The sequence below is a fragment of the Lolium perenne genome, chromosome 4 (assembly GCF_019359855.2).
Source record: "Lolium perenne isolate Kyuss_39 chromosome 4, Kyuss_2.0, whole genome shotgun sequence".
NCBI lineage: Eukaryota > Viridiplantae > Streptophyta > Magnoliopsida > Poales > Poaceae > Lolium > Lolium perenne.
This window is the reverse complement of record NC_067247.2, coordinates 311,898,685-311,970,773: the sequence shown is the minus strand read 5'-3', so window position 1 is coordinate 311,970,773 and position 72,089 is coordinate 311,898,685. Positions and strand designations below refer to the sequence as shown.

Here is a 72,089-nt window from a genome sequence, read left to right as displayed (position 1 = left end):
GCTCAAACACTTTTACCAGAAAATATCTAGACCTTAGAGAGATCAATCATGCAAACCAAATTTCAACAAGCTCTACGGTAGTTCTCCACTAATAGGCTTAAACTACATGATGCAAGAGCTTAAACATGATCTACTTGAGAGCTCAAAACAATTTGCAAGCATCAAATTATTCAAGACAATATACCAACTACCACATGAAGCATTTTCTGTTTCCAACCAAATTACAATAAGTGTTGCGGCTTTCAGTTTTCGCCATGAACATGAAAAATAAAACGAAGAACACAAGTGTTCAAATGAAAAAGCGGAGCGTGTCTCTCTCCCACACAAGCATGTTAGGATCCGATTTATTAAGAAAACTTAAAATAACAAACGAGAATAAAAACACATGGACGCTCCAAGTAAAGCACATAAGATGTGACGGAATTAAAATCTAGTTTCACTAGAGGTGACCTGATAAGTTTGATGAAGAAGGGGATGCCTTGGGCATCCCCAAGCTTAGACGCTTGAGTCTTCTTGAAATATGCAGGGATGAACCACGGGGGCATCCCCAAGCTTAGACTTTTCACTCTTCTTGATCATATTATATCATCCTCCTCTCTTGATCCTTGAAAACTTCCTTCACACCAAACTCAAAGCAATCTCATTAGAGGGTTAGTGCATAATTAAAAATTCACATGTTCAACAAGGACACAGTCATTCACAATACTTATGGACATTACCCAAGGCTACTAAAATTTAATGGAGCAAAAAATCCACTCAAACACAGTAAAAGAGGCAATGCGAAAAAAAATACAGAATCTGCAAAAAACAGAACAATCCGTAAAGACGAATTTTTTCGAGGAACTTAACATGCTCAGCTGGAAAAGCTCCAGTTGAATGAAAGTTGCGTACATATCTGAGGATTACTCATGATCTTTTTCAGGATTTTACGATTTTTCTGCAGAGAGAAAAGCTCAAAACCATGACAGCTAAAAATCTGTTTCTGCGCAGAAATCCAAATCTAGTATCAACTTTCTATCAAAGACTTTACTTGGCACAACAACAATGCAAGAAAATAAAGATACAAAGGTATTGCTACAGTAGTAACAAGCACCTTGACTCAAATATAAAACAAAAATTGCAGAAATAAAATAATGGGTTGTCTCCCATAAGCGCTTTTCTTTAACGCCTTTCAGCTAGGCGCAGAAAGTGAAAATCAAGTAACATCAAGAGAAGAAGCATCAACAGAGGAGTTGGGAGTTTTCTCAACGATGCATTGTATCTTATCTATGTAAGTTTCAGAAGCTCCTCTTTCATTACTTTTAGGCTCACTATCCTCCTCAAATAAATTTTCAGGAACAATCCAATCAAAATTCTTTTCTAGTGCCTCATGCATTCCTATGAGCTTATAAGGTATTGGTACTTTAGTCTCCCCCTCACAATTGGCTTCATTAGTGTACTTTAGCCTATCTTTTTCCATCCTTTCAAGGGTATTTGCAACATTGATATAAAAGTCAAGCATCTTATGTTGAATAAAGACTTTCCTAGCTTCACTAGCTACATCACCAAATTCTTTAAGAAGGTTTCTAAAACAAAATCTTTATTCTCTCCTTCTTTCATATCACGGAGTGTAAGAAACATATGTTGCATTATAGGATTAAGATTAACAAATCTAGCTTGTGACGGTAAAGCACACGTCCGTTGGGAACCCCAAGAGAAAGGTACGATGAGTACAGCAGCGAGTTTTCCCTCAGTAAGAAACCAAGGTTATCGAACCAGTAGGAGATGAAGATCACATGAAGGTTGTTGGTGAAGGAGTGTAGTGCGGTGCAACACCAGGGATCCCGGTGCCAACGTGGAACCTGCACAACATAATCAAACTACTTTGCCCCAACTTAACAGTGAGGTTGTCAATCTCACTGGCTTGTTGAAAACAAAGGATTAAACGTATGGTGTGGAAAATGATGTTTGCTTGCAGAAAACAAAAGAGAATAATGATTGCAGTAGGTTGTATTTCAGATCTAAAAGAATGGACTGGGGTGCACAGTTCACTAGTGGTGTCTCTCCAATAAGATAAATAACATGTTGGGTAAACAAATTACAGTTGGGCAATTGAGAAATAGAGAGGGCATAACAATGCACATACATATCATGATGACTACTATGAGATTTACTTAGGGCATTATGACAAAGGACATAGACCGCCATCCAGCATGCATCTATGTCTAAGAAGTCCACCTTCAGGTTAGCATCCGCACCCCTTCCAGTATTAAGTTACAAGCAACAGACAATTGCATTAAGTACTGTGCGTAATGTAAACAATACAAATATCCTTAGACAAAGTAGTGATGTTTTATCCCTAGTGGCAACAACACATCCACAACCTTAGGGGTTGCTGTCAGTCCCCCAGATTCAATGGAGACATGAACCCACTATCTAGCATAAATACTCCCTCTTGGGGTCACAAGTATCAACTTGGCCAGAGCTTCTACTAGCAATGGAGAGCATGCAAGATCATAAACAACACATATAAGATAGATCAATAATCAACTTGACATAGTATTCCATATTCATCGGATCCCAACAAACACAACATGTAGCATTACAAATAGATGATCTTGATCATGATAGGCAGCTCACAAGATCTAAACATGATGGCACAATAGGAGAAGACAACCATCTAGCTACTGCTATGGACCCGTAGTTCAAGGATGAACTACTCACGCATCAGTCCGGAGGCGGACATGGTGATGTAGAGCCCTCCGGTGATGATTCCCCTCTCCGGCAGGGTGCCAGAGGAGATCTTCTGAACCCCCTGAGTTAGGGTTGACGGCGGCGGCGTCTCTGGAACTGTTCTGGTATTTTGGCTCTCGGTACTAGGGTTTTCGGGGACGAAGGAATAAATAGGCGAAGGGGCAGCTTCGAGGGAGCCAGGCCCCACGTCACAGCGCGGCAGTGGGGCCCCCCACGCCGACCTATGGGGAGGGCCCCCTGCTGGCCTTCCTCGACTCCTCTTCGGTCTTCTGGAACACTCCGTGGAAAATAGGGCCGTGGGCTTTTGTTTCGTCCAATTCCGAAAATATTTGTAAAACAACTTTTCTGAAATAAAAAACAGCAGAAAACAGGAACTGGCACTGTGGCATCTTGTTAATAGGTTAGTCCCAGAAAATGCATAAAAACATTATAAAGTGTGAATAAAACATGTAGGTATTGTCATAAAACTAGCATGGAACATAATAAATTATAGATACGTTGGAGACGTATCAAGCATCGCCAAGCTTAGTTCCTACTCGCCCTCGAGTAGGTAAACGATAAAAGGAATAATTTCTGAAGTGACATGCTACCAACATAATCTTGATCAATACTATTGTAAAACATATGAGATGAATGAAGTGACTCAAAGCAATGGTCTATAGTTTACTAACAAAAAGATAATGACTAAACAACTGAATCATATAGCAAAAACTTTTCATGAATAGTACTTTCAAGACAAGCATCAAAAAGTCTTGCATAAGAGTTAACTCATAAAGAATTAGATTCTTAATAAAAGGTTTTGAAGCAACACAAAGGAAGATTTAAGTTTCAGCAATTGCTTTCAACTTCAACATGCATATCTTATGGATAATTGTCAACACAGAGTAATATAATAAGTGCAATAAGCAAGCATGTAAGAATCAATGCACACAGTTGACACAAGTGTTTGCTTCTAAGATAGAAAGAAGTAGGTAAACTGACTCAACATAAAGTAAAAAAGGCTCTTCGCAGAGGGAAGCAGGGATTAAATCATGTGCTAGAGCTTTTTAAGTTTTGAAATCATATAGAGAGCATAAAAATAAAGTTTTGAGAGGTGTTTGTTGTTGTCAACGAATGGTAGTGGGCACTCTAACCCCCTTGTCAAACAGACTTTCAAAGAGCGGCTCCCATGAAGGACGTTATCTCTACCAGCAAGGTAGATCATCCCTCTTCTCTTTTGTTTACACATGTATTTTAGTTTTATTTATAGATGACACTCCTCCCAACCTTTTGCTTTCACAAGCCATGGCTAACCGAATCCTCGGGTACCTTCAGATATTTCACATACCATGGAGGAGTGTCTATTGCAAAATTAAGTTGCTTACTGATAAATCATGGCAAAACATGTGAAGAGAATTATTAATTAAAGTTAATTAATTGGGGCTGGGCACCCCGTTGCCAGCTCTTTTTGCAAAATTATTGGATAAGCGGATGTATATGCCACTAGTCCATTGGTGAAAGTCTGCCCAACAAGATTGAAAGATAAAACACCACATACTTCCTCATGAGCTATGAAACATTGACACAAATAAGGAGTAATAAAGTTTTGAATTGTTTAAAGGTAGCACATGAAGTATTTACTTGGACTGGAAGAAAAATACCACATAGTAGGTAGTTATGGTGGACACAAATGGCATAGGTTTTGGCTCAAGGTTTTGGATGCACAAGAAGCATTCCCTATCAGTTCAAGGCTTTGGCTAGCAAGGTTGTTTGAAGCAAACACAAGTATAAACCGGTACAACAAAACTTACATAAGAACATATTGCAAGCATTATAAGACTCTACACTGTCTTCCTTGTTGCTCAAACACTTTTACCAGAAAATATCTAGACCTTAGAGAGACCAATCATGCAAACAAAATTTCAACAAGCTCTACGGTAGTTCTCCACTAATAGGCTTAAAATACATGATGCAAGAGCTTAAACATGATCTACTTGAGAGCTCAAAACAATTGCCAAGCATCAAATTATTCAAGATAATAAACCAACTACCACATGACGCATTTTTTGTTTCCAACCAAATAACAATAAGTGTTGCGGCTTTCAGCTTTCGCCATGAACATGAAAAATAAAACGAAGAACACAAGTGTTCAAATGAAAAAGCGGAGCGTGTCTCTTTCCACACAAGCATGTTAGGATCCGATTTATTAAGAAAACTTAAAATAACAAACGAGAATAAAAGCACACGGACGCTCCAAGTAAAGCACATAAGATGTGACGGAATTAAAATATAGTTTCACTAGAGGTGACCTTATAAGTTTGATGAAGAAGGGGATGCCTTGGGCATCCCCAAGCTTAGACGCTTGAGTCTTCTTGAAATATGCAGGGATGAACCACGGGGGCATCCCAAAGCTTAGACTTTTTACTCTTCTTGATCATATTATATCATCCTCCTCTCTTGATCCTTGAAAACTTCCTTCACACCAAACTCAAAGCAATCTTATTAGAGGGTTAGTGCATAATCAAAAATTCACATGTTCAGCAAAGACACAATAATTCCCAATACTTCTGGACATTACCCAAGGCTACTGAAATTTAATGGAGCAAAGAAATCCACTCGAACACAGTAAAAGAGGCAATGCGAAATAAAATGCAGAATCTGTCAAAAACAGAACAATCCGTAAAGACGAATTTTTTCGAGGCACTTAACTTACTCATATGTAAAAGCTCCAGTTGAATGAAAGTTGCGTACATATCTGAGGATTACTCATGATTTTTTTCAGGATTTTACGATTTTTCTGCAGAGAGAAAAGCTCCAAACCGTGACAGCTAAAAATCTGTTTCTGCGCAGAAACCCAAATCTAGTATCAACTTTCTATCAAAGACTTTACTTGGCACAACAACAATGCAAGAAAATAAAGATACAAAGGTATTTCTATAGTAGTAACAAGCACCTTGACTCAAATATAAAACAAAAATTGCAGAAATAAAATAATGGGTTGTCTCCCATAAGCGCTTTTCTTTAACGCCTTTTAGCCAGACGCAAAAAGTGAAAATCAAGTAACATCAAGAGAAGAAGCATCAACAGAGCAGTTGGGAGTTTTCTCAATGATGCATTGTATATTATCTATGTAAGTTTCAGAAGCTCCTCTTTCATTACTTTTAGGCTCACTATCCTCCTCAAATAAATTTTCACGAACAATCCAATCAAAATTCTTTTCTAGTGCCTCATGCATTCCTATGAGCTTATAAAGTATGGGTACTTTAGTCTCCCCCTCACAATTGGCTTCATTAGTGTACTTTAACCTATCTTTTTTCCATCCTTTGAAGGGTATTTGCAACATTGATATAAAAGCCAAGCATCTTATGTTGAATAAAGACTTTCTTAGCTTCACTAGCTACATCACCAAATTCTTTAAGAAGGGTTTCTAAAACAAAATATTTATTCTCTCCTTGTTTTATATCACGGAGTGTAAGAAACATATGTTGCATTATAGGATTAAGATTAACAAATCTAGCTTGTGACGGTAAAGCACACGTCCGTTGGGAACCCCAAGAGGAAGGTATGATGAGTACATCAGCGAGTTTTCCCTCAGTAAGAAACCAAGGTTATCGAACCAGTAGGAGATGAAGATCACGTGAAGGTTGTTCGCGAAGGAGTGTAGTGCGGCGCAACACCAGGGATTCCGGTGCCAACGTGGAACTTGCACAACACAATCAAACTACTTTTCCCCAACTTAACAGTGATGTTGTCAATCTCACCGGCTTGCTGAAAACAAAGGATTAAACGCATGGTGTGGAAAATGATGTTTGCTTGCAGAAAACAAAAGAGAACAATGATTGCAGTAGGTTGTATTTCAGATGTAAAAGAATGGACTGGGGTGCACAGCTCACTAGTGGTGTCTCTCCAATAAGATAAATAACATGTTGGGTAAACAAATTACAGTTGGGAAATTGACAAATAGAGAGGGCATAACAATGCACATACATATCATGATGACTACTATGAGATTTACTTAGAGCATTACGACAAAGAACATAGACCGCCATCCAGCATGCATCTATGCCTAAAAAGTCCACCTTCGGGTTAGCATCCGCACCCCTTCCAGTATTAAGTTACAAGCAATAGACAATTGCATTAAGTACTGTGCGTAATGTAAAAAATACAAATATCCTTAGACAAAGCATTGATGTTTTATCCCTAGTGGCAACAACACATCCACAACCTTAGGGGTTGATGTCACTCCCCCAGATTCAATGGAGACATGAACCCACTATCTAGCATAAATACTCCCTCTTGGAGTCACAAGTATCAACTTGGCCAGAGCCTCTACTAGCAACGGAGAGCATGCAAGATCATAAACAACACATATAAGATAGATCAATAATCAACTTGACATAGTATTCCATATTCATCGGATCCCAACAAACACAACATGTAGCATTACAAATAGATGATCTTGATCATGATAGGCAGCTCACAAGATCTAAACATGATGGCACAATAGGAGAAGACAACCATCTAGCTACTGCTATGGACCCGTAGTCCAAGGATGAACTACTCACGCATCAGTCCGGAGGCGGGCATGGTGATGTAGAGCCCTCCGGTGATGATTCCCCTCCGGCAGGGTGCCGGAGAAGATCTTCTGAACCCCCGAGTTAGGGTTGACGACGGCGGCGTCTATGGAACTGTTCTAGTATTTTGGCTCTCGGTACTAGGGTTTTCGGGGACGAAGGAATAAATATGCGAAGGGGCAGCGTCGGGGGAGCCAGGGGGCTCCCTCCCCACGTCACGGCGCGGCAGTGGGGCCCCCCGCGCCGCCATATGGGGAGGGCCCCCTGCTGGCCTTCCTCGACTCCTCTTTGGTCTTCTGGAACACTCCGTGGAAAATAGGGCCGTGGGCTTTTGTTTCGTCCAATTCTGAGAATATTTGTAAAACAACTTTTCTGAAATCAAAAACAGCAGAAAACAGGAACTGACACTGTGGCATCTTGTTAATAAGTTAGTCCCAGAAAATACATAAAAACATTATAAAGTGTGAATAAAACATGTAGGTATTGTCATAAAAATAGCATGAAACATAAGAAATTATAGATACGTTGGAGACGTATCACAGTGTTATCTATCGGGTAGTTGGGTACGCCCGTCACCAACGAGAGATTTGGAACAAATACCGGACAAAGCTTCTAGGCTTCCAGCCATCTTTTTCGAGGGAAGTCCATCATGACTAGCTTTATCTTTACTATTATATGTGAGTCCGTACGTCGTAAAAAATATTTGATGTCAAATATTAGAGACATCTTAACCGTCCAATCTTACTAAACACCCCCGCTTGATATCTAGCCATCCGTGCGGTCAAACGCCAATTACTTTCCAAAATCAATATCAAATCTTTACAGATAGTGTAGGCTATGACCGCTCCAGTTGCATACATACATTTGAACCTCCACCTTTCATCTTGTGTCACTTTGAGAAGGGATTCTTGCACTCCTGGCAGAAGCAAAAGCACATACAAATGAATAAATGATGTATTATTCATTCATCGACAAACTATATGTGTTCACCGATGTCTTATTAAATAATGTACTATTTATCTCTTGTTCACTAAACAAATGAATAAATGATGTATTTTTTCACTCTTTTCATACTTAAAATGATGTGGTAGTCTTTCTATTTATCTTTCTGGTTGGCATCTTCTTTATTGCCTTAAATTTTTGTCAAGTAATTTACCCAGTCTCACTATCAGGTGACTGATGGAAAAGGAGGGCAGGAGCAACAACAACAGAAGTTGGATCATATGCTTGGTGGCATGAAAATGCAAAAGAAGTGAGCTTTCTGCTCTATAACTTCAAGGTATTAATACTTATGATGTGTTTCTCACTATCTCAATCACACATTTATGGTTTGGAGTGTGCTATAGTAAATAATTATAGAACAAAATAAGATTCTCTGAGTTGCTTTTAATCGCTCGTGAGAAAAAAAATCATGTTTTCTCATTGTTCTGTTTATTCTTTAGATCCATTCATGTTAGCATGCAGATTTTGTGACCGAGCTGCATTACTTTTACTTTCATGAATCTGTAAGAAGTTAATGCCCTGGGTAGCTGATAGGAATACAAAGTCCAATTTGATTTGTTTTGAGTCTACATGATGCTCTATTTATGAGGTAGTGCTTTTTGGTATTGCAGTGCTAGTGCATCTTATTTCTGAAGCTAATATACCCTATACGTTCTGCTCCATTGCGGCTATATCATCTAGGGCGCCAGTGAAATGTCGGTGTTCATTACTGAAACCTTGAAGTGTGGCGTCAACTATTCCTTGACTTCAGTATGGTATGGGTTTTTGGTTCTCCTCCTCTGCTATCCTGCTCTGTTAATCCAGCCATCAAGCAGTGGTTTACGTGTATCTGCATATGTTCAGGAAGAATCATACCATTGTTCTTGTATTGTTTAGAAGTCTTGTTTTGTAACGGAGACAAACCAGCAAGAGCTTGAGCCCTGGACTTGACTTGCCCACAGTAAAAACATATTCAAATGCATGTATATTCTTGCTTTTCAGAATAAAAAACAGTGTTGCTTTTGGTATTTTCGCAGGAAATGAAAACCAAGAAAATCATCCAATTAATTAGTTAATGTGTACCACTTTATAATTGACTGCTCAAGGATGGATATTTCTAGAGGCGTATAATGCATAGCACTTGTGGTTCTTGTTGTGTTTGTAATCAGGAACTATAACATTTTCCTTTGCTGTCTATTCCTTTCTGCCTTTTTGTTCTTTCATTTGTAAGGTCATAAGGTAATTCCAGAATGTAATTGATTTTCGTCTTACATGTAAGCATTATTATATCAGATGAACAGGAAAATAATGTTTGTTGTTTGATAAATGTTTCAGAATAACAAACCTGGAGCATGATGTGTACCATGAAATATATCTTCTTTACTATTAAATGGGAGTCTGTATGTCGTCAACAACATTTGACATCAAACATTTCATACATCTAGACCATCAGATCTCTGCAGAGATCCAAAGACACCGTTCGATCTTGTTCTCACCGTCCCCACAACACCGCTTCGATGCCCCCGCCAACGCATGCTGTCAGATTGACCCTAGCTTTTTCTCCCCCCATGCGCAACCGTCTCCCACTCCAAATCCCTCTCCCCGATCCCATCTTCCTCAATTCCGATGCTCCTCCATCGAGAGTGTTATCTTTATCTTTGGGCTCCTCAGCTGGTTGTCATCCTAAGCCTCCTCGGCCTCGAAGATCACAAGTTCACTTCCTATTTGCCATCCCGCTACCAATGGTCGCCATTGTCCTCCCTGAAAAACTCTGGTTCAAGTTCGTCCTGGTCGATGGGGACGTTAGCGCCGATGGATTGGAGATGGATCTGGTCGTCTCGCTTCTTGGCTCATTGCCCTTCTTGGCGGCATCGTGCGGCGGGGTTGAGGCAGGTCCGGGTCCGTCAGCAGCGGTAGGGGAGCAGGGCAACATAGGCATATAAGCAAGGTGAATCTAGAGATGCCATATGGAGGACATTCCAGAAGATCCCATGGTTGCAGGTACATGGGAAGACTAGAGAAACATGACAGAAGAACCCATGGTTGAGTCAGTGACGTTTGATGGCTACCTCAAGCCTGTGCGTGCGTGTCCTCTCTGCACCAAGGTCAACAGTGCACACCATCAAGCGGATGTTGCTAGCACGGCGACACGGGAGCCACCACGGTATGAGTCCTAGCGACCATGGGGATAGATCAGTTGATATGCCGGATTTCACTTGATTCTATCAATTGTAATAGTTCCTCATGGTGTAAAGTTTGTTACCAGTGTTGTTGTGTGCTTATCAACATTGTGTTTCTGTTCAGGATGATCACTGAAGGATGATCACTGAACGTGACTAGATGGATGGATGTCCGATGTGTGTCACAATAAATAAGTATGTTTAGTTGGGAATGAAGGCCATGGTTTTGTAATGGATTCTTTAAAAAATGCGGACATATCTAAGGTTTGTCCTTTCATGGATAGACAAACATTCAGCCTGATTATCTCTATGTACTATAGTCCAACTCCAACAAAGAAAATTGAAATATCAGAAGTTTATGGAGTTAACATTTTCTTTGGGGTGTTTTTTTCCTTTAAATTGGCACCACCTATTCTACTAAAAAAACTTAAACTGTAAAATGTCACCCGCCTAGGCGATCCTCGATGACTCGCAACTTGAAAACATACTGAGTGCACTTCTTGTCAACATGGCACTGAGATGCTTGATCTCGCATCTTACACCATGCCCACCATCGACCAATCCGTTGTGCTCGATCAATGTCGAGAGGGTGACTCTTTGGCACGGTGGGTATGGAAGGAGAAAAACTGGGGCGACACGTTTCATACAGCTCTACTGAACATTTGAATGCATTTATGTTTACATATGTCACATGCTAAGTGATAGTTTTTTTCTCCTGTGGCCGTGGCAACACACGGGCATTCACCTAGTTGATATCAAATAGTAGTTACATCGTGCATGAAAATTTGAAAAAACTAGGGGTCATCAACCCAATTACTAGAAGATCATAGAATAAAACCATTCCTAGCTAACTCATGAGCAGCTAAATTTAAATCTCTCCCACAATGCATGAAATCCACCTTCCCAAGATTTCTTGCTGGTGTCATAATTTCACCATAAGTATCACTGGCACTCTGGCACCATTCCAAACTCTTTCTTCACCTAAGCATGTATGAATGACCTCTAAAGAATCCGGTTGGGCTTCCAAAGCATTGCATCCTATGGAATTTACCAAGGCTAGCCCATGGAGCATAGCTATAGCCTCGGCCATGGCTGGCGAAGGTACATGAGGTATAAACAATGACGATGCCGCAATAAAGCCACCATGGCAGTTTTGTATCACCCATCCGGACGCCCCAGCCTGCTCGTCAATGGAAAATGCTGCATCAACATTAAGCTTCAAATTGTTTGTGTGGGATTTCATCCAGGTCTTCTGTTCAACGGATCCCGAAGGGGCTGATGCTCGTGCCGCATTAGCAGTGATAGCCCTTATAGAATTTACACAGTTAGGAACCGGAGGCACATGCTCTCCATGGGTCTGCCGCCGGCGAAGCCACCAAATATAGAAAGTTCCAATAGCAACTACCTCTTGCATTTTACTCACGTCATAACCTGGGATTGAGACTGAGGGAGATTTGAAGATAGCTTAAGTACTTGAGATCCTGAACGCCCATCCACCATGGCATCATTAATCACCGTCTCCACACCTAGTTGAGTCCATATCTGAGCAGCACGTCGGCATTTAAATATCATGTGCATTACTTATTTACATCTTCAGGAAACTGATCACATAATGAACATATATTAGATGTACTAATGTGTCTTTTCATCAAAATGGCTTTAAGATAGGAATAATACCATCCATTATCCTCCAACATATATATTTTTACTTAGGTTGAAACAACTTTCCATAAGATCTTCCATATAGGGTTATTTAGTGAGGCAACAATATGAGAACGCCTACTTCTAGTACATATTTCCATTATCCTCGAACTTTCTATAATGAGTTTGGTCATCTTTTTGGTGCGAATGGTAAACTATATGAGGACACATACTTCTAGTACATCTAGAACCCAAAATTGAAGCCACACTTCTCAGGAAGAAGTTTGTCACAAGACAAAGAGAGAGAGAGAGAGAGAGCCGCATCATCGCCGCAGTCTACTCCGCCACATTGTCTGGTCATCCTCTCACCACCACGGGTCGCCTCACCCCAATCCACCTTTGACCCTAGATGATTAACTAGATGGACCTAGCGCGCTTTGCTGCGCCATTCTTCGCTACTGTATTTGGATCTTTCGTGCGATCTCTAAGCCCCTAGCTTCATGTGCGCATTTCTCCAGGGGCCGTTGAATAGGATTTTTATTTGGTGCGCAATGCAGGTGGCCTAAATGTCCGACCTGACATAGCACGCTTTGCTGCGCCTCTTAAATATATAATCAATAAAAGACGTCTATACAAAATCCACTGTTAGGCTCTAAACAATAACATTGCAGGATGTGGACATACTCCATTTTCTTTTAGGCTCTAAGAAATGTTTTTTAAACAGCACAAAAGAAGGAAATACGTCTTGTTTTTACAGGATGAGAATCTCAGCATTGCACATACAGATAACACATATACCTCCTTGCTTTCCTCTGAATCAACATTGAAGTTTTTAACCACTCAGTCTAGATTCAGCATTTCTGGAGTGTTAGTAATAAGATCTCTTAATTCTTACCAAAAGAAAACATGCGATAAATATATAATCAACGCATAGCCTAATGAGATTTTTTTTAAAAAAATAACAGCTCAACACTTAAGTGTTGAGAAAGTTAAAGTATGTTAGTGATAAAAAGTAAAATCAACTTGGATTATATACTTTCTTAACTAACTGGTTCTTTATCCTGCTCCCTCCACTCATATCCAAATTAAGCATGTGCTATTTCCTTCTAGTTCATCTTGGCTCAGTTGGTCCAATATTGCATACATGACAAATCTTTCATCAGTTCTTTCATTCTTGTAGTATGCATTGTGCATCTGGAATAATTAACGATGTCATTGGAACTTTGAGACATTTAATGACCAAAAAATGCTTAGAAAAAAGGCAATACGTCTTGAAAGAAAGATACCTTAGACAACTAACAAGCCTATCCTTTTTTCAGAAAGAAACAAACTGCCCTCCAGAAATGACTTATTCTCAGCATAAACATTCTTTGACCAGGTGGTAGTATGTTGAAATTGCCATACCTCACACATCATATAGCTGATATCATCTACAATCACGGGCTTAATGAGGGGATTGCTTCTAATCCTATCTTATTTTGATATTAAATTCGGCCGAATGAGAAGAGTTTGACGGCTGTTGACAACGTTCAGTATGAAGAATATGTATTCACATGGTGCTGCCAGACCGATAATACTAAAATATAAAATCATTGAAATGTATTATTCCCTGAAGCACCACTTATGTTACAACATCACCAACATAATATGGAACGGCATTCACTACCAAGCCTCAATAAGAAATGTAAGTAGTTGAGCTAGGGTCGACGTTTCTGAGACTTGAGCTAATGTTTAAAGGAGCAAAAGAACTTCAAGACAGTACTGGAAGTTGTACATGTAGAGTATGCACTCTCTTACAGGATGAAAAGACAGTGTTTTGCATTACTCCAAGATATGCAGCCAAAGAGTAATATCAAGGCACAGTAATTTTAATAAATCTCTTCAAACACAAAATATCAGAAAACTTCTCCATGTTGTAGTTGATCCGCATATGGAAGAAAGACAGCATGACAATGACACAACAAAAATGAAAGAAATGCGAGCAAAACAGTAACAAACAAATTAATGTGAATAAAAGAAGTCCGTGTCAATCCTAGATACAGAGTATTTGTCCAACCAACACTTAGCTTCTTTTCCATGATATTATCTTTCACAACCAAAAGCTTTTTTAGCCGATGCAAGAAAAGAGCATTATTACCATGCAATAGAAAGATAACTGATTGTTTAAAAATTAAATGAGAATCACTCCTTTTCTGTATTACATAGAAGATGGAAGAACAGCACTAATGAAAATATTGCTAGGTAAATACGCACAGGATCATATCTTACGACAATATCACCAGCATGGCATGAAACTCTAACTCATCAGCACCGCCAAAGTAACCAATATACTGTAGGAGAACTCAATACCAGATTCTTGACTGCATTGCCGAATCTAGATCCTATGAATAGCAAACATCTCATGCAGACCAACAAGCGGTGGCACAATTTTCTAGTAGTTACTCTTAGATACGATGATTCCTCTATTTTTTGTGATAAATCCAGTAGTAAAATCTTCAGATCTTTGATCAAATTGTTATCCATTACTTCTTTCTATTGCTAGATATAAAATTATATAAACAAAAGCAGCAACCCGGCCCCTGCAAGCCAAGAAACGCATGCCCCTGCAAGCGCCGCACACTCGCCGAGCAGAACGCCGCCAGGCGATAGCAACCAACCCTACATACAAATCGAAAAAAACCGACAACAAAATCCGCCGTGCTGTGCAGCCCAGCCAGGACCGCTCGCGCTAACTCAGACAGTAGCAGGAACTCAGCCCCCGCACCAATCGAGCCAAATCTCCCATCAAATATGTTCCAGCCACACCCAATATCCCAACAGCAAGAAGCAGAGCGCATCCGCGCGCCGCCCCGCCTCCCGGTCATCCGCCACACAACCTTCGCCAAAGATCCCACAGATCCACATCGCACACACGCACAAAGCCACCGGAGCCACCCGCCACAACATCATGAAAGAAAAATGAAAGCAAGTGAACAGAGGAAACGAACCAGAGTGGGGAACAACCAGCCCCGAGATCGCAAATGGACACCGTGGCCGCGCCGCCGCACCGACAAAGCTCAGCAGGCGAGACCGCGAGAGAGCAGAAGGGTGCAGGGCAAAGCGAACCGAGATGTCAAGAAGATCACGATAGAGACCGACTCGATGGTCAAAACAACAACGAGCCGACTCCGCATGCCGCGACGCCAAGCCATTCAGACGGGCGGGCCAGCAAATAACGATGACGGTAACCAAAGAAGTATACCTCCGGCCTCACGCTGCTAGGTAGGCCCACCACTGAGCCACGTCACGAGCAACCACAGGCTCCCAAAAGCCTGGGAGTTTAGAGCTCTTAGAAGATTTCCCACCTTCATGAGGTGAATTTTGATGGGATAGACTGGGATGTAATTGTCACTAAGGCTAACTATATACTAAAATGTGTTGTGTTGGTCCAAGTAAAAACAATTGATCTGAGGCGAACTAAAATAAGTTACAATTTGTAATGAACTTTTATACATTTTTTATATTCTACACTATTAATGAGGTTAATTTTTAGTATACATAATTTTCATAGTTACCACCTAGCAATGTCGTTAAATGTTAGTTGTACCATTTTTTTATTATATAGTTGTAATTTGTATCTTCTAATAAACTTGATATGTGCAAAAATTGAAATGTACTTGTACAAATTCCTTATTGGATTACTTTTGAACAGTTGCATAGTATATGCATATCTCTTATAAATATCTCTACTGTGCATTTCTCTTTTAAATATTTTGAAGCGTACAAAGTTAATGGGTTATCTTAATATAGTTTATAGTATATGACTAGATATATAACTAGTGAAAATTCTAGAGTACAATCGAAACACTGGCATGCACTTTTATTAGTTTTTCTCCGATCTAACTTTCTTTACAAGTCAGGTTTAATAATACTTATTCTGTTCTAAAATAATCTGTTCAACTTTTTCTAGATATATTTTAGAACAGAATAAGTATTTTCTTATGTAGACAACGTTGAGAGATCTATTTTGGGATGGAGGGAGTAGGTTGCAACATGTGTATCCTCGGCCCTTGGGGTATTTAAATAACATTGCTTATGGTATACAACAATGAGCATAAAATGATTGCGTATTCTACCACACTTGCATACATACTATTTTTTTTTGATATGCTTGTCTGCAATACATTTGATATCATCTAGCTTATATAAACCCTTCCGCGGTTTCTAAAACTAAGCTATATATGAAATGACACATAGAAATCTAGTTAGTGTAATTTTCAATATGACCTAAATAAATTCGCCGATACCAATTAAATTAGTTTATATTTACGTGGTACATGGTCTGCAGTGAGGACCTCTTCCGACAAATTGGGAGTTTTATACTTTTTTTTCCAGATATCCAACAATGCTTTATTGAATGTAATAGATCAAAGGATATTGTTTACTGATCTATATCTCTTATAAAGCAAAGGGAACCCCACTAGAGGATCATTTAAGTTGTCTATCTCAACATGCAAGCTATCCACATCATCCATTTTATTAGCCATCCAATTGTCCATGTCATCCCACACTAACATTCATTAATACTCTACATGCAAGCCACATCATCTATTTTTAAACCATTCAATTATCCACATCATCAACTAGCCGCCAACTACATAACCATTAAGTCAGTTTTTTTTTAAGTTAGCCTCTTGACTATTTACGCCAATTGAATCATGCATGTTCCTACAAATAACATCCTATTCTAATCAACTTATATCCTTTTGTTTTTTACAAAATAGATTTATCGGAGAAATTCTCACTGCAACGCGCTCCTTCTAGTATACTTTATAGTTGGGGTTCTTCTCCTCTAGGGCTCGTGGCGGTCACCCTGTTTGCCTGGTCTATGGACTGACCTTGTGCTGGTTTCAGAATACCAGATCCCGACCTTGGCCGTTTATCATACTAGCAGAAGGCATGTGCATAGCTGATGACCAGCTGCATACAAGATCACAATATTACATCTATATTTTACAAATTAAAACTAACTATAAAATGTTATATCCCTTATTCTCTTTTATGTAAGCCGTGATGTTTCGACACTTCTTTCTTACATTTTGTAACATCCCAAATTTTAATAAAAAGAAAGTTAGAAGAATTCCAGAATTCAAAATTCAGAGCCAACAATTTTTTTTATTTGCATATAGTGCCATGCATAGGACTTATGCCTTTGAGTGATATGCCATGATGATTGTTATTATGTTTATGTGATCAACCCTTAAACCCTAATGAGATCAAGTGAAGATCACAAACCAAATAAATCAAAAAGAGAAAGAAATCAAATAAGAAATAAAACCCTAAAACCCTAACACATGGTTTATGCCATTTCTCTAAATTTTTACCCTAGACCATTTTGGTCTTCACCATTAGTTGAATAATGTTACTAAACACTTATTACAACTTTTGGAATCAAAGAAACACAAATCAAATGAAATTCAAACTCAAAATGGGATCACATATGATAATGGTCAAATCTGCCATTTTTAGTCTGATCCCTACTTTGAGCCCTTGCAATTCAAAATTTTCAAACTAAACTTTCCCAATTCTTTGCACCTCATCAAAGAGCACATCAAGGTGAACAACTTTGATAAAGACCACCATGCCAAATTCATTTTAGATCAAATGCTATGCTCATGCAAAGTTGGAACTTTTTAATATGAGGAACAATCTCCAACTTTGCAATTTTGCAATTCTTTGATTTTCTAAATTCCACCACCACACCTCATTGTCTCTGGTCATTTACAACTCAACCAAACCCACACTTTTCAAATCTTGCAACCTTTTGAACTCATTCGAATTTGGGCAAAATTTGCAATGTGCAAATATGGAATAAATAGAAACACTATAGCAAATAGTGATCTACCCTAAGCTACTGCCCCAAATCACTCCATTTGGTCCCCTGGTTCCCTCTCTCCCTAAATGCAACATAGTAACCCTAAGAGGAGATGCATAGCATGCATGTGCATGACCATGCCGGCCATGCCGCACCTCCTCTTCTCCCCTTCGTCGACCACCCTGGCCACCGTGCCCAAACGACGCCACCTCACTCCCTACACCACCTAGCAATGGTCATGGTCGAGGAGAAGCACTGGAAGCGCCAGACCAGCTCGCGCCCATGGCAGCCAGCATGCCGCTCGCGTCGCGCCCATGCACGCCACAGACACGCACTGACCACGCGCCACCTCACCAGCTCACTCTCGCTCTGGCCCCTCTCTCAACACGTTGAACACCGCCGTGACACCATAGACCCGCCAGACACGCCCACGACACGACCCTGGACCGCCGCCGCCGGAGACGACGAACACGATCCCGTAGCCGCCGCGGAAGACACGGAAGAAATGCGAGCTATCCAGACGCCGCCCGACCGCGTTGTCGCCGCCATTAGCTTCGCCTGGATACGCGGAACGATCCTGCGCCCTCGCCTAGCTCGCTAGCTCGCCGGAATCGCCGCGCCGTGGTCGACCCTAACCCTGCCCCGCAACACCGTTGCTCCTCTATAAATAGCAAGCTCCCCTGAGCAATCCAAGCACCGCACCATCCTCTCCTCCCATCCCTGCTTCTCCACCACCACTCCACTCACTCAATCGACGCCGGAGCATCGCCAATCGGACGATCGGAGCCGCGGAAGCCCTGGGGAAATCGCCGTTGATCCAGGCCACCTCGAGCTCCGCCACTGCTACACGCTTCTTCCTCGTCGTCGACAACCTCGCCTCGAACACCGCCGCCGCTCGCCGGACCACCGGTTAGCTCTCCGACCCCCTAGGCTCGCCGCCAGAGCATCGGGATCTCGTCGGAGAAGACGATGAACCTCGCTCGTTAGATCTAGTTCTAATCCAACGCCTCACGTTAGTTTATACCGATTCGGGTTTACAGAGTCGCTGACATGCGGGACCCACCTTGTCAGCCAGCCCACTCGCACGAGATGCGCTGCTGGGCTGGATTTCCCTGTTTGAACCGTTTCGGCCCACCTTGTTTTCCCGCCGGCCTGTTTAATTCAAATATCGTTTAATCAATTCCATTTCAAATTCAATACTGGCTCCAACTTTGAAACTAAATAGAATCTGTTTGGCTTGGCCAAATTTAGCAAATTTTATGTTGTTGGAAAGCTACTGAAAAGTTCTACAACATGCCACTTGTCTCACCTTGATATCTGTTGTAGAAATAAAGTGACAAAAAGATGAAGGCATGGACTTTTTCACATTCAAATAAATTTTAAAAATCAACCAAAAGTGATATTTAGTTAATTCCAACTCCTATAGCTCACATTTATCTTACACTAACTGTTTCTGCAACAAAATGGTGTGGTCACTCTGAATGATCATGCCCTAGTTTAATTAATGGACAATATGGCTAGTTTACTTAAGTGATATTGTCCAAAACTATTATGCAAATTATATGAAGTGTTATACTTCATTTAAATCTTGTCCCAAATGCATTCCTATGAAATTGGACCCCTGGTCAAATACTTTCACATGAAATGCTTGGAGATTTTAAATCATAATAGGCGCTATTAAATAGTATGAGGTGGTCTATCTCATTTAAATCATTTTCTCAAATAATGATGATGAATGGTTGACTTAGGTCAACATGAATTCATGTATGATTGTTTGAGAAATTAAATCTTAAAGAAGATTCAATGAGAGGAAATTATTTCTCAAGAACCATATGGAAACTATCATTTACATATGTAATTAGAGGAAATTATTTCTCCTCAAGCAACACAACCAATGCACCCTAATTGTATTAATTGTGTGCTTAGAATAGTGTGTGTGAATCTATGTGATGTGTAGAATAGCCAATGAATTTGTTGAGTGATTATACCTCGTATTCAAATTTAGACGCTAGCACCGGAGAATACCCGGAAGAAGAAGCTTGCTACCAAGAGGAGGAAGAGGAGAAATTTGACCACTACCAAGGCAGGCTAATATTCTTGCAAAGTGCAAAGCCCTTTTTGGGGCAAGGCACCCCTAGTCTTACCTTTCTTACCCTAAGCCTATCCCAAGTTTCCACCTTACAAGTTTTTACTTGTTTATTCAAAGAGTTACTTTTATAGTTAACTTTGTTCTAAGTTAAGGAAGGTTACTAGAGTAGCAAAGTTAGTCTCAAGCTAGCCAAGCAAGATTAGCACCCCTCACGATTAGTGCTAGTGCTAAATACTAAAACTTGACTACTCTAGATGGGAACATGTGACTTGAAATGAACTTGAAACCTTGGAATGATGAAGTCATTCCATTGAATGATTTTTGAAGGTGAATATGACCAAGAGAAGATGATGATTTTTGATAAAACTGATATTGGTTTGAATGCGATACCTTTCCAATATTGAGTACCCCCACAATACTGATTATGGGTAGGGCTTAACTGGAAGTTTATGCATCTTAGTATGGGTTCCCTCTGAACACACATCATAGGGGTTATGCTTGAGGCTGCCTCCGTTGTTGAGAAGTGATGTGAACTGAGGTGAATTGTACGGCCAAGCCCTGTGCAGTTCCCAGGTTGACAGTTGGTCTTCACTGGGAGGCCAAGCTCATGGGGAGAGGTGCTCATACTAGGGTTTGTAAGTGAAAGGTTATGGTTGATGATCCGCGTACTGAGTTACGATGATTTGGGAGTATCCCGACGGATGAAATCAAATGTTGTGGCACAAGTGTGCAACCTCTCCAGAGTGTAAATCTATTCGAATAGCCGCGTCCACGGTTACGGACGGTTGGAAAGGCCATACAGTTTCCGATGTCAAAATCTTGAAAGTGGTGGTGAAATGAATGGTGAAGTGGTGAATTGAATTGAAATCACCACTTGAATGGTGGGAATGACACTATTGTTCCCACTTGAGTTAGTTAGCACATGAATAAGGCTTTTCTCAAATACTTGTGAACTAAAATTGGCTTATGCAAATAAACTAGAGCTTAGCACCCCTTACTAGAATTGTTAGCACTTACATTAGTATTAGTTTGCGAGTACTCAACGTACTCACGGCTTTGTCCCTGGCTATTCCAATGGTCAGAGTATGAGGATGAATAGAACTACCAAGGAGGCGATCAGCAGGACGCCTACGACAACTAGGAGTCTTCCGACGTCAAGCGTTGGCCTGTGGACTAGAGAGTCCCTTTATCTTTACGCTTCCGCTATGAACTTATGTTTGTTCGATGATCATTAGATCATCTATTCGTGTAATATGGATCATGTGATTCCAATTGTAAGACAATATGGCTTGTAATGAATGATGACTGTGATACTTAACTATTATGCCTCGCAACAACAATATTCCCGGGATTGCGATGAATGGCATAATAGGCATCTGGACCTAAAAATCCGGGTGTTGACAAGTTGATATCAGAGCCATTGTTTGACCTTAGAATACCCTAGTTAGAATGGACGTTCAGAAAAACTTAACTTGGAAATCAAATGAAGAGAATATTTGTGAAAATCTACTTACACTCTTGTCTTTGAGACTTTTTCAAAATTTGATGAATCATGTTCTATCTTATTTGAATCTACTTAAAATTTTGCCACACTTGTTCACTCTCTAACTTACTCATCCATTTCGCTTTCAGATGGAGCCGAATGAACCCATCAACACCAAGTTCTACCAGCTTGGGAATGGGGGAAGCTTGATCTTCGAGCACGACCTCAACGCCGTCTCGGACTTCCTTGAGCGCCCACACCCTGAGTTCCACGGAATTCAGGTGGACAAGATGCCTGGAGGAGAGTTGCAGTGGATCATCACTGCCGACTTGAGGGGCAAGATGGAGCCTCACACTTCGGAGAGGATCCTCTTCTCCTTCCGTGAGAGCAACTGGCTCGATGGACTCGCACGTGGCCTTCAGGAGGCACTTGCGCGTCTCTGTGGACAGAACGTGGTGCGCCTCCTCGCTTCGCGCATCTCGTGAGGCGTGATGCCATGGGAGTGCCCATGGAGCTGCAGCCGCACCCGCAGTTGAGGCACCATGATGAGCACCTCGACTTCATGCTCTACCAAACTCAGAAGGACCTCGACGCCACTCGCGCTTACGCGAACCAGACCCATGCTCACATCATCAAGCAGGGTGAGGCAATCAAGCTACTCAACAACGACCGCAAGGCCCTTCGCCAGCAGCGTGCCAAGAAGGACGCTACGATTGTGTGCCTTCGCGCCAAGATAGCATCGCTTGAGGCCACTGTCAAGGCCCAGGAGGATCAGCTAAGAGAGATGGAGGAGGACGACGGAGGTATTGATCTTCAGGGAGGAGGAGCCTTCCTGAGCGACGACGACGACTTTGAGGAGGACGAGTTCACCGAGGAGGAGGAGGAGGACTACGAGTTCCTGGAGGAAGGACCTGACGACTTCGTCCCGATCGATGTCGAGGATGAGGAGTAGTTGCACTAGAGCACTTATGTAGGTGTGAGTTGTATCCCCGCCCGTTGTATCGTAGCATGAGAAAATGGGTCTTAAACCCATTGGAAGTGTTAAGTGTTAGTTTGTAATGTGTGTTGAATGAATGAATGAATGTTGTGTTTGTCATAAAAAGACTTCAAGTTTTAAAATTTTATGAACTTACTCAAAATAAACCATAGAAATTTCCCTCTTACCTCATGATCTTCTCTATGTTCAGATGGCCCCTCCCAATCGCAACAACGATGCCATGATGCAAATGCTGCAAACCCTGATGGCAGACAGGGAGGCGGAAAGAGATGAACGCCAAGCCAACCTCGCAGCACTGCAGAACCTTGCCAACCAAGGCCATGGAAATCATGACCACCCCGGATCCAATCTCAAGAACTTCCAGAACACCAACCCTCCGGTGTTTAGCAAGACGGAAGAACCCCTCGACGCCGACGACTGGCTCCAGACTATGGAGAACAACTTGGAGGTAGCCGGAGTGGAAGCCAGCGAGATGGTCTTGTTCGCAACCCACTATCTCGCAGGACCAGCCCGAGCATGGTGGACAAGCACCCGTGCCATGAACGGAGGTCAATTCATGACTTGGGCAGATTTTAAGCTCAAGTTCAGCAAGTACCATGTGCCCCCGGGTCTTATCAAGAAGATGAGGGATGATTTTCGGGAACTCAAGCAAGGTCGCATGACGGTAGTAGAATACCGCGACAGGTTCCTTACACTGTCAAGGTATGCCCCCGACGAGACCGACACCACTGAGAAGAGGCAGGAGAGATTCCTGAACGGACTGCATGATGAGATGCAGACTGTCCTCGTCAACATCCCCTTCGCCGACCTTGAAGCCCTTGTAGACTCCTCCATCCAGATGGAAGGCAAGTTGAACCAAGCCAATGAGAACCGCAAGCGCCGCATGATGCACCAGAGTTGGCCTAGCAATGCCCCGAAGTATCGCCCCAGCTCAAGCGGAGGTTTCACTCCGAGAAACAACAACAAGTCCCAGATGCAGAACTCGCACCCCGGTTATCAGAACCGGAGTGGAGGAAACTCCCGGCCAGGAGGCCACAACAACAGCAACTACAACAACAACAACAACAACTTCAACCGCGCTCCACCCAGAGCCCCCAACCACAACAACACCAACACCAACACCGCCCCCAGAACCGGAAGCAACGCCATCCCCGTTGCGACCAAGGACAAGGCCACCATCACTTGTTATGAGTGTGGTGTAGTGGGACACTACTCCAACGAGTGCCCCAAGAGGCTCGCCAAGCTCGCAGGCAACACCGTTGCACCTGCCCTCAGCAACAACGCCGTGTCTCCACCGGCAAGAAGTTCGTCCCCAACAACCCCAACAACCGCAACGGCCGTCTCTTCCACATGAACGCCGAAGAAGCCCAGGAAGCACCAGATGTTGTACTGGGTATGTTTTCTGTCAACCACATCCCTGCCAGAGTATTGTTTGACTCCGGAGCATCTCATTCTTTTGTCACCGAAGACTTTGCATCCACAAGTAAAATTCAACCTATCAGTTTGAAACATGTCATGATAGTTCAAATTCCCGGATCAACCACCAAAGCCAGAAAATTTTGCAAAAATGTACCTATCAGAATCCATGAAGTAGATTTCTATGCCAATCTGATAATTCTAGGAACCAAAGGTTTGGAAGTCGTACTAGGAATGGACTGGATGTCAAAACACCATGGATTGATTGACTGTGCCAAGAAAGCCATCACCATGACCAGCAGCACCGGTATCCTAGTAGAACATGTCTCTGAAAGACTACCCAAAAAATTTACCTGCAACCAAAGTGTAGCCAAGCCAACTCTGGATCAAATCAGGGTCGTTTGTCGATACCCTGATGTGTTTCCGGATGATCTACCCGGTATGCCCCCGGATAGGGATATCGAGTTTATCATCGAGTTAATCCCCAGAACTGGACCTATAGCCCAGAGAGCCTATAGCATGAACCCCACAGAGCTGGTGGAGCTGAAGAAACAGATCGATGATATGTTAGCCAAAGGTTTGATTAGACCTAGTGCATCCCCCTGGAGATCACCAGTTTTGTTTGTGGACAAGAAGGATGGTGCCACTCGTTTATGTACGGACTACCGTAAGCTTAACGACGTCACCGTCAAGAACAAATACCCCCTACCCAAGATCGAAGACTTGTTTGATCAGCTAACCGGAGCCAAAGTTTTCTCAAAGATAGATCTTAGGACTGGTTATCATCAGCTGAAGATTCGAGCCACCGACATTCCAAATACTGCCTTTACCACCAGATATGGGTTGTATGAGTACAACGTCATGTCGTTTGGATTAACCAATGCCCCCGCTTATTTCATGAACCTCATGAATAAGATCTTCATGAACTTTTTGGACAAGTTTGTCATTGTCTTCATCGACGACATTCTTATCTACTCCAAGTCCGAGGAGGAACATGAACAACACTTGGAGACTGTCCTAGAAACCCTTAGACACCATCAGTTGTATGCCAAGTTCAACAAATGTGAGTTTTGGTTGGAGGAAGTAGGATTCCTGGGACATATCTTGTCTATAGGAGGAATTTTCGTAGATCCCGCCAAGATCAAAACTATTATGGAATGGCAAGCCCCAACCACCCAAACCGAGGTCCGCGCTTTTCTTGGATTAGCCGGATATTACCGCAGATTTGTAGAAGGCTTTTCGAGCATCGCTCGACCAATGACCCAATTGTTGAAGAAGGACAAGAAGTTCGAATAGACTGACAAATGTGAAGAGAGTTTCCAACAACTCAAGAGTAGACTCACCTCAGCCCCAATCCTGATAATGCCCGACATCACCAAGCCCTTTGACGTATATTGCGACGCCTCCAAGATTGGTCTTGGATGTGTACTTATGCAAGAAGGCAAAGTTATATCTTACCTTTCAAGACAGCTGAAGCAACATGAGCAGAACTATCCAACCCACGACCTAGAGCTTGCAGCCGTTGTCCTAGCATTGAAAGTTTGGCGTCATTACCTCATGGGTAATCAATGCGAGATCTACTCCGACCACAAGAGCCTAAAATATATATTCACCCAGAAGGAGCTGAACATGAGACGATGCCAATGGATAGAATTGATCAAGGATTACGACATGGAGATTCACTACCACCCCGGCAAGGCCAATGTGGTAGCGGATGCTTTGAGTAGACTGCTGTGTCAGTTGAACTCCATGATCGCAATCGAGCAGCCCAACCTGTATCAAGAGTTTGAACAGTTTCGACTTGAACTTGTTAGTGAAGGATTCCTAGCCAGCATAGAGCTTCAACCCACCTTGGTTAGCCAAATCAAGGAAGCCCAGAAGGAAAACGCTAGCATCGACGGAATCAAGAAACAGATAGCCGCAGGAAAAGCCCCAGGATTCACCATAGATGAAGCCGGAGTTCTTTGGTACAAAGGACGCCTTTGTGTGCCATCGGACTCAGACTTGAAGCAAGTCATCCTGAAAGAAGCCCATGACACCCTTTACTCAATCCACCCCGGAGGTACCAAGATGTACCAAGATCTGAAGGAACAATTTTGGTGGCATGGAATGAAGAGAGAGATCGGAAGCTACATCGCCAAGTGTGATATCTGTCAGAGAGTCAAGGCGGAACATCAACGACCCGCAGGACTGTTGCAACCCCTACAGATTCCTGAATGGAAATGGGACTCCGTAGGAATGGATTTTATCACCGGTTTGCCCAAATCCAGCAAAGGCAATGATTCAATATGGGTAGTTGTCGATAGACTGACCAAAGTAGCCCATTTCATCGCCGTCAAGACCACGTACCAAGGCCCAAAGCTAGCTGAACTGTACATCTCCAGAATAGTCGCCCTGCACGGAACCCCGAAGTCGATAGTGTCACATAGAGGATCACAATTCACCTCAAGATTCTGGTAGAAGGTGCACGAAGGACTAGGAACCCGTCTGAATTTCAGCACCGCATATCACCCTTAGACCGACGGACAGACTGAAAGAGTCAACCAGATATTGGAGGACATGCTGAGAGAATGTGTACTGGAATATGGATCTAAGTGGGAAGACTACCTGCCTTATGCAGAATTCTCTTACAACAACAGTTACCAAGCCAGCCTACAGATGGCCCCCTTTGAAGCCTTGTACGGAAGGAAATGTCGTACCCCTCTCAATTGGTCAGAAGTTGAAGAAAGCCAAGTTTTTGGCCTAGATGTTCTTCGTGAAGCCGAAGAGAAAGTACACAAGATCCGTGAGTACCTCAAGACGGCGCAATCAAGACAGAAGAGCTACGCCGACAAGCGACGCCGAGAGATGACCTTCGAGATCGGAGACTTCGTCTATCTAAAGGTATCCCCCTTGAAAGGAATGCAGAGATTTCAGCTGAAAGGAAAGCTCGCACCCCGATATGTCGGACCCTTCAAAGTTCTGAGTCGCCGAGGCGAAGTATCTTATCAACTAGAGCTCCTCGAAGAAATGTCGGCTGTGCACGACGTGTTTCATATCTCACTCCTCCGGAAGTGCCTTGAAGTCCCTGAGAAGACCGAAGTGTTCAAGAACATCGATCACCGATCGGTGGATATCAACAAGGCCTTGACGTACCGCTAAGTGCCGATTCGCATCTTGGAGGAAGCTTACAGAACCACCCGCACCCGAAGCATCAAGTTCCTGAAGATTCAGTGGAGCAATCATACCGAAGATGAAGCCACTTGGGAACGCGAAGACTTCATGAAGAAGGAGTACCCAGATCTCTTTAGTACCTAACTTTCTTTTAGATCTCGAGACGAGATCTTTTGTAAGGGGGAAGGGTTTGTAACATCCCAAATTTCAATAAAAAGAAAGTTAGAAGAATTCCAGAATTCAAAATTCAGAGCCAACAAAAACTTTTATTTGCATATAGTGCCATGCATAGGACTTGTGCATTTGAGTGATATTCCATGATGATTGTTATTATGTTTATGTGATCAACCCTAAAACCCTAATGAGATCAAGTGAAGATCACAAACCAAATAAATCAAAAAGAGAAAGAAATCAAATAAGAAATAAAACCCTAAAACCCTAACATATGGTTTATGCCATTTATCTAAATTTTTACCCTAGACCATTTTGGTCTTCACCATTAGTTGAATAATGTTACTAAACACTTATTACAACTTTTGGAATCAAAGAAACACAAATCAAATGAAATTCAAACTCAAAATAGGATCACATATGATAATGGTCAAATCTGCCATTTTTAGTCTGATCCCTACGTTGAGCCCTTGCAATTCAAAATTTTCAAACTAAACTTTCCCAATTCTTTGGACCTCATCAAAGAGCACATCAAGGTGAACAACTTTGATAAAGACCACCATGCCAAATTCATTTTAGATCAAATGCTATGCTCATGCAAAGTTGGAACTTTTTAATATGAGGAACAATCTCCAACTTTGCAATTTTGCAATTCTTTGATTTTCTAAATTCCACCACCACACCTCATTGTCTCTGGTCATTTACAACTCAACCAAACCCACACTTTTCAAATCTTGCAACCTTTTGAACTCATTCAAATTTGGGCAAAATTTTCAATTTGCAAATATGGAATAAATAGAAACACTATAGCAAATAGTGATCTACCCTAAGCTACTGCCCCAAATCACTCCATTTGGTCCCCTGGTTCCCTCTCTCCCTAAATGCAACATAGTAACCCTAAGAGGAGATGCATAGCATGCATGTGCATGACCATGCCGGCCATGCCGCACCTCCTCTTCTCCCCTTCGTCGACCACCCTGGCCACCGTGCCCAAACGACGCCACCTCACTCCCTACACCACCTAGCAACGGTCATGGTCGAGGAGAAGCACTGGAAGCGCCAGACCAGCTCGCGCCCATGGCGGCTAGCATGCCGCTCGCGTCGCGCCCATGCACGCCACGGACACGCACTAGCCACGCGCCACCCCACCAGCTCACTCTCGCTCTGGCCCCTCTCTCAACACGTTGAGCACCGCCGTGACACCACAGACCCGCCAGACACGCCCACGACACGACCCTAGACCGCCGCCGCCGGAGACGACGAACACGATCCCGTAGCCACCGCGGAAGACACGGAAGAAATGCGAGCTATCCAGACGCCGCCCGACCGCGTTGTCGCCGCCATTAGCTTCGCCTGGATACGCGGAACGATCCTGCGCCCTCGCCTAGCTCGCTAGCTCGCCGGAATCGCCGCGCCGTGGTCGACCCTAACCCAGCCCCGCAACACCGTTACTCCTCTATAAATAGCAAGCTCCCCTGAGCAATCCAAGCACCGCACCATCCTCTCCTCCCATCCCTGCTTCTCCACCACCACTCCACTCACTCAATCGACGCCGGAGCAACGCCAATCGGACGATCGGAGCCGCGGAAGCCCTGGGGAAATCGCCGTTGATCCAGGCCACCTCGAGCTCCGCCACTGCTACAGGCTTCTTCCTCGTCGTCGACAACCTCGCCTCGAACACCGCCGCCGCTCGCCGGACCACCGGTTAGCTCTCCGACCCCCTAGGCTCGCCGCCAGAGCGTCGGGCTCTCGTCGGAGAAGACGATGAACCTCGCTCGTTAGATCTAGTTCTAATCCAACACCTCACGTTAGTTCATACCGATTCGGGTTTACAGAGTCGCTGACATGCGGGACCCACCTTGTCAGCCAGCCCACTCGCACGAGATGCGCTGCTGGGCTGGATTTCCCTGTTTGAACCGTTTCGGCCCACCTTGTTTTCCCGCCGGCCTGTTTAATTCAAATATCGTTTAATCAATTCCATTTCAAATTCAATACTGGCTCCAACTTTGAAACTAAATAGAATCTGTTTGGCTTGGCCAAATTTAGCAAATTTTATGTTGTTGGAAAGCTACTGAAAAGTTCTACAACATGCCACTTGTCTCACCTTGATATCTGTTGTAGAAATAAAGTGACAAAAAGATGAAGGCATGGACTTTTTCACATTCAAATAAATTTTAAAAATCAACCAAAAGTGATATTTAGTTAATTCCAACTCCTATAGCTCACATTTATCTTACACTAACAGTTTCTGCAACAAAATGGTGTGGTCACTCTGAATGATCATGCCCTAGTTTAATTAATGGACAACATGGCTACCTTACAAGTTTTTACTTGTTTATTCAAAGAGTTACTTTCATAGTTAACTTTGTTCTAAGTTAAGGAAGGTTACTAGAGTAGCAAAGTTAGTCTCAAGCTAGCCAAGCAAGATTAGCACCACTCATGATTAGTGCTAGTGCTAAATAGTAAAACTTGACTACTCTAGATGGGAACATGTGACTTGAAATGAACTTGAAACCTTGGAATGATGAAGTCATTCCATTGAATGATTTTTGAAGGTGAATATGACCAAGAGAAGATGATGATTTTTGATAAAACTGATATTGGTTTGAATGCGATACCTTTCCAATATTGAGTACCCCCACAATACTGATTATGGGTAGGGCTTAACTGGAAGTTTATGCATCTTAGTATGGGTTCCCTCTGAACACACATCATAGGGGTTATGCTTGAGGCTGCCTCCGTTGTTGAGAAGTGATGTGAATTGTACGGCCAAGCCCTGTGCAGTTCCCAGGTTGACAGTTGGTCTTCACTGGGAGGCCAAGCTCATGGGGAGAGGTGCTCATACTAGGGTTTGTAAGTGAAAGGTTATGGTTGATGATCCGCGTACTGAGTTACGATGATTCGGGAGTATCCCGACGGATGAAATCAAATGTTGTGGCACAAGTGTGCAACCTCTGCAGAGTGTAAATCTATTCGAATAGCCGCGTCCACGGTTACGGATGGTTGGAAAGGCCATACAGTTTCCGATGTCAAAATCTTGAAAGTGGTGGTGAAATGAATGGTGAAGTGGTGAATTGAATTGAAATCACCACTTGAATGGTGCGAATGACACTATTGTTCCCACTTGAGTTAGTTAGCACATGAATAAGGCTTTTCTCAAATACTTGTGAACTAAAATTGGCTTATGCAAATAAACTAGAACTTAGCACCCCTTACTAGAATTGTTAGCACTTACATTAGTATTAGTTTGCGAGTACTCAACGTACTCACGGCTTTGTCCCTGGCTATTCCAACGGCCAGAGTATGAAGATGAACAGAACTACCAATGAGACGATCAGCAGGACGCCTACGACAACTAGGAGTCTTCCGACGTCAAGCGTTGGCATGTGGACTAGAGAGTCCCTTTATCTTTACGCTTCCGCTATGAACTTATGTTTGTTCGATGATCATTAGATCATCTATTCATGTAATATGGATCATGTGATTCCAATTGTAAGACAATATGGCTTGTAATGAATGATGACTGTGATACTTAACTATTATGCCTCGCAACAACAATATTCCTGGGATTGCGATGAATGACATAATAGGCATCTGGACCTAAAAATCCGGGTGTTGACACATTTGATAATTTGCATTTTGGTGTTTACGATAGAAGATTACCATGTTGTTTTTGAACCTGTTAGATTTTAAGAAACGATTTTTAAGTGGCTGTTTCATAATTCAAGTCATTTACCTACTTTGCTTTGATTGATTTGTGAAAGCTGCAGCAGGTTGGCTGTTAGATCACCTTCATCGGTACTCATGGTTTCATGGAGCATTCCAGCTCGTATAAACCACACAAGATCCTTCAAGACTTGCATTCACTGCATCACGTTCATCAGTTCATGAGAGCTCTAGAAAGATCTTTGTCGGCCTCGTTTTGGCATGCGCTGGTGCCAAGCGAATCCAAGAAATTTCGACCGTTAGATCAAACGGGCGAAGAACTAATAAATGGTTGATATTCACCACGTGAGGAAAACCAACGACCAATAACTGCTTGTACGTCATGGTAATGGCTCATTAGATTTCAAAAACTACTACATTATATAGTGGTATATATATAGAGAGAGAGATGAAGCAAGAGTTGTCTTTTAGGTTGAGACTTTAAGTTTTTATAGTCACTCACTTGAAACATAGGGTGAATGTAGAATTTGTCTTGAACTCCAAGCTCACAAAAAGGATCTCGATGAAAGTTGTGGTGTGTAGTCGCGACCCGTGCCCCGTTGTGATCATTAGTCGTCCGTAATTAGTGTCCCTCCGGTGAGCAGGATAGGCACGCGGAGCAAATCTTGGAAAAAACTCGAACCCCCCCACCCCCTCTCTCTCCCGCGACCCGCGCCGCCCCCCCCGCGGCGGCCGGGCCGCGCCTCTCCCGGCCGGCGCTCCCCTTCCCTCGCGCTCTCCCCTTGCCGCCGCCGTCGGCGGGAGCCGCCGGCCTTGCTCGGCGGTGCCGGCGGCGGCGGGGTCGACCTTACCCGTGGCGGCGCCGGGGGTGTGGGGACCTTGGCGGGCGGCGGTGGACTTCGGCGGCCGGCGGTTTGGCGCGGCGGGGTGGAACCCGTGCGTCGGGTGGTGTGGAGGAGGCGGCGGCGCGGCCGTTGGCGGCGGAGCTGCGCAGCGGACGGCCATGGCAGGGCCTGCTCGGCCCGCATCTGGGCCCGATTCGGGGCCCGGAGGGCGGGCGGGCGGGCTGCGTATGGCGCGCCGGTGGTGCTCCCTGGAGGTGGAGTAGGTGCGACGGCGGTGGTTGGGTGGCGGCGGCGCTCCGGCCGACCTGCTGCAACGTGGTAGTGAGGTCTTTGCGGGCCCGTTTGGGCCCGGCCGGGCGGGTTTGACCTCGCTGCCATGTCCGGTCGGCTGCCGCGAAGGCGGTGGAGGTAGTTCCCTCCCGCTCGGCTGAGGTGTTGCTACGCCCGACCCAGCTGTCTCTCTCGTCTCTACGTCTAGGCCCTGCTCCGACGACCACAGCGCGACAGCGAGGATGGCTTCAAGATCGCGGTGGCGCATGCTGGTGGGCGGCAAGTTTGGTGGAGCACGTCGAATCGTCCGGGTTTTTGGGTTGGTGGACGGGAGAAATCTTGTCGGCAGACCCGACACTGTCGCGGTGACGCCTGCGGGTGTCGCCTTGCCTTCCTGAAGGGCGGCGGTAGTCCCTCCTCCCCAATCCCTTCCGCGTATCGGGGGAAACCCTAGGACTAGTCCGGGCGGCAGTGGCGTCGTCGTCACTTACCTTGTTGAAGGTGTTGCTTGATACGCGGCGCTTCGGCGTGCTAGGAGTGTGGTGGCATTCTCCCGGAGGCGCAAGCGGTTGCGAGTTGTTCTTGTTCTTGTCAAGCTGCTGGTGTCGGCTTTGTTTTCTCTTTGTTTTATCTTGTTTTTCTGTTTGGGCTTGGTTGTGCTGCAGCCCCAGCGTGCTTGATGTATCGGTCGGTTGCTATATTAATATAGGGGGGCGAAAACCTATTTCGAGGAATTAGTGTCCCTCCATGGCTGACACAAGCATCATAGGCACGATGATTTATTTAATGTGACAACTGACAACCGTTGCAATGCATTGCAGAACTCGCAAGTCGCAACTACCCTTGACGAATCATCTTCGGGCTGTCATCCTGTCAATTTCGTGTGTCCGAGGTCTCTCTTGCTGAGTTGCAAAATGGTCTGTGGCTCACACTGGCTCAGGTTTTTTTTTCTCGCGCATGGCTGGGCTTGGAAAATCTGCTCCAAATACACGACGATGGAGGCCCAGAACAAATAGCGTCCTAGGCTCAGGGGGTATGTTGGGCCAAATAATCCGTATCACCATTCTCAGTGTCACCCCAAAACTAATATGTAAGGCAGAAGGCGGCAACACCCCTGCCTACGCTCCATTTCCCCTGCCCTTCCCGCCATCGAATTTCGCCGCCGCTCGGGGATTCCTCTGCTCGCTGCCGTGCTGCGCCGGAGACGGAGATGGAGGTCGACATGGACATGCCAGATCCGGAGGAGCTCGAGTGGATGGAGAGCAACGGCCTCCTCCCGGAAGAAGAGGAGTACGCCTACTTCGACGACCCCGAGGAGGGCTTCCTCCCGGCCGCCGCCGCCGCCGTCGCGAGCAAACCGCAGGACCCCCCGCAGGTGGCCGCCGCATCCCCCGCAAAGCCGGCAGGTACGCATCACTCTCCATCTCGACAAGCCACAAATCTAGGCCTCGATTATGCTGATTCGGTCGACCAAATTGTGCACGAAGAGGAAGTGTCCGAAGCCAATCTGAAGCGGCCTCCCCCTCCGCCCCCGCCGGAGCAGGAGGAGGAGAGGAGCAAGCGGAGGAACGTGGAGCGGGAGGATCCGGTGGACGAGGACTGGCTGCGGTACTCGCCCCCTCCCGCCGTTGAAGTCGTCGCCGAGAAGACAGTATCGCGGTTCGCATCGGAGATCCAGGGGGACTCTATGCCCGTCACAGCGCCCAACGGAGAGAGGGTTTATGCTAAGCTTGCGACGGAGAAATTGGTTAGCGAAGTAGTTGAGGGAGCTGGGCGACGGGCTTCGAACGCCAACCACACGGGTTAGTTGCTAAGTTTTGCACTTCGATTTTGCGTTCTTAAATCATTTCTCCCGAGAATTAATATTCGTTTGATTTGGTTTTGCTAATACACAGTTGTTTTATTTCCTGTTATTTGTTCTTCTGCAGGTCTTCTCTCTGAATCCTTTCAGTCACTAACAATGCGAGCGGAGCAAGATGCTCTAGCAAAGGTACATACGTGCAGATCATTAACTTTAGTCGATAGATAAATACACATGGTTGTTTTACTGCATCATCATGTTCTGGCCAAGTATGAAGCTTCTACAAGAAGCAAACAGCGAGCTAAATGCTTATTTAGTTTTTTCTCTCTTCAAAACAATGGTTATTTTGGCAATATTAGGAAAACCAGTAGCAGATATAGTTGACTTCTCTTTAAAGAACAAAGCCGCAGCTACTATGAATAGTGCTTAGTAATCAGTATGCTACTTAATTATTGGTTTCTTAGGGTGATACTTGACCCTTTGGATTATCACCATAATAGAGAATATGTAGAATTTTTTCTTTACCCTTTTGGATTTCACAAAAGAAGATTACCATTCGTAATTTCAGATATCATGATTCTACTATTTTTATAGCTTGAATTTAAAAACGAACTTAAATTGGAAAATTTTACTAAGCACTGGGAATCTGACAATTCTACTTTTCTGTCTACTTTTCCTGAGTAAGGGCCTGACTAAGCATTATTTATGTTTGTTTAGTGCTATGTTAATTGCTGCAGTTGTAGGCAACAAGTAAAACTATCTTACTAATCTATCTTTTGTAATGTGTATGAAGGCCTTGCTGGAAAGCACAGACACACAATATGTCGAGGGTTGTCCAGTGACTCCAGTAGTTACAGAACAACTTTGGGTGGAGAAATATGCACCACACTCTTTCACAGAGCTGTTAAGTGATGAACACACAAACAGGGAGGTAAATAGCCATTCCATTATCTTAAGAAATATACTTGTGTAGGTCTCTTCTGTAAGAATTTCTGCTTGAACATTTTTACTTGGCCTACCTTGCTCAGGTACTTCTATGGTTGAAACAGTGGGACTCCTGTGTGTTTGGTTCCCATATTCGGGCTACAAGTGATGATACTTTATCTGCCTTACGTCAGCATTCTTGTGCCATCCAGAAAAACTCAAGTAACAGAAGTTTCTTTTCCAAGATTAAGGGAGGCTATGTCACGAGTCGAGATAGCATGCCCCAAAATGAATCTGGTAGCAACTCAGAAGATTTGAAAAACAACTTTAACAAAAAGCCCTCTGTCGATAATGCGCCAGAACAAAAGGTGGGCTAGTACTATTTTCAGTTGTGTTTTGTGTAATTGCTGCAGGCTCTGTATGTACAAAGAAGTTGCTGGTTTTTGTTTTTTATTTGAATAACCTTTTATGTTGCAGGTGTTGCTACTATGTGGCCCGGCTGGCCTTGGGAAGACAACACTTGCTCATGTGGCAGCCAAACATTGTGGCTACCATGTTGTGGAGGTATAAATATATAATCAACATTATATGTCATTTATGTTTCATAGCTTCTATTTGATTTGATGTAAAATGATGCATAATTGCACTTTTTAGTCACTCTTTATGGGAGTACACACCTTGTATATGCTATATGATTAGTGTATGAGATATATCTGCTGTCATCCTTCTGAATTGTCTTCAGTTTTGTACACATCATCTTGTCACAACTAGATTTCTTTGCACATGATTTTGGTATTTTATACGCTGGAAAACTATAAGTATCAGTCTATTGCATGACCTATGATGACATGTCCTTTAGCAACATTCTTCCAAATTCCATATTAATATTGCTTCTTGAATTCTTGTTAGTTAGTTTAGCTATTGGTCTGTGGTCTGGCCCTCAGCTGCTTATTGCTACCTAATTACAAACTCTGTACACTGCTTATGTTAAATACTGCATCCATGCAGATAAATGCCAGTGATGATCGTTCTGCTTCATCCATTGAACCAAAAATTCTTGATGTAGTTCAGATGAACTCTATCATGTCAGATTCCAAACCTAAGTGTCTGGTGAGTTAAGCTATGCTATCAGACTGTTAAATTACTTTCCCCACATTCTGTTAAGTTCTGTTGACTTGCGTAGGTAATTGATGAAATTGATGGAGCGCTTGGTGATGGAAAAGGGGCTGTGGAGGTTATTTTAAAGATGGTAAGTTGGCAACATCCACTCATACAATGATTTTCATCATTTTTATTTTCCGTCACTTTTACCCCCCCCCCCCCCCCCCCCCCCTTAACATTAATTTCCCCTCTTTTTTGTCAATAAAAGAATATTCTGGACCGTTGTGCACTTGAGAAGAAAGGCTATTATCTGCAGTATAATGCATTTCTGTGACTTACCAATTAATTTTTTTCGGTGCAGATCAATGCTGAAAAGAACAAAAATTCTGACAGAAGTACTGGTACAGATGAAACTCCAGTACAAAAGGCTTCTACAAGGAAAGGTCATAAAATAGCAAAACTGTTGAGGCCTGTAAGCAATAATGTTATGCTGTCACTTGCCATCATTTTTAATTTGAGTGCCTTCATAGAGATTAAATTGTACAATGTTATTTACAGATAATTTGTATTTGCAATGACCTTTATGCCCCAGCCTTGAGAAAACTACGTCAAGTTGCCAAGTAACCTTTTCTTCTCGTTAATTTCTTTTATTTTGTGCTGTCCTTAAGTTGTTTAAACTTTTCTTATAAGGATTTGTGTAACTTTGCAGGGTTCATATTTTTGTGCAGCCAACAATTAGTCGTGTGGTGAACAGGTGATGTATATGGCTAAATGCACTTAAATCTAGCAGTCTATCTTAGTATGATACATTTTGTTCACGAATAAGTTTTGCTTCTTTAGGCTCAAGTACATATGCAAGAAGGAAGGATTTAAGACAAGTTCAATTGCCCTTTCTGCATTAGCAGATTACACTGGTACATTTTGTTTGCTCCATTTAAGCCAGAAATATGCTTATTATTTGTGCATAACAGGATGCCCATTTTTTGCTACAACAATGGCAGAATGAAGGTTCGTTCTGTATTCAGTTAATGGACATGCGATATCTCCTTCACTGTTAGTACTTGTAGTTCTAGAGCCTTCTTCCTATGTTTAAACAAAATGATAGTTCTGGACTCCTAGAAATATCTGTTCAGCTAAATTTACCAGATTTTGGCCAACGAAGCACCTGTACTGTATGTCTCATGAATTAGTTTAGCTGGGTACAAAAACGTAACATACGTTGAACTTCCTATATTATGTCTTGAAATTAACTGGATAGCTATCCTATGTTTGCCAAGTTAACTGGATAGGTATCTCTACATTTCTCGTGCATTTAATTAAAATATCCTTATACGGTGACATAATTTGGGATGCTAGTTTTTATGCTTCCCAGACACGCAGGATCCTCACTGTACTTTATGTGAATTGACTCCGTGAAATGCTGGTGGGCTAATGCTTTTGTCTTGGACCTAGAACCTGTTATTTTGCCATTCGTAGTGCTGCTTCTTTTGCTTGTTTTATGCACCTATTTATTGCACGACGGAGGATATTACATATGTAATATTGTTTTATTTGATGACATGACTGATTAGCCTCATAGAGATTAGACTAAGTGAACAAAGCTTCCCTGCAGAATGTGACATTCGATCATGCCTGAACACACTTCAATTTCTGAACAAGAAAAGAGAGGCACTAAACATTGTAAGTTTCCTGATTGGCTGATTCTATTGTTTAATTTGATATGGTGTCCATTTCTCATTGATATGTGCATTCGAGCAGTCAGGGTTTGAGTCACAAGTCATTGGACGGAAGGACATGTCAAAAAGCATCTTTGATGTTTGGAAACAGGTCTGATGTTTTCTTACTTTAATGCCTGCTCCTGTATCTCGTTTATTTTATTTGTTGCGGATGCCATCATTGGCAATCGATAAACGTATCCTTGTGCTGAAAATGAGTGCAAAGCATAAGTTCATAAGGCAATCCATGTAACGGATTGCTGCTAGCAATTCACAAAATAATTTCATTAATTTTTTATTTTTTCATCATAGTAAGTTTGCTTCTCAGGTTCTTCAAAAGAAAAAACCCAAGCGGGCAGAAATGGCTGATAGTCATGTGAGTGGAGACAAGGACATTGGTTCTCTGTTCTCACTCATATCTAACCGGTAAAATTTATTTTTATCTACTCCAAACTTTGTTTCTACAGGAACTTGCTTCAGTTTCTTATTATGTAATATTGTCTTTGCAGTGGTGACTATGATGTTACTATGGATGGGATTCACGAAAACCTCTTAAGACTCTCTTACCATGACCCAATGTTGCAGAAGACGGTATTAATTCTAGCTAATCATATATTGCATTTGAATTTTTTACCCTTCATGTGCCCACACTTCAAATTAAAGTTGAGGCTAGGCTGGAGCCTTAATGTATGGACCTTTTGCACCCACCACTGTGCCTTCTCAGGGAGAGTTCATTGATTTCTTACTTTTGTAATATATTTGCGAACTTAATGTAACTCAAACCACCTTACAGGTGAAATGCCTTGATGTACTTGGAGTTTCTGATTCTTTGACGCAATATGTTTATCGAACACAGCATATGTCAATCCAAGGTACTATGTGACTGTTTATTACCTTCTTTTTGGAGAAATATTAGACTAACTTAAATAGTTTATCTCTATACTTCAGCATATCAACCTTCTATTGCTATCACTATAAGCCGTATGGTTGCTCAAGTTGAGAAGCCAAATATTGAGTGGCCAAAAGCTTTGCAAAGGTACTTTTTACACATCTATAGCTAATAGCTATACGTTCCGGGTTAATGTGGATATATATCTTTAGGTGCCGAGCAGTGCTTTTGGAAAAGAAGGATACATTGAAGACCTGGCAAAATCGAATGTCACCGCTCATTTCAAGGCACCTGTCTGTGGAATCTTTTGTTGAAGACATTGCTTCCCCCTTTTTACATATTCTTTCCCCATTGAGTTTGAGACCTGTAAGTTCTCACTCATCTTACTGTGTTTTTCCAATGCTCGGTTTTCAAGCATCCCTTTAGGCTTGGCACACAGTAATTTGTCCTCAATTTCATATTTCTTTGTAAGACCAATAATTACAAGCAAGGATTGAATGACAAAGCTATCTTTACACTGCCCTTACCCAAAATATTCTACAATTTACCCAAAAGTGAAATTTGTTTGAATTGGTGTAGAATATGTGTATTGGGCTACTGTTGGACTTGGAATATGCGGAGGGTTAGGTGTTGGAGTCAAACACATGTAACCTTGGTCTCTTATAGAATGGCACCATGTGGTAGCCAAAGTAGACTAGACGAAGGTGGTAGGCTAGACACAAGATCACGGCGGAGATGGTCTGGGCGCCCGTGGCAGGGCTGACTGACCGGTCGTGGTCTGATGGTCGAGATGCGCCTGCTGGTCTCGGTAGGCTTGTTGTTGATTGTACTATGTTGATTTAGTACATGGGAAGGAGGCTCGTGGTCTAATCCTGGAGTGTAGGTGTTGATCGTTCTGTTGGATAAGTCTCTGTACTATGGTCTTTGTGGAGATGCTGTTGCACATGGTAGTTAGCAGCATCTTAGACTAGCATCTAGCATATTTGTGGCTGGCTAGCAGCTATATATATGTATCCCCAACCCCTCAGGTCGGCATGGCATTGTGTGAGATTGTGTGAGAAACAACATTTATCAAGCAAGAAAGAACTCCTGGGGGGCCCTATGTCAAGTTTGCTACTCTGGAACATTTGGATTTACATGGCATTTTTTCGATTCATTCCATTGATAGCAAAAAGAGTTTAGTACAAGCCTGGAGGGGGTACACCCAAGATTACAACCTGCTTCCTAAAAGCCAGGCTGCCAGCAGCAAAACCGCAAGTCACGCTCCCGCTGCTGCCCACAATCTGGCCTCTACCTGTGATTGTGTCAAGTAGACCAGCAATGTTGGGTTGCACCCTAAATGTTGACATGGCATTACGATTTTTTATTTGTTTTATATATTTCCAACCGTGTTAGGTTTCTAACAGCACATAATCTATTCAGGTGGCACTGAATTTGCAGTCAGAGAGGGCAAAAAATGAACTCGTGCAGCTAGTTGATACTATGGTTGCTTACTCGGTTACATACAGAAACACAAAGTTTGAACCTCAAGAAAGGGCAAATGGATATATTGTGCCAACTGATATTCCTTCACTCTCTCTTGACCCTCCAATCAGTGATATCATAAGCTTTAAGGTCCTTTTCCAGTCTTTTTATTGGTTTATTTTACATTTCTTCTCTTTTCTCACTGTGCTTGACAAAGCTGTTGATTTCAGGGCTACCAATCCGAGCACATTGGTCTCTCTTTGGCCGTGAAACAGGTCTTGGTGCACGAGGTTAGTAGTTCTGACATCTATGTGTCCAACCCTTTAGTTCTATATCTTGCTTGTACTCATGTAACTTCTTTGATCTGTGAAACCAAATATTGATAGTATTATGTTTTGATGCAACACTTTCCAGCTTACAAGCTGTTCATAATTTCCGAGAACTATAATGAACCTGTATACATTTTTTTTAGGGAAAAACCTGCATACATGAACTGGCAGACCATATTGTGTTGCTATACATTACTCGAAAAACTGATTCCAAACATATGCCATTGATTTAGTATGTCATCTGCAGTGAAATCCATGTGAAAAGCCTGATTTCGAATACCATCCTCTGTACAGCACCTATTTTGATTGTATCTAGATCCATGACTTGCTTTCTTTTGGGGGAATGAACTTGTGGACTTCAATATCTGTTATATAATTTAGGAAAAACCCATTTTGAACCCTAACCTATGGTATTTGGTCTGACTTGAACCCTAAACTATGAAACAATTTATATTAAGGCCTCCTTTGATTTATATGATTTGCTCAGGATTTCTATAGGATTGGGGAGCTGTTTGATTCACAGGAACTAATCCTACAGAATCCTGTAGGAACTTTGTAGTGCAGTTTTGAAGGAAAATTTGCATGAAATCAGACCTCATGGAAAAACTCATATGCTGCAATCAAACATCCCATAGTATTCACTTGGGCAGAGCATTCCAATCCTTTGCATATCCTATTCCTTTGGTTTTCCTATCCTATGAATCAAAGGAGGCCTAAATCCAAAACTTTCTAAAATCATTTAAAATGAACCCTAGATTGGTTTTGAGAAGTGGCTTTATATTTCAAGACTTTCAGAAAATATGAACAAAATCATGCACGTGAGAATGGTACCAAATGATGACCCCGCAGCATTAATAAAAAAATGTCTATTTATGTCATGTACAAAAATGGCACGACAAAGCCATTCATCTTTTGTATTTTTATGCAACACATATGATCATATTAGTTTATGATGTTTTTTTTTCTGGTTCTTACTTTATAGCATTCTCCACACCCATGGGCTGTTTTAGATTTTTTTTAGAAAGTCAGGGATGAAATCACCCTTCAAACCAGGTTATTTAGGGTGGTTTCACAAAGTTTGTGAGAAATAAAAAATCGTGCATGCAGGGGAGCCTATGGATGTACAAAAGGACAGCTATTTTGTTATTTTTGCGCATGACACAATTAGTTATATTTTGTGATGAAAATTTGCATATTATATATTCCTAGCACTTATACATCAGCGAGTGTCTTCACATTTTTTAAAGCGCCCAAAATGCAAAACCACTAGCCAAAAACCGGGCTAAGGTTCAATTTGAGTTGTTTAATAATGTCATGGGTTTAACAATGTCATGGGTTAATATTAATGGTTTCATTGCTCGCGTTCAATTCGGACCAGGAGCCTTCATGTTGGGAAATGCCACAGTTACATATTGTTGTAAATCCAATGTTGTGTTCAACTTGCTGTGTTTAACTTTATAACTGTACCCCACACTCCCACAGTTACATATTGTTGTAACTCCAATATGTATACTCTATAATCTCTTGCTGCCAGGAACCATCATGTTGGGAAATGTCACATGAGGAACACAAAAAAGAGACTATCTATTGTTCATGTTAACACCTGTTCCTTTTCTGCAGGTAGAGAAGCAAAAGATCATGAAAGATAGCGCGGGAAAATTGTTGAACCAAACTAGTGAAGCAGTTACTAGTGAAGTTTCAACAGTTACATGCCAGGAAGCAGCAGCTGTTACTGCATTGGATTCTTCCAAGGGTAGCTCTAAGCTTAAATCAGCTACAGTTCCAATGCAGTTTAACTCAGCCTCTAGTTTGAGGGGTAAAGATATGGCACCTGCAAAGAAACCGTCAAGCCGCCCAACTGATTTCTTTCATAGGTAATGTAACAATTTTAATATTTTCAAATGCCACTGCAATTGCAAGGAATTGAATCAATTGATTATGAATGCACCTGTTTTCCTGGACAACAAACAGCTTTAGGAAAGAAAGACCAGCGGGTGCAAAGAGTCATAATGATGCAGCGCAGCAAGGAGCAACAGTTCAGAGGGACTTGCGCCCACTGATCTTCAAGTACAATGAGGTTCGTGTGTTTTCGTACCATGATTTCTGAAGTGATATAAATTTGGACCAGTCTATAATCATCTTTATGAGCTCATTATTATAAACATAAAAAACAATGAAAATTTTGTTAAAAATAACATAAACTGTAATATTGTAAACTAACATTTTCTGTTTGTGCTTCTATAGAGGTACCACATTGTGTAGAAGCTAGAACACAACACATGCGAAGAGAACATTATGCTTGCTCCATTTTGCAAATTGAATTATGAACTAGAAGCTAGAGCACCTGTGAAGAGCACATTATGCTTGCTCCATTTTGCAAATTGAATTATGAAACTAACTAACAAGTGTTGCTATGGCTAGTCCGTCAGATGGTGCTGGGAAGAAGTATTTAACTGCTGGGAATTCCCTGTTTGTGAACTAATCCTTTGTGATTTTTTTTCCTGATAAATCACCTGGTTACTTTTATGTCTTAGCTCTGTAGTTCTTTGGAACAGAATGATCCTGGACTCTAAATGCTTATCGTTGTAGGGTCGTCATTGTCTCATGAATGTTATTCTTTGCAGGGCTATACAAATGCCGTTAAAAGACCAGTGAGAGTTCGTGACCTTCTGCTATAGATAGGTTCTTCTGATTTCCTGCACTTTGTCATGTAAAGTAATGTTTTCTTCTATATTCACTGTAATATTATTTTTTGTCGAATATACTAAGCTATTAGGTGGACCTTTCTTGAAAGAAGATAATCGGTACTGGCTTAGCGACTAATTAACTGCTAAAAGGAAAGAAATGTAATTGCAAATGTCCTATGGGAAAAAGACCCTGACATGAACTTGATTTGAGGGTGTGTTTGTCGTGCTGTGTTTATTCTAGGGGCATGAAAAGAGTTACACCTTGCAGTTTGTGTTTGTTTGCCAACACTTTCAGTTTGTTGTAATGGAAAATTTTCTTCGTATCTAATGAAGAGCTTACTGCCGTTAACTGCTGAGCCTAATGTGTTGTTCTTCATCCCAAGATTATGGAGGGGTGAGTACAACTCAACGTGGAAGGAATAAAGCTTTCCAGAATGAATAAATGTTTCATGTGGAAGGCCAGACTTGATGTGCGAGGGGGACACTGCCTGGTGGCTTGGGAGCAGGTCGCATCCCCCAAGGTGCTGGGGGCCTGGGCCTTCCTAATCTGCGCCACCTCAACCTTGCTCTGCGCTCCTGTTGGGTGTGGCTGCAAAGGGTAGACTCGACCAAAGCCTGGGCGGAATTCAACCTCCAGATTCCGCATTTGGCTAGAGCCCTCTTCGAGTCTGCTACTGTGGTCATCTTGGGCGATGGAGAGCGTGCGCTCTTTTGGAAGGATAGGTGGCTCAATGGGGCGCGGGTCGCCGACCTTGCGCCAAACCTCCTAGCCTTGGTGGCCAGCCGCAAGGTTAGTACTCGCACGGTTAAGGAGGGCCTTGGCGGTGAATGGCTGCGCGACTGTGGCCCAGACTTGGGGCATGCCGCGGTGGCGGAGTTCTTCCTCCTCTGGCGTGTGGTGGGCGCTGCACGGTTGGTTCCTGAGTGCTCGGATGAGTTTGTGTGGCGTTGGTCTGTTGATGGGAAGTTCTCGGTGAGCTCGGCCTATCGGGCCTTCTTCGCGGGCAGGGTAGGGGCGCCGACAGCCTCGCAGATCTGGCGCTCGCGTGCCCCCTACTCCTGCGAGTTCTTCGCATGGCTCATCTCAAGGAACATATGTTGGACAGCTGACAGGTTGCAGCGGCGTGGCCTTCCCGCCCCGGCCTCTTGCCCCCTGTGCAATCGGGGAGCCGTGAGACGATTCAAGACTCGCTTTCTGGGATGCGTCGTGGCTCGGGAGGTCTGGACATGGGCTTTGAGCCGTTGGGGTAAGCTTGGGTGGCTACCTGCTGCTGACGAGGACCTGGTCTCCTGGTGGACTACTAGACCAGGACTAGGGGCCTCGCAGCGAGACTTATGGACTTCGTTGATCCTGGTTTTCTGGTCCATCTGGACGCACATGAACGATGTCGTCTTCAATTCGGCGAGGCCGGCGGTCCTGGCGATCAAGACTAAGATCAGGGAAGAGTATGGGAGGTGGCGTCTAGCTGGGCTCTTTCGTAGTGATAGCTTTGGCTTCCCGGAGCCGGTGGAGTTGTGGTGGCAATTAGGAGAGTAGGCTTTGGGTCGGGGAGCTGCCACCCCATGTTGGCAGCATGAACTTGCCGCTTGCGGCGTCGCCGGGCTTCTTTGCCCCCTCTTCTATATATTAATACACCTTCCAGGGTGTATTCTCGAAAAAAATTGCCTTTTTTTTCTTTAAATTTTCATCACGCTTTGTGATAAGTAGGCAACTCTTCACCAATTGGTATACACTAGCACAAATATGCTTGAAACGTGAGAGTAGAGTTTTTGAATTTAATCGTGGCGCGTTTAGAGCCAATTGTTCTCCAATCACAACTTGTGATTATCATAATACTTGTTAAATTTTAATTTATCAACTCAAAACAGCCTTTTTTGGGCATGACCTCAAAATACCCCTGAGCCAGATGTCATGAATATGCACCTTCCCCTTCGTCGATGGCCTAATTGGGATGCCATCAAGGACAAGATCGGCATCCCTACCATCCATCCTAGGCAATGGAGGGGTCTCTATCTATACTCGGTGGAACATGATGGCGGGAGGCACGACGCCAAATAGAAAAGCTATCTTCTTGCTTGCTTACGCTACTTGTCACTTGGGAAATTTGGAATGAGCGCAAGGGTATTCCGCAATAAGCACGCCCTTGAAAGTCATCTTTGATAAAGTTAAAAGCGAGGCTCGGTTGTGGGTTCGCGCGGGTGCAAAACATTTGGGTGAAATGATGTTTGGAGAGTAATCCCCTATAATAATCTCGTTTTCATTCTTGTAAAATCTCTTTTTAATTAATAGAATGGGGCAAAACTTTTGCTCCCTTTTCAAAAGAAAAAATAGAACTCGGATTTCATCGTAAAAAAAAAAAAAGAGAGGTTAGGGCTTGCTCGGCCCGTACTTCAGGCCGGACATGGCTGGCCCAGCTTCCATTCTTATCCAGTAGCCTGAACCGAAGTCTGGAAAAGTCGTCTCCTCGTCGGACAAGCGCAACATCCCGAGCAAGAGAGCGCAGTGGGTTTCCCCGAAACAGAGAGTGGTGAGCGACAGCATCCATGGAAACCAGCGCCGCCGGTGCCGGCCGACGAGGGAGTGGCACGGCGAAGCAGCTAAACGTGGGGGGCAAGCTCTTCGCGTTGGAGGCAAGCTCCCTCTCCCTCTCCCTCTCTCTCGATCCCTCCCCAACCCCAACCTTCGTGGACCGCGACCCCGCCCTCCTCTCCGCGATCCTCTCCGCCATCCGCGCCCCCTCCTCCCCGCCGGCCTTCCCCGCCCGGATCCTCCTCGACGAGGCCCTCTTCTACGGCCTCCACGCCCAGCTCCTCGCCGCGCTCTCCCCTCCGCCGCTCTTCGGCTTCTCCGCCTCCCTCGCATCCACGCTCTCCCCCGCCTCCGAGCCCTTCCCCACCGCCCTCGCCGCGCACCACGACGGCTCCCTCTGCCTCGCCCACGGCGCCGGCCAGCTCACCTACTATTCCCCGGCGCTGGACCATCTCACCACCTTCCGGACCCACCTCCACCGCGCCACCTCCCTCCGGCAGCTGTCCACCAGCCTCGCCGTGGTCGGGTCCAGCTCCTCCCCCGGCCTCCACGTGTACGACTTCCTCGAAGGCCGGCACGTCGCCTCCGTCGAGTGGGCAGACCCGTCCGACCTTCGCGTCCTCAAAGCGAGGGTCATCGCCATTGCCGCTCGTCCTCCCGCCTCTGCCGCGGACACGAATTCACCGATCTTCGCTACGTTCGAGTGCTCACACCGGGAGAACTGCATCCTGGCGATTGACCCTGTAACTCTGAAGCCAGTGCAGGAGATTGGCCGGCAAGGTGGGACTGCGGCCAAGTCATCTTCGCCGGGTCGAGTAGTGCACCTGCAGGAGCTTGGGCTGGTGTTCGCTTCATCTGTGAGCTCAGGGGCTTTTGGCTACTCCGGGTACATGCGGCTGTGGGACATTCGCTCTGGGAATGTCGTCTGGGAGACAAGCGAGCCAGGGGGGTCTGGAAGAAGCAGCAGGTTCGGAGATCCATTTGCAGATGCAGATGTGGATGTGAAGCAGATGGTGCTTTACAAGGTGTGCTCAAAGTCAGGAGACATTGGAGCTGCTGACCTGAGGCGCCTCAGTGACGACCCTTGGGTGTATATGTCATCGGGACCAAGAGAGAGTGGAGGGGGTCATGGAAGTGTTCTGCATTGCTACAAGTCCCAGGTGTTTGTCAGCCGGAAGGATGGATTGGAGGTTTGGTCCAGACTGGAAGAACAGCAAAATGGCAGAGACAACTCGGGAGAGCAGCCAAGAGCAAAGGAGGTACTTGACAGCAAAGGAATTAATGAAAATAGTTACAGAAGCAGCTATATGGACGCAGAAGAGGATTCTAAGCGTGGGATGATAGAGATGATGGAAGGGGGTGGAGACCGCTTGTTTCTGACCAGGGAAAACATGCCAGTTGTGGAAGTGTGGGAGAGCTCCCGCCTAGCTGGTGCTATCTCTCTCTCATAGCAATTTTCTGACTGTCGAAAGAAGTAACAAGTACATTTTCTAGTAGAGGATCACTGCCATGTTCTCTTTGTTCAGTTCAGGCATAAATTTAATTCCTGAATGTGGTTCTTCCTGTCTGAACTCTGCTCCAAGATTTGATGTGGTAACATTACATTTCTTCCCACTACAGATGCATTCGATGCGAGCATAACTGAAGCAACCTTCTTTGGTCTAAGCATATATTTGTAATCCCTTAGCCTTTCAGTAAGAGTTAGGTTTTTTACAAGATTGTTATTCAATTAGTTCCTAGCACCCTAAATATAGTGCAATCTTGTTATTCAGCTTACTTTGTGATTATCCTGTCAGAGCATCATCAGTTGAGACCAACTTGCCAGAACTTGTCAAGTTACCATTATTCTTTTAAAATGGTAAAAAGAATTGATGCCAACCCTAGTGGCCATCTCTTATTTTTCATATGTAACCCACTATGTCAATTATATACTCACCATCCCAATGGGTAGTAATATATATAGACAAGTATTTGATATGTATACTGCACTTTTAGTAATATCATATGTATCTTATTGGATGATGAGTAAAAGATTTAACGATCGATGTATTGGTATCTAGGATAAGAAATAGTTTCATGATGTCTCCTCATTAAGTCTATGCCACAAAGGCAAAAATCTGACATGTGCGGTTATTAGATGGTGCCACGTAGGAACATTGAGAGAGGTCTGGTATTGCTGGTAGCAGAATTATCTCTTCGTCTCTTTCTCTTTATAGATTTTCTAAGAATTAGAAAATTAGTAGATTATGACTCACGAAATTATGCATTGTGCAACTCATAAACTTGATATCAGATTTCAAATATTACCGATTTGCTCTTCCAATGTTCTCCAAATAATAACTCGGTCTTTGGTTGGAAAAGTTGATAGAGTAGTAGTATTTGTGTCAATTATCTATTCTGTTCTATAGCATTGCCCGAGTGATTTACTCCTCTGTTGTGTAGTTAACCTGCAAAAGTAAGCGTGGGATAACATAGACGTGTTTTACAGTCGAATGATTTATGTAATCATTTTTTAGCACATGCCTGTCCCCCTGTATCTAGCTGGTTAGAAACATGGGTCATTAGTTATGCAATCAAACCTGAGAATGTTGCGGTATTTTTTTTTCATGGAACTCCTGTTGAACTGTTTTATGTTTCCTTTATCGCCAATTGTACCATTGGGTAGTACTTCTCACAAAACTCTTGGAAGTTATAGAGTAGACACATTAAAGATTTGTTGGAAATATAGCTTTTGGAGAACTCTTTGGGAAAAAAGTGCTATGAGGTTTGCGTCAGTAAAGTTGTCACAAGCTGATTTCTGACTCTGGAATCAAGTCCATGGTCTAGGACAGACATTTTTGAAAAAAAAGGTGCCTTCTTCAGGGCTTACCCTACTGATTATCATGAAAGGAAAATGTTAACTAAGCATCAAAATAGATGTCTTCGTCTTTCAATCTTAAAAGTCAGCGCCCAGGTGTGAGTTGTGACCCTTGCTTTGTCGCCAGAGTAGCCTCTTTGCCAGTGCAAATCCGACCACCTGATGGTACAATCTTCTGTTGGGTCTTTCGAATTTTCATGACTTGCCAAATTTCAAGTATGGGCAATAATTTTATGGTGTTTGCCAGGATGCTTATGTTTGGAGTGTTGAATGGTACAAATGAATTGTTGAACTGGGACTGGTTTTTGTGTAACATCACGACCTAAGTTCACTTACACCAAAATACAGCTTCCATTCATATTTAACAATGTATTCTATGTGGTAAATGGGGTCACCATAACAGTATTTGCAACAATAGATTTGTACAGCTCTTAGAATGATACTCCCTCCGTTCCATAAGTCTTGTCTTGGTTTTAGTTCAATAGTTCAAATTTGAACAAAAACCATGACAACAATAACGGAGGGAGTACAAAGGAAGAGATAACTAAAAGCCTGTACTCGCATGATAGCTTATTAGTTTTTTTAATAGTTAATTACTATTAGTATCAGCATATGGCAGTGAGAGTTCTTTGCTGATACTGAATGGTCATAAGATCATATTTCGTTCTTGTCCAAATTAAAGGCTAGGCAGTATGCTATGGAATCACCCTTCCTGCTCTACTTGGAGTCTCAGACATGTTTGGTTCAGTTCTATAATTTGTTGCTCATCTACTGCTCCTAATATGTTTACTTACCTGGTGCACATTATATAGGCTGGAAACATTGCTGGGTTTTGACATATGGACTTAACTGTTGTATGAAGTAGAAATGTAGGTGTTTTGAATCATTGAATAGGTATGTGTGATCGTCGCAACATATCGGTGCATGAGGCAATGGATGTAGTACCATAGCATAAATTAACAGATATGCTGTTCTGCATACATCATGGCCTCCCGCGCTAGCCTGGCCGTTTGTACTTCATTCCATGACCTCTATTATGTAGGTGAATGCCTGTAGTTGGAGTTGGAGTTGATCTTTATTTTTTTGTTTTAAATTTCTTTTAGATCGCGCATATGGTAGGAGAAGTCCTAGGCTAATATTGAATGGTCATCAGGTTATATTTTTTCGTTCTTATCCACATTAAAAGCAAGGCAATGTATGCTATGTAATCACCCTTGGTGCCATACTGGGAGGTAAGGTATGAAATTAGCTGTTGTCCCGAGTAGAGATGTAGTTTTTTTTCTTTTTGAGGAAAAGAAATGTAGTGTTCTGAGACCAAATAGGATTGCGTGGTGTCATATCATAAACCAACATAGGTTATGCCCGCATTGTGGTGGGCCAGCCCGTTGGTTGTATACTTCATTGCATAATGTACTTTGATCTTTATTATCTTGGTGCATGCATGCTTGGAGTTGGAGTTGGACAGTTTGTTCATTAAAGTTCCTGCCACTTCTAGGATTAGAATTCTTGGATTCTTGCTTTACCAGGTAACCATCCGTGCTGATGATATCCTGGAATCGCACCGGAGTGGTCTCTTTGTACTGTAAGCATGTGCTGAAGTGTTCTTTTGCTTAAGAAGATCTCATTTAGGAACATAAATATGTTGCTAACGGTACTGCATAACCCCACCAGGCCACCAGGTCTGACCAGGACACCGTGATGGTGCCGAATCTCAAGAACCCCGGTCTGTCTGACTGACTGTCTTTGTTTGCCGGGCACCAGCATCATTCGTTTCTTGTGTTAGACGCAGGTTTGAGGTGTTTAACGTTGCTTTGCAGGTTGCATCGCCCGTCTTGGATTCCACACACTCGAGTACATTGTACCTGGAGCTGGAGCTGGAGCTGGATGCACATGATTGTGCAACCGTGGACGTGGCCTCCCATCTGTTTTGGCCGTGTTCGAGTCTTGAGGATGACACACATGGAACCACGCCATTAAGCTGGCGCTAGGAGCGTGGTAACATTATCTTATCTTCCCGAGCTCTCGCCGAATCGTACGTATTTTATGCCGGAGTCCAGCTCGTTCTGTCGAGCGTGCAGGTCGATGATGAAGAGGGCGACGGGATCTGCTCGGTCAGGCTGCACGTTTTGCCTCGACTGTTCGCTGGAACAGGGCGGATCTTGTCCCGTCCTCTGTACCCTGTACCGTCCGTTGCCTCGACTGTTTTCTTTGGGGTTTAGCTGCAGCAGGCACGGCCGCACATCGTAGCGCGGCCAGCCCAGCACGGTAGTCGGCAGGGGGGCAGGACAAGCCGTGGTCGACGCCGACGACGAGCCCGTTGGGTATTTTTCTAGTCTTGGCCTCTGTAGACGAGTAATAATAATGGAGCGAGACCAAGACGGGACGCGATGATGTATAATGGAGATGGAGAGAGGAGACATCAGGATGAATAATGATAGCTCCCTCCGAACCTACACTTCTCGGTCCGGTGCACCGACGAGCCTGACCTGATCTGAACTGATCGGAATCAAGCTGGTCTCCGACTGGTAGCGCATCCACTTCGGCCGTCCTTTTTCTTTCTCTTCGCAAGTTCCTGCATCCCCATCAGCCATCTCCCCGGCGTAATGGCGCATGGCCCTGGCTGATGGGAAGAGTACAGTGACAAGCACCATCGGCACCAGCTGAGTGCACGACTGTACGCTTTGCGTGATGCATGATTAGCCGGGGTGCATCTGCATTGATCCTAGGTAGTGATTTAACCGATTCGTGCGTGTACCCGGACACTCTGTTGCTGTCCCCGGATCGCCTTTCTGCTTCCGTCCTCTCGCCAACACAGCCACACACACACACATCCAGGATCCAGCCCATGTTCCTTCTCCTCTTTTAAGCACCCACACTTTTCCCTCCCCTTTCCACCTCCGTCCTCGGTTTGCTTCTCCCGTTAACCCATCCGAGTATTCCCTCCTTCACTTCTGGAGCCCGAGCCCTGTCGTGGCATGATCATGATCTGAGTCGCCATCCCTGGAGCCCGAGCTGCAGGTGACCGCACCGGTGATCGGGACTAATGGCGGGTGGTGCTAGATGCAGCTCCCTGCTGCGCGGGTTCCTCTCCCTCTTCTTCCTCATGTTCCTCCACGTTGGCCAATCCGGATGCTGCTTCTCCCCTGGCTCTGCCTCCCAGCAGCACGAGGAAGACGATGGCGTCGTCGTCGGCAGCAGCAAGAGGAGGAAGATATCGCCGCTCGCCTTCTCCCCGGCCGTGTCGTCCTCCACCGTTGCTGAAGACAGGGCCAGGGCCAGGCGCAGCAGGCACGTGTCGTCTCTCGCCACCAACCTGCGCTGCTACCTCCACCGCATCTTCTCCTCCTCCTCCTCCGGACCCAAGAATGCTGCTCCAGAGGAAGAAGCGGCCGTGACGACGACCACCGTGTCATCATCGCCGCTTGCCCACTCATCCGTGACGCAGCGCCACGCGTCGTCCGTGCTGCTGTCTGCGCCGTCGTCGCCGTGCGCGTCGCCGTTCCTGTCCCCGATGTCGCCGCGCTCCCTCGGCGTCACCCCCGTGCCATGCTCGCCGCAGGCGACCACCAGGCGGCTGTCCCGGTCGTTCGCTGCCCGCGGGGACGTGTTCCCGTGCAAGGCGTGCGGCGAGGTGCTGGACAAGCCGCAGCAGCTGGAGCTCCACCAGGCGATGAAGCACTCCCTGTCGGAGCTCTCCCACGTCGACTCCAGCACGAACATCATCCGCATGATCTTCCTCGCCGGCTGGCAGCAGCCGTCGTCCGGCGCCGACGGCGAGCCCCCAGCGGCCGTCGTCACGCGCATTCTCAGGATCCACCACAACCCGCGCGCGCTCTCCCGCTTCGAGGAGTACCGCGACCTCGTCCGCGCCCGCGCCGCCCGCCGCGCAACGGCTGGTGGGGTGGAGGAGGAGCGGTGCGTCGCGGACGGCAACGAGCGGCTGCGGTTCCACTGCGCCACCACGCTCTGCTCCCTGGGCGCCGGCGGCGTGTGTGGGAGCCCATACTGCTGCGCCTGCACCATCCTCCGCCACGGGTTCGCCGGCAAGCAGGCGGACGTGGACGGCATCGCGACCTACTCCTCCGCGCGGGCCGCGCACGCGTCGCTGCCCGAGGACGTGGAGCGCGAGTTCGCGTTCCTGCAGGTGCGCCGCGCCATGCTCGTGTGCCGCGTCGTGGCGGGACGGGTCGTCCGTGGCGGCGGCGCCGCGGGAGACGGCGGCAAGGTGGGCTACGACTCCATGGTGCCCGCGTCGCCGGCCGGCGGGGGACGGCGGGGAGAGGACGACGCCGAGCTGCTGGTGTTCAACCCCCGGGCCGTGCTCCCGTGCTTCGTCATCATGTACAGCAGCTAGCCGTAGGTGGCGCCGGCATGGCACGTGCATGGTAGTGTATAGACGTTTCCCCGTTTTGCTTGTTCCATCCCTCTCCCTCGTTAGGTTACTAGATCACGGCATGGCGCCGGCATGGCACGTCTGTGGTCACTCGCCGTCACCACTCAGTCGGTTACTAGATCACGGCGGCGATCTCAGCTTTTGGCCGGATTGAGCAATCAGCAGTCAGCACTCGGCGGCAGTGTGGCGTCGCTGGATTGGATCGACTGCTTGCGCAGTGATGCTGCATGTTCTTCTTTACCATCTCTTCTCGTTGCTTGGTTCTTTGGCCCATGAATGGCAGTCAACTGATGATGATGAATGGCAGTCTATCTTGTGGTTACCTTGTGGATGGTGGGCATCTATCTTTCAGTTGACTGCCATATGGTGCATGTTCTTTTCTGCAAAGTTCAACCATTAGTTTGGTTAATAAAATATAAATTATATGTCAATAAAATCTATACCATTAGATTCATGTTCAAATTAGGTTTCCAATGATATAGTTATTGTGACATATTTTCCATATTTTATTAACCAAAATAATGGTCAAGTGTTTTCTTGAACTACGTGCGTGCCTGTTAAACCGATACGGAGGGAGTAGTACGGAAGCGAAACTGCAGATGATGACCGGCGAGCTCTCATTCATAACTTTGTTTTCAGAGAAAGTGTTGCCATTAAAGTCAACAATGGCGTTGCTAGATACTTCTAGATGAAAAAAAAGGTTTAAGGTAAGGCGATCCGTTATTACCCGTTCTTTTTAACATTGTGACGGGTATGCTTGCTATATCGAGCTAAGACTAATGGGAAAATTGAAGGGATGGTTCCTCACCTTGTGGATGGTGGGCATCTATCTTTCAATATGCCGATGATATGATTTTCTTTAGATAATCCAGAAGAAGTTTGCATAAAAGTCTTTGCCCAAAAGGATAATCCTAGAATTCCTTCCGTCTTCTGCATTCTGGATTTGCAGAAGTGTCGAATTTCAAGAACACGGATCTTATGATATGGTGAGAATCTCTTATGATAATCATCCGCGCTTTAAACGTATCCTAATGCCTGAAAGTTGGATAGGGTGGCCCTTACGTAAGGACTATATAACCCCCAAATTTTATGAAATATAAGATGCTCATTGAATGATAAGAAATTCATGCTCACTTAATACAACACAACTCCAGATTTTATTCAACTATAGGAATATTTTTACTTTATATTCCTAGATGAAACATAATACCTATTTCTAATTAAATCCTATTATACAAAAGCAGTCCAGATAGACTGAGCAAACAAAAAGGTAAAGCATGAAATCTGAAATTAATTTCATCATATTTGGAGCAGCTGTCCGGACTAAAAATTAATTTTTATAAAAGAAAATTGTTCTATTTCGGCGAGGCCGAAGACAAGGCGAACCTATATGCCAAGCTTTTTGGCTATGGGGTGGGCCAGTTTCCAATTAGCTATCTAGGCATTCCGAATTAGTTTCGGAGGCTTACTTTGGCTGAATGACAACACGTCGAGTAAAGGCTACAAAAGCGTTTAAGTAGATGGAAGGGTAAGTTACTATTCTTGGAAGAAAGACTGGTACTCATTAATTCAATATTAATCAATATGGTATTGTATATAATATCTTTCTTCCAGTTACCCGAGGGAATCTTGTATCGTTTGGATTATTTATGATCAAGATTCTTTTGGCAAGGGGATGCGAGATGAAGAAATACCGGCTAACAAAGTGGGGAGTTGTGTGCGTCCCAAGGATCAAGGGGGGCTCGGTGTTCATGACCTCGAGGTTAAGAGCAGGGCGCTGCTTGGTAAATGGTTGGCTAAACTACTCACCGAGGATAGGGTCTGGAAAACCATTCTTAAAAGAAAGTATGTTAGCTCGAAGGCGATATCCTAGGTATATTGGAAACTAGGGGATTCTCACTTTTCGTTTGGACTCATGGTGACGAATAAGTACTTCTTTTAATTTGGTTCATTCTCTATTAAGGATGGGTATCAGATAAGGTTATGGGAGGACACGTGGGTCGGGGATGCCACTCTCTGAGAACACTATCTGGCTTTATACAATATTATGCGTCATAAAGGGGATACCTTGGCTAAGGTGATGGAGACTTCTCCGCCCTCTATATTGTTCAGAAGAGATCTTGTTGGGTGTTTGGTGTCCATCCATTTAAGGCAATCGTTAGAGTAAGTCAGACAAGTTCTAGTGGAATCTTAATGAGAATGGTACAAATTCTCTCTAGATTCCATGTATAAAGCGTTGATCCAAAATGTTGAGTCGGTAGTAAATAATAAGCTTATTTGGAAGATGAAGATACCTCTAAAGGAAAAAAAAAGTTTTTTTGCATGGTATCTTCGTGGGGGTCATCCTTACTAAAGACAATCTTGCTAAACGTAATTGGCAAGAAATTTAAAAAGTGTATCTTGTGTCATCACGATGAGACAATTAAATATTTATTGTTACAATTCCGGTTTGCCAAATCTATATGGTCAATCATCGAAATAGGTTCTACCTTATACCCACCAGGTAGTGTCGCTAATATTTTTGGCAATTGCCTCAGTGGGGTGGACTATAGGTTTAAACAACTTATTAGGGTGGGAGCGATTGCTGTTATTTGGTCACTTTGGTTATGTAGAAATTACAAGATTTTTAATAACAAAAATGCTTCTCTCATGCAGGTTATCTACCGGTGCATCATTTTGCTCCGTTCATGGTCGTCGCTTCAGCGTGTGAAGCATCGCGATCTATTTACGGAGGTGTCTATACGGTTGGAGGACACGGCGAAGGATATTGTTATCCATGAGTGGCAGCATACTCTCAGGATTGGACCGCTCAACCGTAGTTCCACGGCTCTTTCTTGTTTTATATCTATCGACTTTTACCTTTGTTCGGTTTGTTTTGGGGCTGTGTAAGTCTTAGCTATGCATAGACCGAGTGTAATACTTATATTTTAAGTAATACAAGCGTTCTTTATATAAAAAAAAGCAAAACTGCAGTATTGCTCCCCAAATTTATATTCACGAACATGTAGGTTGGTCCTTTATGCCCTGTCTGGTTGTATTTCACTAGTTCCTTGCTTCGCTATCTTGCATCCGCTGATGGTGCCAGTGCTGATCGATCAGATTTTTTTTAGTGTACCTAGATGCATATCTCTCTCTCTCACCATGCTCGTTGGACATGGTGATGTAGAATTGCACACACCGAGTCAGTTCACCAAAGAGCAATTCACTGATATTTCAACATTGAGGCCTCTGCATAGTTTTTTTTCTTCTTTTTGCTGCATGCATGGATTACAATGGGGGGACGTAGGGAGTTCAGATGCTGGAACACGACACGGGCGTTTCGTGGTAAAAAACGACATTTTGACCAATGGACAAATCAATTTGCAGTGATTCATAAAGCGTACTTTCGGTATTGTTTCTCTCGAGGCCAGCTCTTACTGAAAGAAAAAGTAAACTACTGATACATGACATAAATGATTATTGACTAAAACATCTGATTAATTACTGAAGACATGAAGAACATGCCATGAATTCATGGTCAGCGCCTTGCAGAGTCTGTACTCTGTACGACTGTACCCATGCAGATGCAGCTGCCTGATTAAGCAGCAGCTTTGGCAACGTCAACAATGGCTTCCGCTCCGTGTGCATCTTGTAATCCTTCGCAAATCAAACGAAAACATGCACGCGTATACATTTTCAAATAAATAAGCTCAATGGAGTGAAATAACAACAACGTCACGATTGGTTTGTAGTTTGTACCTGAGAAGGCTGCGATGACGATGCAAGGATAGGCGCATCTATCTCCCCGCTCCAGGAGGCAGCAGCAACGCTTTTCCTCCCTGTAGCAATGTCGTCCCTCACATCCGGGCTTGGGCGGCGCCTCCGAGCTGCAGCAGCAAACCCAGGCTTCCACCTGGGTCTGATGTAGGACCAGAGCCAACATGAGTACGCCGATGGCGTTGATCGCAAGGCCTCTGAATTCCATGTTACAACCTTGATGGGGATCGAGCTAGTGACGAGGTAGGGGATGAAAGGGAGGGAGGAATCGAGGCAGATTCGAACAAGTTTCAGTGTTAGACAAGTTAGATACTATTACGGGAACTCCTACTACGGGAAGCGCTCCTTCAAAGAGTCCCAGGGCGGCTACCGCCGCAACCGCGACCAAGATCTCAAGCAAAAGCTCGAGCGGGAGCAGGAAGAGCAGTACAGGCAGCAGCGGCTGCGGGATCGCGATGGGGACCGAGTGGGTAGCTCGTCCTGGCGCCGTGACGACGACCGGTTTCGTCTCCCCCTCCTGGGCCGCGCGGGCGCGAGCCTGGCAGGGGGCCGAACAAGAAAGGGACCAGGCAACCGCGTCCGCCGCAAGGGTCGGGTCCTCCTTCGCTGACCGCCGACGGCGCTGCCTCTGGGGTGGCAGGGCCAGCTAATCCGGACACGGCACACATTACTTGCTACAACTGCGGCAAGCAAGGACACGTTCAAGCCGAATGCACCAACGACCCCTTCCGCGTCAACTGCAAGAAAACCGGCCATCTCTCGGCGATGTGTGCCGCGCTCTCCAAGGCCCTTGCTCCCTTCTGGGCTGGGTATGGGGATGGCCAGCAGGGCTTCGTGTGCTGTGAGGTGCCACCTGAAGAACTTCAACAACCCACTGCCAACTCTGCCACCGTCATCATCGAGCAAGGCCGTCTGACAGAAGAAGAAGTCGAGGAGGAATTTAAGGACTTGGTCGATGAAAACTGGGACTGGCAGGTGCGCCAGCTTAGCCAATCGGACTTTGCGGTTGTTTTCCCCTCCAAGGAGAGCTTGAGGATTGCCATCAGAGGTGGTGGCCTGACCCTCCCCACTAGCAAGCTTAAGGCCCTGATCACGGTGCAAGTGGGCGACCCTTTGGCCTCGGAGACCTTGGTGGAGACTTGGGTCCGCCTTGTCGGAGTGCCTCCGCCGCTCAGACATGCTGATAGACTGCTTCTTAGCACCCGCGAGCTGGGACATCCGATTGGGGTGGACTTGAAATCCCTTGAGCACCCTTCTGCTCCCATCCGCATGGCTGTGGGCTGCCGTGCGCCGGTCAAGATTCAGGAGTACATCACCTTGTTCGTTAATATGCAAGGCTACCGCATCCGTGTTGAGCGAGAAGATGAACATGTTGGTGACTCGCCGCCCCAGGGCCCTCCGCCGGCACCAGACCAAAGGGGAGAGGAGGACAAAGACGAGGATTATGAGGAGACTGATGAAGAACGTTGGGACGGACGCCGCGGGCGCCACCGCAAGAATGACAAGGAACCTGCCTCAGCCCCGGCGGGAGGGGCTGGTGGTGCTGGTCGTAAATCCGTGCCCCTCTTGCCCTCAGAATCAAAGGAACATGTTCCTGCTGCTCCTGCCACTCGCTCGTACAAGACCTCGGGGCAGCTTCCGGCCTCGGTATTCTCGCAATATGGCTCTAACCTCACTGAAGGCGGGGACATTTTCCCACTAATGGCAAAGATCTTGCACAATGCGGCGGCCCAACCACAGCCGCAAACGCCTCCTGGCTCTTCCGACACTCAGCAAGCCTCCTTATCCATCATTTGTGACACACCTGATGATCCCATGGATGCGGAACAGAGCGACCCTACGCCAGGGAAGGCGATCAGGCTGTCTCATGAAGACAGAGCAGAGGCAGGGTTGGGAAGCCCCTCCCCACAGGCCTCCAAAGAACAGCTGCTGCGCGACAACGAGAAGAGAAGCAAGAGTAACCACGACAGGCCCTCAAGGAGACTGATGCTTGAGGCTGCAAGGGTGGCGGATGACTCGGTGGTGGGCCAGAACTCCCCTGCTAGCAATCTTGGCCTCCACCACGCGCCGGCGATCGCGCACAGCGCCACTGTTCGCCAGCTTCTGCTTGAAGATTCTCCCATCCCGGCGCTAGGGGCCACGGTGACAAGGGCACCCCGCTCCAAGGCAGCACCGGCGCTAGCTGAAAGGAAGAGCGCCCGGGGCAAGGGCACCACTGACGGTCCAGTCCTGGAGCGCGCGGTGCGCATCGCTGCGGACAAGAATGATACGACCAAGTCTATGGCGTCCAAGACGGCCACCTCTACATCATCGCCACAGATCCTAGGTACGTCTCCCATTGCGGAGTTTACTGCCTTTCAAGATTCTTCGGTTGAACACCTGTTGCATGTGGCAAAGGATAGCTGTATTCTTTTTAAATCGGTTGATAAGACGCCAGCGCAACTGGTGGCGCTCATCCAAGCTAAGGAGCTAGCGCAGGCGGAGCTAGCTGCCGCTAGGCAGAAGGTTGAGGAAGAACCGGCCAAGAACAAGGCCGAAGAAGCGGCTACAAAGAAGGCCGACGAAGCGAAAAAGGGCCCTACGGAAACTGCTCCTCCCTGCGAGGTCCCAAGGGGGGACCTAGCGCCGGAGAAAGAAGCGCCTAGAAGATCGCCCATCAGGTCGAAGCGCAGAAGGGCTGCGTCTAGACCAAATCCTATCGGTACTCGTCCTCTAACCCGCCGAGCACGGGCAATGCAACTGGTTTCCCAATGAGATGCCTTTTCTGGAACATCCGAGGATTCGGCAGGAAGGGGCGCTGAACCCTCCTAAAGGATTATTTGCGCCTTCATAAGATCGACGTGGTCTTGCTGCAGGAGACCATCAAGCAGGACTTCACAGATGCGGAGCTACGAAGTCTTGAAGTTGGGGAGAACTTTTTCTGGTCCTGGCTGCCGGCAAATGGACAATCGGGCGGGATGCTCATTGGAGTGCGTGATAGCGTCTTCGAAGTGGGTTCGATTGACAAAGGTTAGTTCTTCATCAGCGTGGCGGTTCTTCACAGGGTGACGAACCGCACGATGGATTTCATTGGCATTTATGGTCCGGCTGACCATGGGAGGACAAGAGCTTTCCTCCAAGAGATCTCCGAGAAGGTGGCGGCGACGACCAGGCCCCTGGTCATGGGTGGAGATTTCAACTTGATTCGCGCTGCGGAAGACAAAAACAACAGCAACCTGAACTGGCCTCTGATGGACCTGTTTAACGATCATATTGCAGCTTGGGCCCTTAGAGAGATCCCTCGCACAGGGGCGAGGTTCACTTGGACAAACCGGCAGCTTAACCCGGTGCGCTCAGCTCTTGATAGAGTGTTCATATCTTCATCGTTTGAAACCTTGTTTCCCCTCTGTTCCTTGTCTGCGGAAACGAGCTTGGGCTCGGACCACACGCCGCTGGTGTTTGACACAGGGGAAGGGCTCCCTGTCCACAGCAATCGTTTCTTCTTTGAATCTAGTTGGTTAGAAAGGAACGACTTCCATCCGCTAGTACAAGCAACCTGGGAGGACCTCAGTCGTAAAGTCAGAGGTCGCGACATAGTTGACTGGTGGAACTTTATGAGTACGGGACTCAGACAACACCTTAGAGGCTGGAGTCACAACCTGGGCCGTGACTCCAAAGAGGATAAGGCGAACCTGCTGGCTCAGATTTCGCAGCTTGATCTCCAAGCTGACGCTGCGGGTTTGGACGAAGAGGGCTGGGCAGCTAGATACCATCTTGAAGAACAGCCGCTGCACCTGATTAGGGTGGAGGAGGAACACTGGAAACAAAGGGGGAGGACTAGGTGGGCCTTGCAAGGGGATGCAAATACGGCCTATTTCCATGCTGTGGCTAACGGCAGGAGGCGTAAATGCCAGATCACAATGCTCAATACCCCTCTCGGTCCCATCACGGACCAGCGGTTAATTCAGGAACATGTGTATGCCTTTTACCGCGAGCTGCTGGGCACCTCTGCTTCTAGGTATTGCGGGTTGGCCCCTGAGACGTGGCTTGAGCAACATCGGGTGTCGCCTGAAGAGAATAATAACCTTGCCCTTACCTTCTCAGAAGTTGAGTTGGAGAATATCGTCAACGACATGAAGACTAACACTGCTCCTGGCCCAGACGGTCTCCCAGTGATCTTCTTTAAGTCCTTCTGGCCCCTGGTGAAGCGGGGAATTCTACATATTCTTAATGACTTTGTGCTGGGGCGCATAGACATTGCTCGTCTCAATTTTGGGATTCTCTCCCTCATACCCAAGGTCCCGGGTGCGGACCAGATCACCCAATACCGTCCTATTGCTCTGATCAATGTCATTTTCAAAATCGTGTCCAAAGCTTACGCCTCACGGCTGGATCCGGTGGCCAATAGAATCATAAGCCCGCATCAAACTGCATTCATCAAAGGCAGAAACATCCTCGATGGGCCCCTTGCGCTCATTGAAATCATTCACGAGATTAAGTCCAAGAAGTTGGGAGGGATCCTACTTAAGCTTGACTTCGAGAAAGCCTACGACAGGGTGAATTGGGATTTCCTTGCGGAGGTTCTTAGAGGTAAAGGGTTCGAGGAGGGTTACATCCACCGCATTTCCCAACTGGTAGCCGGTGGACAGACTGCTATCTCGATCAATGGGGTGATCGAACCTTTCTTCCGTAACAAACGAGGGGTCAGACAAGGGGACCCCCTCTCACCGTTGCTGTTCAACTTCATTGGGGAAGCTCTGTCCGCAATCCTCTCTGCTGCCGGGTGGGCGGGCCACATTCACGGGGTTGTGCCGCACCTTTCTCCTGGAGGAATCTCCCACCTCCAGTACGCGGACGATACTTTAATCCTGATCCAAAACTCAGATGAGGACATTGCGAATCTAAAGTTTCTTCTTATGTGCTTTGAGGAGATGTCGGGGCTAAAAATCAACTACCATAAGAGTGAAGTTATTGTCATGGGTTAGTCAGCCAGGGACCAGAAACAAGTTGCCAACAAGCTTAATTGTAAACTGGGGGCTTTCCCGTTTTCCTATTTAGGTCTGCCCATTTCGGACCGAAAGTTAACTCTAGAACAGTGGCTATTCCTGGTGAGGAAGCTGGCGGTTAAGGTGGAACCGTGGCTGGGAAAACTTTTGTCCTCGGGTGGACGCCTAATCCTTTCCAATGCTTGTCTTGACAACCTCCCTATGTATGCCATGGGTTTGTTCTTACTCCATGATGGGATCCATGCGAGGTTCGACACCCACAGGTCCAAGTTTTACTGGGAAGGAGCGGGTCCAAAGCGCAAATACCACATGGTCAATTGGCCCACGGTATGCAGGCCAAAAGAACTTGGGGGCCTTGGCCTGCTCAATACCAAGAAGATGAACCAAGCTCTCCTTCTCAAATGGGTGTGGAGCTTGTATCAAGAGGAAGACACCATCTGGGCAAGGCTGATCAGAGCCAAGTATCGCGACGCCAATGACATTTTCAGTGGCAATGGGCAAGGGGGCTCGCAGTTTTGGAAGAGCCTACACAAAGTGAAACACCTCTTTAAAGTGGGGGCAAAACACTTGGTGCGAGACGGGCACCGCACCAATTTTTGGTTGGATTGGTGGATTGAGTCGAGACCTCTCAAAGAGCTTTTCCCGCTTCTCTTTGCTATTTGCGACGACGAGTTGGTGTCGGTGGCTACGGCCCTTCAAGGGGAAGGCCTAGCCATTAGATTCCGCCGCTCTCTGGATGAGGAAGGGACGAGGCAATGGAGGTCCTTATGTAGCCTGGTTGAGGATATGACCCTAGCGCATGGCATGGATCAGATTCGTTGGCACCTGGACAGCTCGGGCTGTTTCTCGGTGAAATCTATTTACTTCAAACTATCGCAGGGAGCGTCGGTGGCTCACTTTAAGGACATGTGGGAGTCCAGGGTGCCTTTAAAGATAAAAATCTTTTCTTGGCAGCTGGCACTGGATAAGCTGCCATCTAACCTTCAGATTGCAACTCTCCACGGACCATCGACGGGAGGGTGTTTCTTATGTGGTGCACCGGAAGACGCAACCCACATTTTTTTCAGCTGCTCCTTGGCGCAATTTGCTTGGGCGGTGCTGCGTCAGTTGCTGGGATGCAATTGGAGGCCAGCTAACTTCCCTCAATTTCACGCTATCCTTTCGGGTTTTGCGGGCTATACTCGCCGCATCCTGTGGGTCTTATTCTTAGCGCAATCCTGGGCGCTTTGGACGATCCGTAACAAACTCACTATTGAAAAGAAAATCATTAACCATCCCGCTGACTTTATCTATAAAATTGTGATTTTTCTTCAGCTCTGGAGGCCCAAGTTCAAGGACATGGAAAAGGAAGGACTAGGATGGATGGAGCGCGAGCTGCGGGAGCTCTACACCTCCATGAAGCCAAGAAGCTGAAGCAGTGAAGCGACGCCGCCCCTGACCAGCCACATCTCCCTGTTACGCGCTTTGCTCTGCGTTGTGCTACCTTGCATGTTTTTCCCTAGCTATCTTATGTTCTTTGGCGAAGCTGTATGCCGCAGCATGTATTTCCGCTGTTGTGAACCTTGTGCTACCGGGGCTTTATTAAGTTAAAGTCGGGCAATAAAGTTGCCTTTTATCTAAAAAAAAGTTAGATACTATTCCCTCCGCTCCCATATATAAGACCTAACGTCTGTACTAGTGAACAGAAGTAGTAATTAATAGTTGTTAGGTTTGTTTAGCCTGCATTCGCAAAAAAAAAAAGGTTGTTTAGCCTGATAAGTAAGCCCAGCTGAATGTGGTTAGCCTGCTGGTGTAGTTCATCGATACAGATCGCTCTGTTACATACAGCCCTTTCCGCAGTCACGCCATCGGCGTGATCACCCTGTACCTTGAGTCATGCCGTTTTCATGGCCTCATGGGGTGTCACATTTGGCACATCACCTCCTTTTGTAGTTACTACCTGGATGCTACATTCTGCACCTACACGATATATATACCCGAGAACCACCCATGCAGATCGTTATCTTGTACACTACCTAGTCTATGGAAGTCTGAAACAATTTGCATCAACCGTGTGAAATTTTCAAACTTCTTCAGCCAGTTGATGGCATGTAAACACGCAATGCCACAACCGGTACGTCTCTGCGTGAGGCGATCAAAAGACTCCCCAACCGCCTCCCGGAGCTGCCGATCTGCCTAATTATGTGCCCTTCAGGCCATGGAAGAGGGTGGATCTTGGTCCCGTCGACGGGAGGGCTCCGTTTTTTCTGGTTTTAGGACGAAGGTTTGGTAGGGCGGCGTTCAGGTGGTGGCGGCAGCGTGTTCTTCAATAAAGTCTCCCCAGTCGTCGAGAAGCTTGTGAGAGTTGTGTGGATCTTAAGGACATCTTCTGGCTGGGGGATCTTCGGATCGCCATGGAGCTTCATCGGTGGTTATTCCTTCGTCCTCATCTCTAGGACGGATGTGCTCTTCTTGACCCATTCAGCGACTTTCCATCCGCATCCAACAACGTAAGGCCGACTCAGGGAGGAGCGGTAGCGGCCGTGCACCATCGACACGGTCTGCAGGTTGAAGACGAATGGCATCTCAAAGATTTTTTTGTAATTTCCTTTTTTGTTGAGGGTGTTTTGTACTGTTCGATGTTTCGCTTAATGTCAGTCATTTTTCCGCAAAAAAGCACGCAATGCCACATCATCACTGACTCATGGCCTCGGTCGCAAAAATCTATCATTAACCGGCTTAATCTAAGATTTGGACTTGTGTGTAGTTCATACGTCGGCGACATATACATGAACTTTGTTGTTTCTTAAGCTAAAATTCTTAATATTTAGATACTTTATTATATTTATTTGAACTAACCTTTAATAGTTGCAAAAGTGTATAATTTTTTGTCTTACACTTAGGCGTGCAGGAATAAATGGAAACCGCAATGGGGCCCCTCGTTGCCGTGAAACTCAGAATTTCCCGAAATCTGTCTCTACATGACATATTTCAAATATTGTCACCACATGATTCAAATATGACATCAAACGGAGAAATTTACAACGTGGAAATTGTAGGAAATTTTTGGTTGATCACCTTTCGCAGATGGAACATCAAAGCACAAGTTTGTATGCAACCAGATCCGCCCCGTAACCGAAACCCTAAAATGAAACCAAGGGAGCCCGGAAGAGTGTGAGGAGACGTACTCCAACTTTTGCCATATTTGATGGATTCAACCATAGGTTGGTTCTATGGACTTGCGGGGATAGAGATAAGACCCTAAGAAGGTTCAAGATGTTCTGAAGAGTGCTTGGATGAAAAGGAATTGAATCCCATGGCCAAGATGCATTGCCAAAACCTATGTAAAGACGGTTAACCCTAGTTTTGAAGGAGGCCACCCATTGTAAAGAATTTTCCACCCCCCTGGTTGCCATCTACAAGGGAGAGAGATCATCCATAACAACAAGGAGGGCTAAGGAAGAGGCAAAAATGTTGTGCTCTGATGTCTACGCATGCTTCTATTCTTGTAGACAGTGTTGAGCCTCCAAGTACAGAGGTTTGTACAACAGCAGCAAGTTTCCTTTAAGTGGATCATCCAAGGTTTATCGAACTTAGGGAGGTAGAGGTTACAGATATCCCTCTCAAGCAACCCTGCAATTAAGATACAAGAAGTCTCTTGTGCCTCCAACACACCCAATACACTTGTCAGATGTATAGGTGCACTAGTTCGGTGAAGAGATAGTAAAATGAAGTGATATGGATGAATATGAGTGGTAATAACAATCTGAAATAAATATGGCAGCGAGTAAACATGCAGTAAAACAATAAATAAACGGTGATTCGATGTTTGAAAACAAGGCATATGGATCATACTTTCACTAGTGGTCACTCTCAACGATGATATCATAAAGGAATATAAATATAAGCACTTCACTATGCTACTCTAAACTACTCTCCGGTTGGATAATGAACACTAATTCACCATGTAGGGCTGCACAAGCAAACCTTAAAGATGTATTCCCAAGTACTAATGAACACCCTGCGCTTCACTCTGAGCATTCATAGGAGGTACTAACACACCACAATTTCAGAGAGACATCAAACTCAAATCATAATTCAGTGAACAAGTATTTTGCGAAATATAGCCTAAGATACCCACACGGTGCACACACTCCACCTTTACACACGTGGGACAATGAGTCTTCGGAGATCACATAAGTAAAATCCACTTGAATAGCATAACGACATCTAAATTACAAAGCTCATGGTCACATAAACATCACACCATGGGAGAGAGAGACAGACCACTTAGCTACCGGTAGAGCCCTCAGCCCCGGGGGAGAACTACTCCCTCCTCATCATGGGAGTCAGCAACGGCGATGGAGATGGCGGTGGAGTCGATGGAGATGGCTCCGGGGGCAATTCCGTGTTCGGCTGGGTGCCGGAACAGAGACTTCTGCCCCCCGGATCTTGTTTGCGACGGTGGCGGAGCTACGGAACTTTTCGTGGGTGGAGGCTTGTATATTTAGGGTTTTTGCGTCGGGAGCTTTATATAGGCGGAAGGGCGATGTCGGTGGAGGCCTGGTGGCCCCATACCACCCCTAGGCGTGGGCCAGGTCCAGGCCGCGCCTAGGGTAGGCCTGGCCACCCTGTGGCCCCCCTTCGTCTCTCCTCTGGACTTCGTCTTCGCTCCGGGAAAAATAGGAACTTTGGCTTTTGTTTCGTCCAATTCCGAGAATTTTCCTGTACAACTTTTCTGAAATACAAAACATCAGAAAACAGGGAACTGGCATTGTGGCATCTTGTCAATAGGTTAGTTCCGGAAAATGCATAAAATTGCCACGAAGTGTAAACAAAACATAGAAATTGGTGTAAAACAAGCATGGATCATCACAAATTATAGATACGTTTGCAACGTATCATGCTCCCATAGGGCCAACCACCGCATGGTACCTTGCTTTGTCGTAGTTGCGCCTCCTTGTCATGCATGCCTCTCCTCCTTGGGCGGCACCTATCCATCAACATCTACAATACCTCTTCATCATCTACCCAATGTAATCTCTTGGCTATGTGGGGTGGCTACACGGTGTTGCTGGGTAGCGGTGGCTAGAGCAAACAACGTCGAAGCGGGGACGTCGCGACGATGATTTTGGCGGGTGGAGGCACGCAAGAGCTGAGGTAGGGCGGGGAGAATGGATGGATGTTGCCGTGCGGTGCTCGAGCGTCGGTATCCTATGTGGCACACACACCAGCGTCGTCATGCCAATCCCTATGGGTTGGGCCCAGGGTGGGAGTGTCGAGCGTAGTTTTGGACCAGACCAACTATAGGAAGAGATTTGGAGGTTCCCGTGTAAGCCGGGTAGCCACCCCAATAGGCGTATTCAGGGGAGGGGGCATTTGGGGAGCGCTGGTGGAGATGCTCTTATAATGTCAACGATCAGTGAATTGGTAGTATATCTGAACCCTAACCTCATGGGCCAAGATGAATATGATGCCAATTTTACACCCCCTTGTTGTTAGTGAAGGATCCTGTTGTATGGATTTGTAGCATAGAAAACAAAAAAAAACTACCGCAAGAACGAATAACAAGCCAAGATCTAATATAGTAGATGGTAGCAACGAGATGGGATCAACGTACCCTCGAAGATTGCTAAGCTTTAACGAGATAAATATCATGGATGATATAGTCGATCACTTGCCGCTCTCAGGAGCGATTAGAAGATCCCGACGGTGCCGCAATCGGGCAATACCTCCGCACTCGATGACATGTACGGTGTTGACGAAGACGTCCTTCTCTCCGTTCCAGCGGGCAGCGGAAGTAGTAGTTCCTCCTCGGAATCCCGGCAGCATGACGGCGTGGTGACGTTGGTGGTGGAGATCTCCTATAGGGTTTGGGAGGGTGGTGCTAGCGTTTGGGAGAGAGAGGCTGGGGCGCCAGTCTTGGTGCCCTTGAGGTGGTGCGGCCAATGATGTGGTCGGCCCCTCCCCTCCTCTGCCCTTTATATAGGTGCAAAACTCTAGCTCCCAATCATACTCCCTCTAGGAGTCTCATTGGAAAACTACCATAAATGCAAAAGTCAAAACCTAGTAAAGGAGGGATTTCCCCCATTCCTTTTGAGTTGGCCGGCCAAGGAGATGGAGGCCATAGTGCTCCCAATCATACTCCCTCTAGGAGTCTCATTGGAAAACTACCATAAATGCAAAAGTCAAAACCTAGTAAAGGAGGGATTTCCCCCCTTACTTTTTAGTTGGCCGACTAAGGAGGTGGAGGCCACTATGGACTCCACCTTCCCCCCTTGGTGGGCCGGCTAGGCTGGTGGAGTCTCTTCGGGACTCCACCTGCAATAGTGAAATATTCCGGATGATTCTAGAACCTTCCATAAATTCACCGGACCATTCCCAAACTTGGAATATGACTTCCCATATATGAATCTTATTCTCCGGACGATTCCGGAGATTCTCGTTATATCCTGGATCCCATCCAAGGCTCCGAACAACATTCAATCTCCATTTAAAATTTCATATCTACTTAAACAAGATTGAACCTTAAGTGTGTCGCCCTACGGTTCGTGAACTATGTAGACATGATCGAGACACTTCTCCGATCAATAACCAATAGCGGGAAATGGAGATCCATAATGGCTCCCACATATTCAACGATGACTTTGTGATAGAAACAACCATTAACATATGATACCACTTCCCATTGTCGCGCGATAATTTACTTATCCGAGGTTCGATCATCGGTATCTCTATACCTAGTTCAACCTCATTACCGATAAGTACTCTTTACTCGTACCGTGATATGACATCCCTTGTGAGTCAGTCACACGCCGTGAAGAAGAAGAACGAGCCGCAAGAGGCCCTCGACAGTGTGAGAAGGGCTATTGCAATCCACAATTCAGCAAGAATCGTCTCCGGAAGCCTTATCTATCGGCCACGGAGCAGCTCGACGCACCATGTTATATGCACTCTTATATCGATCCAAAGGATGGCGTCGAAAAGGCCTCTCATTTACTCAGACATTGTCGGCAGTTCATCGACATCCAGCAGTTATGTGATGGGTTAAGAGCCGAGTTAGAGGCAAGGGCCCGCTCGGCAGAAAAGAGCACGGTAGCTTACAACTACCCGCAACAGGATGCACCAGGCGAAGATATCTACATACCAACCGAAGTTTACCCTGCATCTCGAGGTCAAGTGAACATGATTCATAAGACCAGTTCATCAAAGAGAGAAGCCAAAAAGTTTTCACGAGAAATAAAAATTGCAGAGGTAGCTATGGCAGAGGTACCCGATTACATCGATTAGTCTGACCAGAGCATCCTCTTTAGCAAAGCAGATCACCCGACAGCCGTTCCCAGGTCCGTTCACGCTGCCATAGTCCTTGAAGCACAGATTGGAGGATATAATATGAGCAAAGTATTCATGGATGGAGGAAGTGGCCTAAATCTCTTGTTTGCAAGCACGATGAAAGCAATGGGATTATCTGCTGATATGCTGAAGGAATCCGATACTGGTTTCCATGGAATCATCCCAACCCGACCCGCTTACCCCCTCGGTAAAATTTCCCTAAGGTGCGTGTTTTTTGGCGGCGAGTTCTTCGAGGAATTCTCCCTGACTATAGGACTCTGTCACGGCGACATATAATGGATAACAACACTTGTGCACTGTGTAAGGCAGAATTAAAGTGTGATGCATGCCTTATTTGAATGCAGTCATGCAAAGTTGTTTTGAGAAGCAGCAAAGGAAATTCTGTTAGTTAAACCCCCGAAGCTACACCCATTGACATGGGCAAGAGATATCCTTTGTGAGTCTTCTTTCAACCAACATGAGAGAGCTATTATAACTTCATGTACTTGATCTGGTCATCGAGAAATAATCCGATCCACGGCGAATCTGGTTTTAATCCAGGTAGAACTATGGAGATGGTGAAAGAGACCTTGTAGACCCTTGAGTTACCAAGGGAGAAGGGTACTCCTAAACCTTCTAGGTCGGACTGTAAGTGGCAGAGACCACCTGATGGAGTTGTTAAAATTGATTCCGATGGTGCAATTAATGTCAACGATGCTCTGGTAGCTGTTGGTGCTGTTGCACGGGAGGGGGTGGTTTTCCGTGGAGCTACGGGTAAAACTTACTGAGGTTTGTCTGATCCTCTGACTGTGGAGTCCCTTGCACTTAGACATGTTGTTTTGTATGCTCGAGGAAGGGGGTCCAACAATGTCGTTTTTGAAGTTGACTCTGAAGATTTGGTTCGACTTTGGCAAAATAGACGAATGATCGTTCAGTGATCAAGTAGGTTTTAGATGAGATTAGTGAGCTGAGTTTGTTGTTTACAAATTTTAGCTTAAGTCATGCTCATCGCGAGGCTAACAAGATGACTCATTCTTGTGCGAAATATACAAGTTTACAAGATGGGTCGTTTTCCTGGGATGCTGAGCCACTTGTTTTTCTAGTTCACAGCCTTCAGGGATTGTAACTTGGTGTGATTCTGATGGCTGCAAGTCTAACACACTTTTTTCCTTACAAAGGTATCAAGGGAGGTTGGAAGGTTTTTAATGAGACGTCTTATTAGCTTTTAATATATTATCTTTCAAAAACTAAAGGTTCTGGCAAGGTCTGCGTTCACGAAGCCATGCTTTACATCGATCAATTTGTCTCCAGAATGTTGGTGGCATCGTATGGTCTACTCCCGAGCCGAGACCAACAGAACAACCGCAAACTGCTCCTAGCGTGCTCTAGCTCGTGGAGATGCCGGGAGCCCGGGATGGGAAGGAAAGATGGCGCGCGGTTGTAGCTCCCGTCAAACTGCGACTTGGCCGGGAGACAGTATATTCAGGATGATATTTAATAATTTAATTTAATTTTTACATCTATGATTTATGAAACATTATTAATTATATTCACATGATGTTTATTTAAAATATTAGATATTTTTAGTTTTCGGTAGACCAAAGTGAAATCTTTTAGTTTAAGGTGTGCCCAGGCTTCGAAAAAACTCTAGGTCCACCACGCCACTGCAAACTAGTAGAAACTATTTAGATGACTAACCATATAGACTGGGCAAATTCGCACATGAAGAAGAATAACTTTTGATTGTCTCAACATGATGACAAAATACGCACTTTGTATTTTTATGCCCGTTGAGTTTTGCAAGGTTGTATTTCCTGAGGGTTACTCCTCTACGGAGATGGCAAGAAAAAGTATATCTTTAGTGGGATCTTTCAAATATTATTATTATTATTATTATTATTATTATTATTATTATTATTATTATTATTATTATCTGATACATTTGGCTTGATCAATGGTCTATATACGGAGTCGGGTGAATAGCCCAGATGCGACATTGTTGAGCTGAATTGAAAGCACATCGACGTTTTTTACAGGAACAGCTCGCATGCGACACTCGCTGCCTGTCCAAATAGCTGCAGTGCAACACTCGGCTTGGATCATCGTTAGCAGTTAAATTAGGATGTGGGGTCCACAACTTATCTAGCTCAGCTACGACGTGTCTACCTGCAGGGCCGGACCCACCACATATCCACATCATGACGCGGGACCCACAACTCGTAGCACAAAACAGAGCCGTCGCAGCGTAGCTCCATCCCAGCGACATTCCGACTGTTGCAGCCTCGATCCCCCTTCTTCTGCGGCGGCCCAGCAAGGCGAGCGGTCGATGTCGAGCTCCACCTCCGCCTCCCACTCCCGATGGCCGCAATATGGTCCAGTGGAGATGACTAGGTGCCCAGATTGCCCCCGTACCGCGCTCCTATCACGGCGTGTCACAATGAGAGACAAGCATGGCAATCTTGGGCGCGAGTATGTGAAATGCGAGGGCAAGCCAGAGCTGGGGAAGGTGAGATCTGAGTAATCCCGCTTCCAAATTTCCTGTAGTTTTGTCCAGTTTCTGTTTTTCTACCGATTTGGGAATTTGGGAACTGATTTGGGAATTAGGGTTCATGTTTCGAATTGGGAATTAGGGTTCATGTTTTGGCAATTGGTTTCAGGAATTGCCGAGTTGCAACCATTTCGAGTGGTTAGATGAGTACATCAAGAGGATTGCAAAGGAAGGCGCATCCCCGCGGGTCACCTTACCGTCGGCGGTTGAGCAATCTGGATCGACCAATGTTGGGAATGGGGCAGAAGTGCGGGCAGTTGAGTTGCAGGAGTTGAAGCAGATCAAGAAGCAGCTAAAGAAACTTGTCGTTCTAAAGAAGCAGAACAATTTGATCGCCGGGCTATTTTATTTTTGTGTAATTTCTCTCTGTTATGTTTATCTCTTGATCATTAGTCGTTAGGTAACGCAATCAATATTAGATTGATAAACTCCATCCATTGTAATCGTATTGGCATTGTAATCGTAATTTCTCCCTATTTTGTTTATCTCTGTTTTATTTTTTTGTCGTTCTAACTATATAACCCAATTTATCCATTTTAGCAAAAGCTATCAAATCGCCTTTAATCAAGATGCAAAAAAGAAAAACCTCAAAATCAAAATATATCCACTGCCGAAGAGTGGGTTTAGCTCAAAATCGAGGAGCAAAGCTTTGTGTTAAAAGTTGAGGGTTTAAAATGAATTTTGTAAACCTAACTAGGCTGGTACGGGCCAGACCCAATTTTTTATGGAAAGGCCAGGTCCAAAAAGAGGGTAGCCAGACCGAACGA

The 72,089-nt window shown here is 45.1% G+C and overlaps 3 protein-coding genes and 1 long non-coding RNA gene across 4 annotated transcripts; 3 read left to right on the top strand and 1 right to left on the bottom strand.

Moving 5' to 3' along the window:
• The first annotated feature begins 33,133 nt into the window (after window positions 1-33,133).
• On the top strand, window positions 33,134-43,152 carry LOC127296131 (uncharacterized). Its single transcript, XM_051326159.2, has 24 exons — window positions 33,134-33,438; window positions 33,520-33,834; window positions 33,961-34,022; window positions 34,627-34,764; window positions 34,862-35,125; window positions 35,235-35,321; window positions 35,766-35,867; window positions 35,941-36,006; window positions 36,220-36,330; window positions 36,417-36,478; window positions 36,568-36,612; window positions 36,699-36,772; window positions 37,471-37,538; window positions 37,617-37,685; window positions 37,902-37,999; window positions 38,083-38,164; window positions 38,367-38,445; window positions 38,522-38,609; window positions 38,675-38,828; window positions 39,885-40,076; window positions 40,157-40,216; window positions 41,876-42,129; window positions 42,227-42,332; window positions 42,880-43,152. Exons 1-24 carry the CDS (start codon window positions 33,243-33,245, stop codon window positions 42,931-42,933), a joined length of 2,826 nt encoding a protein of 941 aa, XP_051182119.1. The 5' UTR covers window positions 33,134-33,242; the 3' UTR covers window positions 42,934-43,152.
• Window positions 43,153-45,406: 2,254 nt separating this feature from the next.
• Window positions 45,407-47,350, top strand: LOC127296130 (protein ENDOPLASMIC RETICULUM-ARRESTED PEN3). Its single transcript, XM_051326158.2, has one exon. It carries the CDS (start codon window positions 45,487-45,489, stop codon window positions 46,921-46,923), a length of 1,437 nt encoding a protein of 478 aa, XP_051182118.1. The 5' UTR covers window positions 45,407-45,486; the 3' UTR covers window positions 46,924-47,350.
• A 3,694-nt stretch (window positions 47,351-51,044) lies between these two features.
• Window positions 51,045-52,748, top strand: LOC127296129 (uncharacterized). Its single transcript, XM_051326156.2, has one exon. The coding sequence runs from the start codon at window positions 51,373-51,375 to the stop codon at window positions 52,681-52,683; it is 1,311 nt and encodes a 436-aa protein (XP_051182116.1). The 5' UTR covers window positions 51,045-51,372; the 3' UTR covers window positions 52,684-52,748.
• A 3,311-nt stretch (window positions 52,749-56,059) lies between these two features.
• On the bottom strand, window positions 56,060-56,986 carry LOC127349034 (uncharacterized). The gene is made up of 2 exons (XR_007880090.2): window positions 56,461-56,986; window positions 56,060-56,358 (listed from the first exon to the last, which is right to left on the bottom strand). It is a non-coding gene; the product is annotated as an uncharacterized lncRNA (long non-coding RNA).
• Between the last annotated feature and the right edge of the window lie 15,103 nt (window positions 56,987-72,089).

Bases quoted from the DNA above. Each gene is read 5' to 3' on its own strand.
- LOC127296131 (XM_051326159.2), top strand. From the start codon at position 33,243: ATGGAGGTCGACATGGACATGCCAGATCCGGAGGAGCTCGAGTGGATG. The intron at 36,613-36,698 runs GTGATGTATATG...TTGCTTCTTTAG, and splicing joins ATTAGTCGTGTGGTGAACAG to GCTCAAGTACATATGCAAGA. The intron at 42,333-42,879 runs GTTCGTGTGTTT...TATTCTTTGCAG, and splicing joins TGATCTTCAAGTACAATGAG to GGCTATACAAATGCCGTTAA.
- LOC127296130 (XM_051326158.2), top strand. From the start codon at position 45,487: ATGGAAACCAGCGCCGCCGGTGCCGGCCGACGAGGGAGTGGCACGGCG.
- LOC127296129 (XM_051326156.2), top strand. From the start codon at position 51,373: ATGGCGGGTGGTGCTAGATGCAGCTCCCTGCTGCGCGGGTTCCTCTCC.